At 44.7% G+C, this 71,667-nt stretch overlaps 3 protein-coding genes across 3 annotated transcripts; 2 read left to right on the top strand and 1 right to left on the bottom strand.

The window, feature by feature from the left end:
- Window positions 1-17,453: 17,453 nt before the first annotated feature.
- Window positions 17,454-40,365, top strand: LOC146175940 (neprilysin-2-like). The gene is made up of 10 exons (XM_084581222.1): window positions 17,454-17,499; window positions 21,697-21,780; window positions 26,193-26,398; window positions 28,392-28,532; window positions 31,520-31,699; window positions 34,678-34,837; window positions 36,173-36,268; window positions 36,885-37,193; window positions 40,116-40,313; window positions 40,361-40,365. Exons 1-10 carry the CDS (start codon window positions 17,454-17,456, stop codon window positions 40,363-40,365), a joined length of 1,425 nt encoding a protein of 474 aa, XP_084437348.1.
- Window positions 40,366-41,515: 1,150 nt separating this feature from the next.
- On the top strand, window positions 41,516-45,223 carry LOC146175939 (neprilysin-3-like). Its single transcript, XM_084580881.1, has 3 exons — window positions 41,516-41,739; window positions 42,856-42,999; window positions 44,819-45,223. The coding sequence occupies exons 1-3, from the start codon at window positions 41,530-41,532 to the stop codon at window positions 45,170-45,172; spliced, it is 708 nt and encodes a 235-aa protein (XP_084437007.1). The 5' UTR covers window positions 41,516-41,529; the 3' UTR covers window positions 45,173-45,223.
- Window positions 45,224-49,572: 4,349 nt separating this feature from the next.
- Window positions 49,573-68,989, bottom strand: LOC146175938 (uncharacterized). The gene is made up of 10 exons (XM_084581221.1): window positions 68,762-68,989; window positions 66,009-66,215; window positions 64,664-64,863; window positions 61,686-62,044; window positions 60,425-60,620; window positions 59,227-59,426; window positions 56,301-56,411; window positions 55,050-55,241; window positions 53,411-53,533; window positions 49,573-49,748 (listed from the first exon to the last, which is right to left on the bottom strand). Exons 1-10 carry the CDS (start codon window positions 68,987-68,989, stop codon window positions 49,573-49,575), a joined length of 1,992 nt encoding a protein of 663 aa, XP_084437347.1.
- Between the last annotated feature and the right edge of the window lie 2,678 nt (window positions 68,990-71,667).

The following is a 71,667-nucleotide window of genomic DNA, read 5'->3' as shown; positions in this document are numbered from 1 at the left end:
CGAGCACAGGAAAAAAAATACACGTCCGGGTGAAGCGGATTCGAGCTTATAAATGTTTTCGTGGGAAGCGAGTAAGCTGTAATTGTCTCTTGCTGTGCATCGGACGTCATCGTCTACATAAGCATAAACACCTGCGCAAAAGCTTCCGCGCGTCTTGAGTGATTTCATTACCTTGCAAAACGTACCATTTTTGTTCTGAAATGGTGCGAAAAAATATTAGGCATTGTATATACTCTCGACACAACCCATAATCATACGTACGAATAGTGTGTATTTGGGGACATCCGGGGGGTTCCGGAACAGGCCAAAATTTACGAAAGCTTGCAACCCGAATTCAAAGGACAGCCTCACAATGAGGCTCAGCATGTCGAAGTTAGGTTCGACGGATATGTTGGCGAAGTCGAGGCCCAAGCGGGAGAAGAAGCGCTTCATCAGATGCATCTGCAAGGAGGGCACGCAGGTTGTTAACTATAAAAGCACCAAGCTGGGGAGAAACGACAGCAGTAGTTTAAAAGTATCTATTACAATAAATAGTTCACTAAGCAGCAAAACCCTTTGGAATGGTGGAGCTGAGGGGAGGCGGTAGGAGAAGCTCAAGCATCGCCTTCAAGGGTATTACCCGAAGGCATCAATAACTCCCGTTTGCCGGCGGGTTCCAATGCGGATTCTTGCTCGCGGACATGTACTTTGCTCCTGAATTATTTCAGTAGTATTTTCCCTTTCGTCTCTATAATTCCACACATAGTGCTCATCATAAAGCCGTAATATACAACATCATATGAAAACCCACTCCACCAAAGCGTACGTTGCCGCTTAAGCAAGCCACTGACACGCAAGGGCTAGGAAGCAGCGTACCAAATTAGAATCCAAGGAAATAGGAGGGCTTTACTCGCGTATCTGTCTTCTTAAAGGCGGAACTGAAGCCATGTCATGGGCGACTAACATGGAAGTTTGGAACGGTTGATATGATAGGATAAAAGTTTAAGCATGTATGTCTCTCCAATACTTCTCCTTCATCCCTGTTTTGGTGAGCGCTTTAATTTTCATGTCGTATTATGGGGTTTCTGGATGCCCCACAACCAGACGAGCATTGACTGCATGGCCATGCCACCTCATCAGCCACATACCAGAGCCGTGTTTGTGATTATTCATCCAAATTGCTGACCTCAAAGTCGACCCCTAATTTTTTTTTTTTTTAAACGGGGCCTACAACGCTAAAACCTGAGCCCACCCTCCTCGAGCCGTCATGAAGGTACTATAGTGATTCCGCCATCCAACCAATGTGGTGACAGCGTTCCGAAGATACCACGAAGCGACGGGATAAAAGGATCGGAAACTCATCAAGCTATATAAGAGAGTACATGACGTAGAAGTCTGACGCATTCCTTGTTTCCTAAAACGGAGGGAAAAGCAAATTTTTATGTGCTGGCTCGTCCCCCAGTACGAGAACTGACACCGACAGCGCATGGTGGGGAAATGATGCAAAAATTTGGCATAGTTGACAGCGCTAATGCATCCCATTTACTGCCTCCCTTGCGAATTTCCTGCAGCTTACATGCTTTTGGTACTAATTAAGCCCATGAATCTGTTTCTTTAATAAAGAAAACTTAGACTTTAGTATACTTTCGTAGTTCACCACATTACGTGAAAGGCTACCCGACATAGACAAAAAGGTCCACTTTAATTAGGCCGTACGGCCCTGCCGGCGTTGCCTAGTGGAGGGTATCTACCCCGGCTCCAAGGGTCCTAGAAAGCAGCATTCTAGTCTCACCCTTGTATATTTAAGGTAAAGAAGGTGGTGCCTGCCTGTGTGGCCTTGTCATGCGGTCGCTAACATCACACAACCCTACGAACAGTCAGTGCACGGCTTTTTCATCTGCCAGCGCCACATGTACGGTCGTGATTTTTCGTTCACAACAACGACGTTGATAATGACTGCGAGACCCACAAAGCTGTTTATGGAGAAAGGGTCATTAAAGGGTACCTCGTTAAAATCGTCTGAAAATAAGAAACATGTCTGCTTTTACTCAGCGTTTTAGAAATGCGACGCCTGCCATGTTCCGTTCCATCCACACGGTGTTCATGTCTTTGTGAAAGGAGCATTGCCCTAAGCAATATAATCTGCAAACAGAGTGGCATACCTCAGAATTGGGAGGGCGTGATCCCAAGCGGACACATGCACGGTACAGGCCGGCAGCCTTCTGCGTGGGGTTCTGATGGGAAGGGGGGATGTTGATGGTTGTGAGCATCTTCTTGACGACTTCTACCGTTTGCGACGTTCTCTGAGAAAAAAAAAAGGAAAGCAATAGCAATACATAAAGACAAGCAAGCTGACATTAAGATAACTGAAATGACATTTTGAGCAGAGCGACATCTCTCATTAAGATGATAAATATTCGCTCTCTAACACGTTCTGTTGACTTGGGTCGCCTCTCATTTTTGTCACGAGCTCTGTGAAACAAGTCATTTCTTTTAATAACATGAATTTTTGGGGAAAAGCATTAGGAGGCCTTGTTGGTTAAGTTTAAACTGATCGGGATGTTTCCCATTACACTAAGAAATTTCAGCTCCTTCTTGGAACAAGAAGTTGATAAGAATACGCTCCTAGGCATGATACATATTGGGTGCTTCAGAAACTTTCGTGAATAAGCTGTCTCGTCGTCTGCCCACAAAGAAGTAGAAATATATATCTGGAGTGCTATCCCTATTACGGGTGATATTCTCACTTTGGATTCCTAACAATGCTTATCGAGGCGCCCGGATATTGAACTTTTAATAACGCTGTCTTTGAGCTGTTCAGATCAAATGTTGAAACACGCAAGTGTAGAGCCGATAATGTTGAGAGTTTGTTGCTTTTTCAACTACTTCAGCGCACTTGCTGGTGTCGAAAACTGATGCTTACAAATGAACAATTCTGGTGCAGGCGAGTAGTGAGTGGCAAAATAGGTGATGCACTTGTTAGAAGTGCTGGGAAATTATGCAAACCTGTTTTCGAGACAGTCGATTATGCTACATTCACAGAGAGTGTCTTTTTGTTCAGTGTACATCACTGCTATGAAGCGATACAGCAGACCTGTTGTACTTTGGCCAGCTGCTATGAAATAAATTCTCGCGGATGTCTGTCTTGTTTAAGAGTGTCACACGTATCAATTTTACTTTCCGTTGCTTGGTGTTGAGCTAGTATCCTATTTCGGCACGCAAACTCTTTCGGGACATTGTTGTCGCGACAAAAAGCACGCGTAAAATAGCATAAATGTTGTATATGTCGCTACGACATCGCAAAGAGTTTATCCCAGTTTGAAAGCGTAATTAAGTCCTATAATTTATATGGTCTACAGTAATATTTTTAAGCGATACCCGAAAGAAACGAGCTTGGCAGAGACAAACAAGTGAAAAGGTACCTTTGGCAAATACATGTCTAAGAAGGTTATCTTTAATGGGTTAAGTAGGATCGCTCGAAAAATATATTGTGCCGCCTGTGGTGAAATTTTGCTGCCAAATCGTTTTGAACATCTCACTTCACAGTCAGTCGCGGGTAGATAAACTTCATTTGGATATTTTTCTTAACTGTGTTTCGAAACCACCGGCCTTCAGTTGGGATGCACTACGAAGTGGCCTGTCGTAATAAAGCATTGCTTAGGCAAGAAGACGTCTTTTGCAAGGCAGTGCGTCTAAGGTGGACCTACCTTGTCCAAGACGCTTGGGCCACCTTGGAATTTACTGCACACAAACTTGTAGAAATCATTGCATGGAGCATAACTCCAGTTGAGCGATGTATTGACCAATTTGACAGCAACGTGGATGCCTCCAGGCCGGAATGTAGTACGACGAGGTGCAGTTGGTGGTGCAAACGTGGTCCTGCGGCTCTTCCGTGTTCGACGAGTCCTTAAGTCTGGCGCGGAAAAGTAAAGTGCAACAGGCTGGCCCGCGGAACGATACCATATTCATATACCGTCTAGGGGCATTTTGCTTTTTCCCCAAGCTCAAAAAAAAATAACATTCGGGTGAAATAATCGTGGCGTTTCGAAACATTTTCAAAATTTTTGCCGCACAATTATGAAAGCAACCGGTGGACCATGTCTTAACTGAAGCCAGTCAAAAAGAAATTTTGTGATTGCTTGCTTAAACACTAAGATGTTTGGCAAGAGCGAGGAAATATAGCATTACGAATGAGCTACATACACGTAGTATACACAGGTCCTCGGCCACGCTTAGTATTATTCCGCCCTTCGTATTTTCTTTGGCCCTCTGTCCTTACGTTAATTTTTAACACGGTAACGTTAAATGCACCATACGCCGAACATTCGGCCTCGGCGGCTGGGTTTTCTGTGAACATGCACTCAAACAGCCACATCGATTCATGCATAGTTCGCTACGTGTTTACGCCGAAGAAACTGATGTGCGGGAATTCCATTTTAACACTGTAGCGTTAAAAGCCCCGTTCACTGCATATCCGGCATTGGCGGCCGTCCACTGGCATTGGTGGTGAGAGCGAAAATAACGAACATGTCGCTGGGACTCGGTAACTGGCAGCTGACATGTCCTCGCACTGACTGAACACAGGCCTCATATCACGTCTGGCTGGAGCTGTAAACTCGAGCATCTCCCTTCACCCTTCACATCGGTGCGTGATATAAGAATCAGCGTTCCAGGACCCTTCCATCTGCGTTACCCTTAGGCCAGCTAGGCAAATTCATGTGGCTTTGTTAGGGCGGGCTTTGTTAGAGTGCCAATAGCTTTGCACAAACAGGAAGTAATAAAATGAGTACAGGGTAAATAATTTTGTGCAGTGAAATCTAAAGTTGAATCAGGCTGAAATGTGTGACTCACTTGGTCGGGTTCGCCGATATATTACTTTTGGGCCGGGAACAGTAGCGCCACGCCCACTTGCTGGAGCGTACCGGTCATCCTCCCCGTCCTTATTCTCGTAGGTCAGGCCAGGTTCTTCTCGGCTGTCAGTTCTGCCGTCATCTAGGTATAACCAGGCTACAATTATGCATTGTCCTATAGTTGCAACGTACATCTTACTCATTTTCGTTGTATTAAGTTTTACAGGTTCAACCACTATTACAAATAATTGTTAACGCAATAGCGTTGAAGGCCTGGTTGCACAGAAAATCCAGCGGTGGCGTCGGCGGTGTGAAGGAAAATTCAGGAACTTAGGGCTGGAAGTTGGTACCTGGCAGTAGACATAGCGAGCACTATTTCTTCGATGGATTATGCCCGTATCAAGACAACGTGCTAACAAAGGTTGGAAGGGGCTACCAACGCGGGTAGATCATGTCAGGTGGAAACGTGGAATAAGAATCAATCTTCCAGTGCTTCTAGATGCCGAGACAGCCCGTTACTCCTTGGCCACGTAGACACTCTCAGGCAACTTGGCTAAATCGCACCTTTATATGTTGCGTCTTTGCCTACGACCGGTACGTAGGTGACTGCGTGGTAGATTAGTATACGCTAATAAGAATGAGTGATATATTAAAAACATAATGTAAGGGATTGATAAATAAGCTGACAAATACTTCATTCGGGTGAACGAGGAACCGCTAAAGAAGCCGGTTGACAAGAGCCCTTAACGCTACCTTGTCGTACCCTTAGAGCCAGTTTTAAGTGTCTCCAATATTTTTCCATGTCTGTACTGGCGGGCCCAGTAATGGTCCTCGTTTGGGCATGTCATGAATCCGCGGTGATTTTGGCCGTTCCTAGATTTGTGGCTATAGTTGCCGGCATTTCTAAAGCAAATGAGACACTTTTTCATGGTTAAATATTGTGCCGTTAAGTAACAATTTCAATTTTGCACCATCCTTGTTCTGGGCAGTTTGGACATTGAATGTTTGCACTTCAGTTCCTAATAACTCACATAACGGGAACACGCGGATACTGCACTGACAAGGGCGCAGTGTTTATATGCAAGCAGATCTGATTTAGCCTGAGGAAGCATAATTAGAAAACAGTAGCCTCCATTGCAGAAGTGTGATATATACGTTGAAACGGTTGCAGCAGACTTCGATGCACTAAAAGCCCGCAATGGCATATAATCAATCCAAAATCAATGAGGCCAGTCTTAAAGGGCATCAGTGCTATGACTGGCATGCTTATCTATTTCAGATACCGTACGAACAAGTTCTCTGCGTACACATTTGGCGCTGAGTATGGACAAACATCAAATCATTCGCATAGGGTGGCCAACCGCTGCTGTCGTGGGCGGTGTGCCACAGACATGTGTTTTTAGTTTAGTTTTTATACACCAGGCTGCATGCACAGCTTGTAAATGTCGTTTTTTTTTTTTTGCGTGTGTACGCCAGCCACGATTCCTGGCATTGTATGTGTGTTCACGCGGGTAGCGCTCGCACACAACCACGCTGTGTGTGCGCCAAGCACGCGGCCTGTGAATAAATTGTCGCTGTTGCTGAAACTCGCGCGTTATTTATAATACCTTCGCCGTCAGAGATGTGCTCTGCTCAACAGAGTTTGGTGCGTCTTCGGATGAATATTCCGGGTGTACACTATTATCCAGGGCCTACGTACACAATTGCTTGATGCTCTAGGTGTACTACTCTGCTCTGAAAAAAATTTTGGCCTATCAGTTCTCTACTGTGCAGCCTGTATGCGCATTGCTAGGCGAACTGCACGGTTGCAATACTTCCACACATCATTGAGCTCAGGGCTAGCATTCTCTCTAGCTCTGAGCAGTGAGGACAATGGATATATTTGCTGACACATCATAGCAGAGGTTCATAGAACAGATTTTACTGCAGCAGCAGTACTACCGATATTTCCGCTGTCCCGATGTCTAAGGCCAATTTGATTGGCCCCGCCGCTTTGTCGCAGTAGCAAGGCGCTCGATTGCTGTACCCAAGAATAAGGTGTCAAATCCTGGCCGCGGCGATCGCACTTCGGTAAAGTCCTTCCAGTAGATTTAACCCATCTTTTTTTTTTTTTTTTTTGGCGCAAGGCAGAAAATTAAGCTTATGCTTTTTTTTCCATTTTGGCTACTTTTACGGATCACTGAAGGTTCTTTAATCCAATTTTTAATCAATGCTTTTTTTACTTTAATCACTTCTACCTCACTGCTGCTTCTAAATGTAACACTCCTCGTTCTTAGGCAGCTAACGCATCGTCTGCTATGGCCGTTATTGCTGCTGCAGCTAATAGCATTGAACTTTCATAAATTTTCCCACTTACGCGGGAAACGAAATACACGTGTGCATAAGCGGACGTCCATACGCAGTGAACTTTGCATTTAAGATCAAGTGAGTAGCGTTGTTGCACCCAGAGCAGTGCTTCTGAAGCGGCGCTTACCGTTTCTTATCGTTAGGGTGAGCATCAAAGCTGTCAAACCGATGAAACCAAGGAGGAATAGACAGTAGAAAACACTCATGACCGTCGGCGTGATGTTGCCGCCCCTGCATGATCAATGTGCACAATTTCTTAACAAAGACACCTGTACAACGCACCATGATGAATCAGAAAATGAGAAAGTCACAGCAGACTGCAATGTAACTCTGATGGGCAGAAAGCTAGTGTGGTGCAGGCTACGCAGCAGCACTGCAAGCACTCTTGCAGAAAGATTGTTTTGTGCACACTGTCCTTATTGACCCAACGGATCGATAGTTAGAAGCATTTATTTTCATCTAACCTGCAATGCAGGCTCGAGACGCTTGAATGCCACTGCACACTAAGCAATGCGTTAGCTGTAATTGGCAGTGAAATCATATATTATAAAGTCCTGGAACAGTAAAGTAAGTGTGCAAGTAATGGCTAATCAGCACAACTCACTTTTTGAAGCATGCCACGGAAATTACCGATTCACTCGTAACCAGGATACCGAGGCATAACCTTCCCCGCCCCCTAAAGTTAATCCCAGGAATACAAGGACTAGTAAACCTAATTGCAGCTATGCTCCGAGTTCATGCCCCAGTTGTTGCTGTTTTTTGTAATCTTTTTCTGCGTAGCAAAAAACAAACGACGAGTCGTAGAAAAAAAGGGAGGCTCAGTACCCTTCAATAAAATAAATTCCTTATTTGCATGTTAGAAGTATTTAATGAAGGAAGGAAATAAAAGACAGCAGATGTATTGTTATTTATGGCAAGTTCATTTCCACTTTCTGAAAGTTCGAACACACATTGCAATCTGTTTTCAAATGCGCATGCAACAGACCTATCAGGGACGATATATCTCAGACCTATTATAGGCTCCGTCACACAAACTTAAGGCAGGCCATTGACCTGAATGAGAATAAATGTAACTTTGATCACCCGATATCGCTTCTTATTTTTTGTATTGGAGTTAGGAACCTCTTCGCACCTGCGGCTTTGTTTATTGTCTGAATCATGAACTTTCTCAATATTACCTAGAAAAAAAGCTCTACGTCAACTGTAATGCATGTTTCTGGAAGACTTACTAGCACTTCATATATCGTACTAATAATGCTAGAAAAAGATTTCGTATTGCATTTGCACTGTGCAAGTCCAAAACATGAATTTCGCCTCTGAATGAGTTCCTGTGCCTAGTCCTAAATCCTCTGTGCGCAGAAATAATTTCTATATTGCGACAGCAACGCTAATCAGGCATGAAAAAAAAAGGACAGCGTTTTTTTTTAGGTTTGCCTCGAGAAAGGTCGAATTTTTACAGCCGAATTCACGCCAACAGACCAATAAACCTCGCGCACCTCTCGGTGCAGTGCTGCCTAGTGCATTTCAGTGCAGCGTCGACAGCTTTCCCATGATGTATAATATTACAGAAAGTTTGGCCTCGGAAAGACTTGGTGAAGATCGCACTTATTTTGCTACCAGCGGTTAAATGACAGTACGCCAAAACACTCGCCCCATTCTAGTTGTAGCGCAAGCCGATACACAAAAGCCGACAGAGGTAGTGCGGTTTATGTAAGGATATCGACGGTTATGAAGAAGGATGCGAAACAAATTGTGCTTAATGTAAAAGAAATGAAACATTCATTAAAAACAACATCGTCACCACTTTGATTTACATCACCGAAAGATTCCGTTTCATACATTTAAAATTTCGGATCATAGTATTCCATTTCTCCGCCCAAAAATGCATAGGATGTGGGATGGCATCGCCATCAGCTCGCCACTTAACGTGGTCAAAACACGCCATATATGTCATAGAAACTTCACAGTAAACTTCCTGAAACTTGGGAAGAGTGCGTATGATACTCCTCAACTTTTCTGTTCAAGGTCTCTACACTAAGCGTTCTGCAGGGCGGCAGCGTTGAATTACTTACTCTTCCTTCAAGACTGAAATACAAGAAACAATATCTGATGTAACCGAGTCTATAAGACAAACCAGTGGCATAACATATTTTGTGCACATTGTAGTGAACACTCTCATATGTCGCTGCAAGTTTTCATCGGTAGTGGGCAAAATGTACCAAGCTTACCAATCCTGAAAGAATACTATTGCAGACAAAGACAAGTCCCCTTGTCGAAAGGTTGGCTCGGCATGCGAATTTAGACGCCCTCTGAACCACTGTTCAGTGCTCTTTCATACTGTGTAGCCATCTTTTTTCTCTTGCTCTACCCTGGATTTTCAAACCTACTGACGATATTTTGCATGCATGGCATTTAATACGAAGCGTAGTGCACTCCCTGGTGGTCCACTTGGCACTGCTTGAACGTTCTTGGGCTGTTCCGGTAACCGGATCGCGATGCAGCAGTGATACTTACACGGCTCCTGTGATATCATAGGACTGTATACTTCAAAACCTGTTATCAAAGAAAAGTATTGTAAGAATACAGTGCCATATGCAATCACGCCATATTAGATATGATTTTTCACAAGGTGCATGCCAGCGTACAAAATGCACTGTTTTGAATAGGCAGTTGTGACCACGGCTATAGCGTTCATGACGGCAATATAAGATAAAGATCCAGTAACCAGGATAAAATTTTTTTCTCTTTCTTATTATGAAGCCTGCGGGGAAAACACTTAAAACGTAAGCAGGAGTGCTCGCATTTTCCTTGCATTGATTGATAGCTTCTTAAGAGGCCTGATTATTTTATGACACTAATCAGCAGATCCTTCGGCCTAGTTGCTTTTGGCAAATACGATGCGCACGGGTTGATTACTCGTTTTCGCACGCTTACCTGTCGAGGCTGTCATGTCTGGTGACGGTTCACTGATGAGTGCCATGGTGAAACCTTATTGATGCTGGTGACCTGAAGCCAGAAGGAAATACAATGGCACATTTAAGCTGTATTTCAGTTTTGTTCACTGAGTTTTCGACCAAATAACCTGGTTGTAATGAAGCGCACGTCACGGAAACGCTAGTGAAAATTTCCTTCTAAATTATGTATGGACGCCTCTCGCGCTAACAAATTTTATACTTTGTTCTCATTTCAGGTACAATAGCTGCACAACTAGGAGTCGTTGTATGTGTCTCTAAAACATCACCATAGCATAATTATGTCAGCAGCTTTGCGTGCAAGAAGATAACAATACAGAAAAAAGCATTGGGAAACATAAACGGACAACTACTTGAGAATGTAAGCGCGAATTTAACAGTTAATGTCTCAGTTTTGTTTTGAAGCAAGTGCCCTAAAAATGAATATTAACTTTTAGAGTGAAACTATATGTATCTGAAGCACAAGGTATAGTTATAAAAATTATCCTAAGCAATAACCGAAATTTGTTTTGTTAAAGTAATTTAGTCATAGGTAATGTCCAAGGGATTTGGGAACTGTAAATTGCTTGTGTTCAAGTTTGAGAAAATAATTTCTTCTGCACTTCAGCACGTCTTATAGACGACAACCGACGCCTACTTTCTATTCATACCAATCTCCAGGGGCAACTCACGACTCTTTTGTTGCCTACACATAAGAATAAAGCGAATAAACAGGAAGGAAACAGCATTAGATACTCTTTCAACTGATACTGCGATGAATGTTTTGTATCTTTTGTGGCCAACTTCGTTGGACCAGTGTACTACTTATAATTGCTCGATTCGGGAGATAACGCCAAATGATGTCATCATATATATACAAATATTACCAGTTTCATGGGGACTTGTACACATTCACGTCTTTCCTTAGGTTCGGAGACAGGTTAGGAGACACTTGACGATGTTACAAACATTTGACGCTGTGTGTAGCGTAAACTTCCCACGAAGAACTCACGAAGATGCATTAGGAAACAAAGGACGACTTAACCAAGCTCAAGCGTTGACATTGCACTAAACGAGGATAACCATGTAGAAGTTCAAATTTCTACGCAGTATTTTAGGCTACAGGGACCCTATTCTCGACATGCATGGCCGTGGTCCCTCGCCATATTGTTTTTCTCTGAATAGTTCAGAGAATGATCATGTTTCAAATTTGTGGCGCGACATTTTGAGCTGCCGAAATGGCTTCTTGCAGTAACGCCAGAATTACGTGGCCTTGAATACGGATTTCTAGCAGAGCTGTTCATGCTGCCTGGAGAGTAAATACTATAAGTAATTGTGAAGAGAACATAAGGTATAGATGGTGAAGAGGAAAGTGCTTGTGCTAGTATTAAGAATTCAGTGAAATGCACTGCTTGCTGTCAATGGGCGCTTCCTGAAGTCTGATTGGCTGATGTTGTCTAGCGGGACTTACTTCATGCCTACAAAAGTTACGGTGATGTCACAATGACATTTCATGGCGTAAGGGATGTGCTGCCATTGCCGTAAATAGCAGAAGTTGGAAATGAAATGAAATGAATGATAAGCTCTGCTTATTGGAATGCCCTGACCTATAGAAGAGTTCGTCATGGTTTCAATGCGAACAAGGTTGCCTCTAGAGATCGGGTAGGTTCAGTGCCGGCCATCCATCTAAAAGCACGTTTCCGAGAAGCCGAAATAGACTGAAGAAGCGAAGATTCAAGCAGTTACTATCCAGGTCTTCCGAATCACAGAGTTGGAAGCGTCTCTCTCACCTCAGGTGGGACCGAATAGATGCCTCCTCCAGAAGGGAAAGACCTCGAAGAAACCGGGGCCTTGAGGATGGAGGGAAAAAGCTTTATCACTTAGAGTCGGGGCTGTGCGTTAGGTAGGAAATTAAGATTGAGGACTAGTTATCCTTGCGCATGCGCTGCAGTTGTTGTTGTTTACCAAATAACATATGTTACATACCTACACAGGGAGATCGGCGCTGCACAGGCAACAGCGTGTTGGATGGCGAGCTTCTTCTTCTTCATAGAACTGCGCCTGGGAACACATGCCGCCAAAGGAAACTGCTAAAAAGCAAATATATGAAGTGCGATAACTTTTCCTAGTTAATTTTTTCAATCAATTTGTTTTTGTGAACAAAATGATACCTTCTAGAACTAAGAAAATAAAGAGGTTTCGGGCAATCTGACAACGTTATTAAACGCAAAAATACGAAATCCTAAATATATCCCACTGAATTCAAGTTACTTGGGGTTTTCAAGTCATTAGACGTAACTCACTAATTCAGTCGTCACCATGGAGATAATTATAGCCCGCCAATATACCCTTAAGAATTTGTTTCCATTCAGACATTAATGATGCAAGGAGATATTATCTCGTAAGGTGTTGAGCTGTTGGCTAGATAAATGTTAGTACAATTAGCACTGAAGCTGTGCTGTCATTACGTTAAGCTGTGTCAAGCAATGTCTTATTGTCTATTACGTCCTCAGTTCCTTTAGGGTGCATTCGATTAGTAAAATGTGGGTTTTGCATATTGATAGGTTTTGTATGGCAAAAAATTAAGTTTTACCCGACCTGTATTATCCAGTATAAATTGTGGGAATTCGGGCTTTCCGCGGCTGCCCTTTGCGCAGTTTCGCATATCGTCTCTTGTTAAATGGATTGTGATGCTATCTAAACAATAGAGAAACACTAAATAGAATGTATCTTGAGGGGTCACAGATACTACATTTATATGTAATTTGCCCAGCTGTAATTTGAAACAGCTCGAGTACACGAAGATCACAAAAACAGAAAATGTAGTCTGACCTTTGGCTTTGGCTTTGAAAGGTACGGCTGACACGCTTCCCTCCGACCAACACTTGATATAGAGCTTTAAGCAAACCTCCCTTTTCTACACCTCGTTCACAAAGTGTCACCGACTTTTGTACAACCATTCAACAGCATTCCTCATTACTGTTCAAGCAACGCATATGAAAGCCTCGTCCATTCGTAATTTGAATGAATGCAGTGTTCTGGGCAACATGCGTCCATTTTTTTGCCCTTTTGTTTATATCTGGTAGCTGAAAAGGCACGCAGAAAGCACAAATAAATGAGGAAGGTTGGCACTGCCAACACGTGGTACGTCGTTCTCGTTCAATCCTCTAAGGAGGAGGAGGAGGAAGAACATTTATTTCCGCCAAATATGGCGCGGCAGCCACCTCCTGGTCCGCACGCAGGCGTCCGGGGAGGCAGTCTGTCGCACCGCGGCCGGAGGACACCCGGCCCCGTCTAGGAGAAGAGGTCTTCAGCCTCGGCCGCCAGGCGGACGGCGAATCGCTGAGTTTTTTCGTCGGAGCTTCTTAGCGTGGTCTCCCATTCATCGCTAGTTTTAATCGCGCAACCCCCGCATCTCCATATTATGTGATCTAATGTTGCCACGTGGCCGCAAAAGTTACAAATTTCGGTTTCTGCACCGTCCCTCTTCCGCCCTCTGGCACCCGTCCAACTCCTCCACGGGGCCGAAAAGAAATTTCGAGCTTGGAGTCTTCTCCAGTCATATGATTCCTTTTTACTCAGGGATCTATCCGGTGGCGGATATATCCTCCGGTCTTTCTTCAGGTTGTCGGTTACATTCCTAAACGTACTAAACTTTCAAATACAAATTTTTTCTCTTCCTTCTCCTGCTACTCGGTCATTCTGTATTAGTTACTGAGATAATGTTAGGAAGCAGGCAAGCCTTAACGCACTTCTTAATCCTGTTGCGCCTTGTTATGACATCTCAGGCATCAGTCCAATGTAAGAAAAGTGCAAATGTCTATCACCTCACCCTATCAGCAGAACACACAGTGATATACCTTCTGGTTATTGCTGACGAAAGCACCCGGAAGAAACTGAAGACATAATAAGCAATAAGGTTTGGTTTGGTTTGGTTTCTGGGGTTTAACGTCCCAAAGCAACTCAGGCTATGAGAGACGCCGTATTGGAGGACTCCGAAAATTTCGACCACCTGGGGTTCTTAAACGTGCACTGAGATCGCGCAGCACACGGGCGTCTTGCTTTTCACCTCCATTGAAAAGCTGCCGCCGAGGCCGGGACTCGATCCTGCAACCTTGGGAACAGTAGACGAGCGCCGCAACCACTGCGCCACCCCGGCGGGGTAATAGGCAATAAGACATCGCTCAAAACGGCATAACGTAATGACGGCAAAACTTGTCCGCTAATAGCGCTAACGCTTATCTAGCCAAACCTCAATGTCTTACGAAGAAATATCTTCTTGCGTCCTTAACGGCTGACGACTGAATTAGTGAGCTACGTCTGAAGAGCTCCAAGATTTGCAGCCTATAAGTAACTAAAGTTCAGAGGGACACAGTGTTTCGTATTTTTGCGTTTAATAGCGCTGCTAGACTTCCCAAAACCTCTTTAATTTTTTACTCCTCGAAGACACCATCCTTATTTCAAAAAAAAACATCCATGCAAAACATTACATTAGGAAGCGGTGTCGCACTTCAGCTGTTTGCTTTCTAGGAGTTTTCTTTGTCGGCATGTGTTGCCTGGAGCCATGCTATAAAGAGAAAGAAGAAGCTCATGATCTCGCACATTCCTGCCTGTGCGGCGCTTGCGTCAGAATAAACAGCCCTCAGTCTTGTTATTCTACCTGCACACAGTCCCGACTGTAAGTGAAAAACGTTTAGCCCTCCCACTTCGAGGTCCTGGTTTCTTAGAGGTCTTCTCCTGCTGGAAGTGAGATCGTTTCAGTTCCATCGGAGGTGAGAGAAACGACTGCAACAATTATCTGTACTTCGAAAGGCCTGGATGGCAACTGCTTGAATTTTCGCTTCTTAAGCCTCTTTCGGCATCTCGGAAACGCGATTTTAATCGGATGGCAATCCTTCAAGATTGCCCCTAGCCGCTCTCTAAGGGCAATCTTGTTCGCGTTGAAACCATGACATGCTCTTCTATGGCACAGGGAATTCGAATAAGCAAAGCTCTGTGCTCATTCTATATAGGATTGTAGGATTTGCCCGATGGCTCAGGAGTTGCGGCGTTAGGCTAAGCGTAGAGCCTCATGTTCTTAGTCCGCAGTTTGCTGCCCAATTTCATGACTGAAAACAGCAGACAAGCTCGTGAATCAGGATTGACGTCCAGACATCAGATTTCAGCCTGGTAACTGAGAGCTGATTTCCTCCTAGATGGCGGGAGTAGTGCGGACTGTAGAGCAGATAGGAGAGTTGACTCTTTCGTGTGCAGGATTTTGCGTACGTGTGCGGATATATGCGTGTGTAAGTCTGAGGGGTGTCATTTTGGCTAAGAGAGTTCAAAAGGATTGGCACAAAGGGAAGTATTATTATCAAAGCACCAGGAAGGACTACGGTGAAAAAGAATGTACGCAATGCTAAGAACCCCAGGTGGTCGAAATTTCCGGAGTCCTCCACTACGGCGTCTCTCATAGCCTGAGTCGCTTTGGACGTTAAACCCCACAGACCAAACCAAACCAAACCAAGCAATGTCAAGTATTTCCGAAATTCCAACGGTACAGCGCGCACACCTCCCAGCTCCCCGAAAGGCTTTTTGGCAGTAAAATAGCTCAGAATGCAACGTAATAGGTAACGGTACACCTCCCCCAGTCACTTCATGTCAGGTGGTTGGGATGAAGGGGTAATTTTTATCATTTGCTATACGGTAATTGTTCCTTTAGGAGAACAAGAAAGAAGAAAACAATACTTTGCTTGTTTAAAAGACAATTAGATCGGTAATTGTCTTCGAAATTATGTTTACGGCTGTGTGGCGCAGCTGATCGCCTGAATTTTAAATTTGGCAGTTCGGAAATGCAGCGCCATAGCGCCTTCCTTGCGTAGTTCTTTGTCATCCTTGTCCCTTTTTCTCTAAATTTCAAGACATTGATTCAGACGTTGATCTGCCTCATCAAGTGTGGGCTGTGTTAAAGCCGAGGAAGGTTTATCGCAAGGATCAGTATATCTTTCTTGTTGCTTTCTTCTCTTAGTTTCCTTGTTTTTGTCTTACTTTTTTCCTGCCCCAAGGTCTAGATATAGAACTTATAATCCTTGCGACGCATTTGCAGGGCGGTCGCGTCATCGAGTAGCGAAGACAAAATTAGGCGCCGACATTGATTTTGCGATTTTTCCATTTCTGCCACTTTTGAATATCTTTCAATGCCTTGGGGCTAAGCACCGCCGGAAGCGGGATTAGAATATAAGCAACGTGGTAATCTGGTCTCATGTGCTTTAATGCAATAATGCATGCAGTCTAAAATATGCCGTGAAAATTTGAACTGCTACATATTTTTCCTTGGTTAGTGCAAAGTAAAATCCTTTGCTTGGTTAAGTCAAACATGGTTTTCTATTTCGTCTTCGTAAGTTCTCTGTGGAAGTTAACGCTAGACCCAGTCGTCAAATGCTTGTAATATTGTAAAGTGTCTCCGAACATATATGACGGCATTTATTGGCCTGAATCCTCGAATCAAGCCAATAATTACAGCACAGTGGACCAAATAAATTAGCCACAAGGGATAGAAGACATTCATCGCCTTATCAGTTAAACAAATGTATTGCTCTGTTTCCTTCCTGTTTATTTGCTTTCAAGTTTTGTGTAGGCCACAAAAGTGTCTAAAGTTGCCCCTGGGGATTAGTAAGAGCAGAAAGCAGGCGTAGGTCCCAGAACAGTGTGTTTAAGGCATACAGAAGTACAGAAGAAATTATATTTTGATACTTGAACAGAAGTAATTTACAGTTTACAGATCGCTTAGGCATTACCTATGACTAATTTACGTTCCCAAAACGAATTTTCGTTATTGCAGGAGAGTGCTAAGTAAAGATATAGAACTTTTCTGACTATATCTTGGCCTTAAAATTCATGCTAGTTTCACTCAAATAGTTAATATACCCTGTTCGCGGCATTAACTTCAAAACAAAGCAGAGAAACTAATTATTAGGTCCGCGCTTACTTTCTCAATGAATTATTCGACTATGTTTTCGTCATCGATCGCTGCTTTATTCTGTATCGTTACTCCTTCCACGTTAAGCTTGTGACGTAATTATACAAAGATGATGTTTTAGAGACGCATACAGCGGCTCCTAGTCGCGCAATTAGTATGCCTAAAATGAGGACAAAGTAAAAAAATGCTACCACCGAAGGTGCCGATACGTAATTCAGAAGAATATTTTTTTCCCAGTGTTTCCTTGACGTGGCTTTTGTTAAAACCAGGTTCTTTGCTAGAAACTCGAAAGAAAAGTTAACTACAGCTTAAGATTGGCACTTTATTTCCTTCTAGCTTCATTTCGCGTGGAACGATTAAGGCTTCACCATGACACTCACCAGTGAACCGTCACCATATGCACCAACCCCGACAGGTAAGCGTGCAAAGGGATCACCTCGGGCGCATCGTATTTGCCCCAAGCAACTAGGCCGAACGTTCTACTGAGTACCACTATTAAATAATCAGGCGGCTTAAGAAGCTATAAACGTCTGCAAGTAAAAGGCGAGAACTTCTGCTCACCTCTTAAAAGTGTTTTGATCTACTAGTAAGCCCTAGTTTTTATAATAATAAAAAAAATGCAATTTGCAACCTGGTTACCAGACTTTCACATTATATTACCGTCATGAACGCCATAGTCGGGGCCTCCGCGGCCGTTGCGGCGCAGGACATCGCGTATACGCCTGCATGTAACTTTTTAAAAGCGTATCACAAAATAACAATGGCATGATCGCATACGACACAGTAATCTTGCACTACTTCTCTCCGATTACAGGTTTTGAAGCATACAGCCCAATGTCAGAGGAGTCGTGTAGGTATCACTGCTGCATCTTCACCAAGTGACCGGAGTAGCTTACTCACTGCCCGCGAGTGCCAACTGGACCGCCAGAGGGTGTGCTATACGCTTCCTACTAAATGTCATAGATGCAAAATACCATCAGTAAAACAACTTGGCACGCTTGAAATAGTCTTGCCCAATACCGATGCAAATCCACAGCAAAATATTAGCGTTCGCTATGATGTGTACTAAATATGTTATGTCACTGCTTTGTCTTATAGTCTCGGCTACATCAAGAATCATTTCTTTCATTTCAGCCTTAAAGGAGGAGTAAGTAATCTTTAAACGTCTGCCCCCCGCAGCCTGTATAGTGTAGAATAGAAAAGCGGAAAGTATAATGCGCACTCTTTACAAAAAGTGTGGTTTCAGGAAGTTTTCTCTGCCGTTCGTATTACATATATGTCATGTTTCGACCACGCTCTGAAGCGAGCCCACGGCAATACGATCCTACGTCCTATGCTTTTTGGGCGGAGACAGGAAATGATATAGCCCGAAATCTTGGATATATGAAACGGCACTTTTCGGTGATGTAAATCAAAGTCGTGATGATGTTGAAAGAACGGAACGTTTGTTCTACATCAGGTACAATTTGATCCACGTCCTTTTTCATAACCATCGATATACACTAGCATAAACCGCGCTACCTCGGTCGGCTTTTGTGTAACGGCAAGCATTCCAACTGCAAAATAGATGGGCGTTTTGGTGTACTGTCGTTTAACTGCTGGTGGTAAAATAGGTGCGACCTTCACCAAAAAGTCATTCAGAGGCCAAGCTTTCCATAATATTTCCTAGTGGGAAAAGCTGTCAGTACCGCACTGAAGGGAACAGGACTAGACAGCACCGAGAGGTACACGGGCACACGTGGACAAGAAGGGGGGGATTCGTATTTGTCAGTTGGCGTGAATTCGATTGAAGCAGTTACACCCTTGTCGAGGCAAACTTAAAAGATCACGCTACCCTTTTCTCCTGCCTGATTATCGTTGGCGTCAAATATATTGAAAAAAACCAGCGTAGTATAGAAATGATTCCTGCGCCCAAAGGAATGCGGACTTGCACAGTTACTTATTAAGAGGCAAAATTCATGTTTTGGTCTTACAGAATGCAGATCAAATACTAAACCTCCTCTTTACATAATTACCGCGATATATAAGCGCTTCTTTGTCTTTCAGAAACACGCATTAACGACGACGTACAGCTTTCCATCTAGTTAATATTGAGAGTGTTCATGATTAAGATAATGTATCCATATCGCAGGGGCAACGACGGCCACGCTTACCTCTCATATCAAAGATTAAACAGCGGTATCGGGTACTCGAGGTTACATTTAATATGATTGAGGACAATTGCCTGCCTCAAGTGCATGAGGCGGTGCGTCTAATACAAACCTCGGATATATAGTGCCTAATAGGTTCGTTGTATGCACATTTTAACAAACAATGCAATGCCGGCTCGAGCTTCCAGAAAAATGTAAATTAACTTCCCAGCAGTAACTAAACATCTGCCGTATTTAGTTTCCTTTTTATTGACTGCATCTCACATGCATTGCCGTAAATTATTTTATTGAAAAGCCTTGAGCCTTCCTTTGGTTTCTGCGAATCTTCCATTTTGTTCTATGCAGCAAAGAGTACAAAAAATACCGTGGAGGGCACTTGGAGGGCGAATACTATAAGTTTCACTAGTATCTGTGCTTCTGTGATAGACCTGTTGTTCGCGGGGAAGATTACTTCTCGGTATCCTGGTTCCAAATTATTCGGCAATGTCTGTTGTGGGCTCTCAAACGTGAGGCACGAGTAATCCTGATTAGCCATCATTCGCACATATTTCTCCATTATAGCACCTTATAAGTGATTTCACTGGCACCTGCAGGTAACGAATTGTTTAGTGTACTGTAGTAGTCAAGCGTCTCGAGCCTGAATTGCAGGTGCATACCTATTAGATAAAAATAAATGCTGCTACTGATCTATTAACTGAACAAGGACACTGCGCACAAAGCATCCTTTCTGCAAGAGTTCCTGCAGTGTCGCTGCGTAGCTTGCACCATACAAGCTTTCTGCCATCAGTCACACGCTCAGTCTGCCGTGACTTTCTGATTGCTACTCATTGGGTGTAGTGGTGTCTTTGTTAAGTGAGTATGTACATCAATTATGCAGGGGCAGCAGCATCACGCAGACGGTTATGGCGGTCCTCTTTTGTCTACTTCTCATCGTATTCATCGGTTTGGCTGCTTTGATGCTCGCTGAAACGATGAGACATGGTAAGCGCCTCTTCAGAAGCACTGCTCTAGATGCAACAAGGCTGCTCACTTGAGCTCTAGCGCTGTGTATTTCGCTGCGCATTAATGTCTGCTATATGCACACGTGTATTTTATCTCCCGTTTAAGTGGTAAATCTATGGAAGGGGTGTTACCGGTCATAGCAGATGTTGCGCCAGCTGCCCAACTCGCAACGAGGAGTGTTGCATTTTTTAGTGGCGGTGAGAGGGAGGTACGTCTCCTTGTAACAAATACATTGGTGAAAAACCGAAATGGAGAAGCTTCAGCGATCCGCTAAATGGGGCCAAAAGTAGGAAGAAAAGTATAAGTGATTTTTTGCTTTGGGCAAAAAATACAAATGGGTTAACTCTACCGATAAGCTGCGCCGTGACGAGGATTAGATCACGAATCCCTGGGTGCAGCAATCGAACGCCAGCTACTGCATCACCTCGGCGGGGCATATTAAATCACTTTAGACGGCAAGCCTTTGGTAGTACTGCTGCAGTAAAACAGGCTGCATGAGCCTCCGCTAGGGTTTGGCAGCAAATGAATCCATTGTGCTCACTGCGCAGAGCTTGAGGGACGAATAGCCATAAGTTTTCAACGATTTTCGGGTTATCGCAACAGTGCACTTCGCCTTGCAATGCACGTACATTAGGCTGCGGCCTCGCCGTGGTGAGCGGTTAGGGCGCTCATCTGCTGTGTCCAAGGATACGGGTTTAAATCCCAGCCGCGGCGGCCGCTTTTCGATGGATGCGAAAAGCTAGGCGCCCGTGTGCTTTGCGATGTCAGCGAATGCTAAAGAACTCCAAATGGTCGGAATTTCCGGAGACCTCTACTACGACGTCAAGCATAGCCTGAGTCTATTTGGGTCGTTTCACCCCATAAACCAACCCAAAGCAAACATTAGGCTGCAAGCCATTTCATTCGAACAGTGGGGTGACTGATAGGATAAACTGTTTTTCAGACCAGAGTAGTACTCATAGAGCCTTACGCGATCGTATGACTAGGCCCTTCATCTGAAAGTATACTCCCAAATTATTCATCTAAAAACGCACCAAAATATGTGCGCGCAGATCACCTCTGTGAGAGTGAGGGCATCCAGAAGCTCTGAAAGATGGCTTTCATTCCACCTTCCCATCTGAAATGATCGACCCACTTTGGGACGTCCTTCCAATCTTGGGTTATCATCTTCAGCTGTTAAATGCACAAGCCATGTTCAGCTGTTAAATGCGCAAGCCATCGAAGAAATAGCGCTCGCCATGTCTGCTGTCAGGTACCAACTTCCAGCCCCCTGTTCTTGATTTTTCTCTCACACCGCCGACGCCAGCAATGGGTTTTCTGTGCAACCAGGCCTTCAACGCTATCGCGTTAACAATTATTTGTAATCGTGGTTGAACCTGCAACGCTTGACGCAAAGAAAATGAGTAAGAGGTGTGTTGCAACTGTAGGGCAAGGCATAATTGTAGGCTGGCTACACGCAGATGACGGCAGAACCGACAGCAAGGAAGAACTGGGTCTGTCCGTCGACAATAAGGGCCGAGCGGATGACCGGTACGCTCCAGCAAGTGGGCGTGGAGGTTCTCGTTCTGGCACACGAGTAATCACTGGAAGAACCCGACCAAGTGCGTGAACCAACTATCAGTCGCATTCCAGTCTAGAGATAACTGAGCAAAATGATTTACTCTGAACTCACTTTCTTATTTCATGTTTGTGCAGTCCTACTGATACTGAACATAGAATAAAAAAATATATAATTTTAAGGTTAGGGAAGCGATGAAAGTATCCTTGCAATATTTCTATCCAGAGAGCGTTATTTTTTCAATAAACTGATACAGGTGGCAAAAAGTGATATTAGGAGTAAAAACATGTAATACGAGATGTAAACCACTGCAAAAGCTAGGGGTGAAAAATGGGGGAGTGATCTTTTAAGCTAAGGCAACACGGCTTTACCACCTTCATTTATATACCATGATTTTTTTGTTTAAGTTACGGTATGTTCAACCGGAGGGCGCAGTGTTTGTCTCAGTTCTCGCTATATACCTGCACTTATAATGAATGGCATACAAAACGGGACACATAGGTCGTTGGTTAGATTCACTGTTGCAGACAATAGCCTCCAACTGTGACTAAATATGTATAGTGAATGGGAATTCAAGTGCGGTTACCTCAGCCTTAATTCTGCACAAGGAGTGGTTGTGCCATACTTTTGATGCGAAATCACTTGCGTGTAAGATTGTTGATTTTCGCGTTACAAATAACAACGCGGACGTCTCCTCTTCTGCGACATGGGACCCCTATGCTGTCGCCTTAAAGCCAAAAAAGGTGACGTGTGTTGCACCGCAAGTGACTGCATTTAACAAGTCATTTGAGCGGTGATGTTAGAAGACCTTTCTTTTTATAGGTACATCTGGTATTCAATTCCGTTCCTCTTTCCTTACTCGTATTTTGTGCAATTTTAGTATTCTGTGCAGAAACGAAGACTAACCTTTACTTCTGCTCACGCTTCTCATTGTCAGTGAGTGAGCATGTTACTTAAGGAGTGCCAAAAATTGAAAATAATGGTAGTACGGATGTTGTCTTGTTACTGTTATCATTTTTAGCACATTCAAGTTTTGGGTATCTCATCCAAACTCACGAGATGCATTTATTTCTGCGATCAGCGCACTTGGGGTTTCGGCTGAACAACAAACTTCTGGCACGACAGTGTTCTAAGAAATGTTATAATAGGGCCCACGCTAGCAGATGCGACCAGGAGCCTTCGACGAGCATAGTGTGCCATTTTTCGCAGGTCGCCATTTTTTTTGTCAAGAAGAAAACGAATTTGTGTATTTATGATAAATTCACCTCTACTACCTTAATCCTCCACAGCTTAAAGACAAGTGAATGATATTGCGTGGATATATCTGACGCAGCAAGGGGCGCTAAATGTTAGAGCTTTGGGCAAGGCATTGTTGGAAACCGAACATTGACAACGTTTAAAGCTAGACTCTTGTCAGTGAGTATAGCCCGGCATCGTTACTTAAAGAAATAGAGGCTATTAAACGGGCTGTCATAATTATGTTAAGGGCTATAGCATAGTCACAATGATGATTTCATGCATTATCGTACAGGCCCAAACTAGACCTAGGATTCCATATCGATAGAAGCTTTGCTGGCAACATACACGAAAGGATCCTGTAGCAGTAACGGCAGAATGACAGTTAGCGCTACTAATATAAATTAGAGGTGAAAACTGGCATAAGCGCCTTCATCAAGTCATCACGTTTAGGCGATAGAAAACTTATTCTCCTCGCCTATCGTAGAGTCGAAATGAACAGAGTGAATAAAACACTGATTGGACTTTACCGCTGAGCGGCTTAAAATGCGAGAGTCCTGCACGAAACAAAACTGGGGGTAGTTTTGAGTTCCGGCATTGACAAAATAAGCATAGAAGCACTCCGACGAGATGCTAAATTTTGTCTGGAAGATGAATGTATTTCCCACCATCGTATGAGGTTGAATGATCCTAAGTCGATCTCACTATGCACGCATGTAATTTAGTCGAGCATGTGAGCGTGCTGTGAACGAAACTTCGGTGTCGCCGCGAACCTGTCGGCAAACTTGGTGCGAACAAGCTGTCGGCCTCATCATCATCATCATCATCATCATCATCCGCCTAACTATACCCACTGCAGGGCGAAGGCCTCTCCCATATTTCTCCACTTAACCCGGTTCTGTGCTAGTTGCATCCACTTGACCCCTGCGAACTTCTTAACCTCATCCGCCCACCTAACTTTCTGCCGCCCCCTGCTACGCTTTCCTTCCCTTGGAATCCAGTTTGTTACCCTCAGCGACCATCGGTTATCCTCTCTCCGCACTACATGTCCTGCCCATGTCCATTTCTTCTTCTTAATTTCCACTAGAATGTCGGTAATTTGACTTATTTCTCTGACCCACTGTGCACGCTTCCTATCTCTTAATGTTACCCCTACCATTTTTCGTTCCATAGCCCTCTGGGTTGTCCTCAACTTAAGTAGAACTCTCTTGGTTAGCCTCCACGTTTCAGCCCCATAGGTGAGTACCGACAAGATGCAACTGTTGTATACTTTTCTCCTGAGCGATACCGGTAAGCTGCTAGTCATAATCTAGCTGCGAGTGCTTGCCAAATGCGCTCCATCCCAATTATTAATTGGCTATTCCTTACCAACAGCTTCGACTAATCACCAATCTTTGTGCGGCCAAAATACGCCTTCTGCGGTAAATATTTCAACCTGTCCTGGATTTTTATTCAGCAACAGTGGAGAATCAGGCCAGCCGAGAGCTGAAAGCATTGCGTAAAACAATCAATAAAAGCGGACCTGGGCTTCAAACAAACCGCGGCTTTGAATCTCAGCGGAGGCTCTGTCTCAAAGTCTTCTTAGTGTGATTCTTACACCTATTAATAGAGACCCTAAAATAAACTGTTACGGATTTTGAATGCCTCCTTCTGAAACGCAGGGAAAAAGAAGATCATGAATGGCGAGACAAAGAAAGAAAGACTCATGTTGTGCGCGTATCATTGCATCATAAATAATGTGCAAGGGCTGGGTGAGTGGAGATTAGTTATGCTAGGGAGTTCATTTGTTGAAATGCTACAGAATTAAAATGGGAACGCAGTAAAAAAGAAGTCATCAACGACCTAGCTTTATAGAGCATGGATGTATAGTGAAGACTATAATTAATAAACGAGAGGTGTAACGTCAAGGGACACAAACATGAAAGCGTTAGGAAACAGAGGATAATTCATATCACTCTAGTCATAATCAACTTGTAGTGACCTGAACAACCCATGTAATGCGAGGTCAAGATAATTTTCCAAGGATAAGATTGCAGCAGGTGACGCACGAAATGGTTAATTGAAGATATATAAATGAGGCTTTTCTCCTGCATCGGGCGCAGTTAGGCATATGGTGTATGTCATCATGACCCGAGATGTTGCATTTTACGGCCATCAAAAATTTTAAATTCTCTTTCCACGACCCAATGAGATGTGCAGCCTATGTGGGACGTTGTAGATAACGACTACTGGATAAATTCAATCACCTGGTGATCTTTAAAATACGCAAACACGACACGTCACATCGACATTTCAGCGTATTTTCAACCACAAAAAGAGACAACCGCGGCCGGGATTCAACCTGTCACCTTGAAATCATTGACCGAGTGTCAGAGCCAATAGGTATTGGCCGCGTAAATTCGAAGCGATTAAAAAGCATTGCTCCGCGATTTACGTAAGCCTCCACGGTTCTTGTATAATAATCGCTAAGGGAAATTCAAAAATGCCCAGAATTGAATGGAAAACTGCGTAAGAGACAAACACCGAAGCAGAAAACCACAGAACGAGCACCGTCATGTGGTTCTCTGCTTTGGTGTTTGTCTCTTGCGCTGTTTTCCATTAGATGTGAGCCAACTCGCCCGTTTGGCTATGGCGATGACCAGAAAGCATTATACCAGTGACATGTCAGTTGGTGCAGTTCATGCTAGGACAGTTCATTTAGTTGGCTTGATTTAGAGAGAGCGGCATGGACGAGTGAATAAAGGGACCACTGCCCATCTCTCATTGTACATCTGAAATTAAATGTTAAAGGAAAAACTTAATGTACAAGACAGACAGATAGATAAAATAAAGGCGGAATAATGCTAATCGTAGTCGATAGCACGTGTAAACTGTACCTGCATGCAGTACATTCTTAATGCGATATTCATCACATTTACCGAAGAGACATAGTGTTTACAGAAGCAGCCACCAAATTTCTTGACTGCCTATAGTTAAGACAAAGAGCACAAGATACTTTCACAATTATGCAGCGAACTTGAAAAGCTCACTAAACGTGACGGTTATATCACGCAAATGTTTTTTTTTTTTTTACTTGTCGAAAAAGCAAAATGCCACAAGACGGCATAAGAATATTGTATTGTTCCGCGTGGTAACCTGTGGCACTTTATTATTCTGCACCAGGCAAAAAGACTCGCCGAGGACGGAAGAGGTGCAATACTACATTGATACCACTAATTGATCCTCCTGATACTACGTTCCCGCCTGATGGCATCAACGTTGCTGTTGGATTGATCAATTCGTCCCTCAACTGGAGTTATGCTCCATGCGATGATTTCTACAAGTTTGTGTGCAGTACATTCAAAGGAGGCCCCAGCGTCTTGGACAAGGTGGGTCTATCTTTGGTCCACTGCCTTGTAGAAGACATCTTCTTTCCTAAGCAATGCTATATTATACAACAGGGCAGTCCGGAGAGCACATCGTAACTTGGGCCCGCAGCTTTGAGAAAGTCATTAAAAAAATATATTCAGACGAAGGTTATGCACCCACATCTAACTGTGTGAAATGAGAGATTCAATACAGCTTGGCACCAAAATTGCAGTATATTTCTTCGAGCAATCCTATTTAACCCATAAAAGATGACCGTCTCAGACATGTATTTGCCAAACCTTTTCGGTTGTCTCTGCCCAATTCGTTTCTTTCGGATATCGCTTAAGAACACTGCTGTAGACAAATTCCTACAAATTAACTTGGTTAATTATGTATTCAAACAAAGATCCACATATTGAGATATCGTAGAGATATACGCAGCATTTTTATATATTTTAGCGTGCTTTTTGTCGCAATAACAATATCACGAAACAATTTGCGCGTCGGAAAAGGATATTAGTTCAACACCATGCAACGGAAATGAAAGTTCGTACATATGGCATGCCAAACAAAGCAGACGTATTTATCTCATAGAAGCCAATTTGCCCTATTGTTTTCATGGCAGCGGTGTATACTGAAAAAAAAAAGAAATAAGGCCTTCTTTGTTAACATAACACATAACACATAGCCTTCGAAAACAGTTCAGCATAATTTCCCAGCTCCCTTAACAAGTACATCACCGGCTCTGCCGCTTGCCTGCACCAGGTTTGTTCAATTGTGAGCATCAGTTTTCGAATCATTAGGTTCGCTCAAGTAGTAGAAAAAGCAAACAACGATCAGCACTGTCAACTTTACACTTATGTGTTTAAATATTAGATTTGAACAGCTTGAAAGTAACGTTGATAACATTTCAATATTAGGGTGCGCCTCGAATAGCGTTTCCACGGATCTCAAATTAAGAATGGCACCTCTAAAGGTGATTGCTGCATCGTTGTGGACAGACTACAAAGCTAGCAGTCGAAGAAAATTTCTGAAGTATCCAAGATTTATCATGCCAAGGAGCCATGAGTAATCATATTATTCATATGAAGTTCCAGAATATTGCTGATGGCTTACCTCACCTAGGCCAAGATGCCCATAGCGAGAGCCACGGTTAGGCCTGGTTTTGCTTTGTATGTCTGCAGTAAGAGACGTAGTTCAAACGCACGAATAGCAGAGGCAATGGCAGAGAGGCCGATTAACCACCGGATAGCCGCGTCTTCACCCTATGAAGTTTAGCCTAACATTTTAGCAGCGACATGCCTTCGTTGTCGTTCAGCGGTTTGGCAGCGTCTCTTTGCGAGACGTTGCTCTCAATTTTCGGGCGTCTCCGCCATCCGCTTAACCTTTCTCGCCTCTTTTTGACACTTTCGGTCGGCTCTGTGCCACCCGACGACTTCGGGATCGGAAGATTCAATTTCCCGCAACCAGTACTGCTGCTAGGACTAGCGCAGCCACTTTCTTCTTCCATGGTGCGGTGCGCGTTTGAGGAGCGAACGCATCGCCCCTGCTTATATTTCAGCTGCGCAGCGCGACTCGGCCCATGCGCATGCAGTGGAGTGCATAACGAAATAATGACGTCATTTGCAGCGGACTGAACGCAGTGGCTGTGTCAAAGCGAAAACGCATTCGCAGTAGCGGTTTCTACCCGGGTCCGAATGCGCTTCTACAAGCGTAGTGTAGCTTTCGCTACAAAAAGGAGCTGGAAATCATAGTGTCCAGGGAAACACATCCTGCTCAATTCCGACTTAAACAACATGACCTCTTAATCCTTATTCCACAAAATTCGGGTCGTTGAAAGAAGAGTCACTTTCACTGAGCTAATGATAGAAATAGCGGCAACCCAAGTCCTCAGGACGTGTTTTTGTTAATCGAAGATAGATGTTTTCTGTAACAGTAATTAAAGTTATATTACTGCCAGCGTGCTTGTTATTCTCTCGATTTACAGTTTTTTGTTTTTTCCTTCACCATTAGAGAACATCCCAAACTGTAGAAGTCGTCAAGAAGACGCTTACAACTATCAACATCCCCCTTTACCATCAAGACCCCACGGAGAAGGCTGCCGGCCTATACCGTGCATGCCTCCGCTTGGGATCAAGCCCTTCCAATTCTGAGGTACGCCCCTCTGTTTGGAGTTCATAACACCTGCGGGAATATTTCTTTTATATAACCCTGAACAGACTATGGCTGGAAACTTGTTCTCTTCCTGAGGTTCTTAGCCATCTTGTCTGAAACCGAACATTACAAGCGTCACATTAAAAAAAAAACTGAGTAAAAGCAGTCCAGTGTTCTCTTTGAAGACAAGTTCAACGAGGTAGGTTAAATGAAAATTTCTAGTTAATCCGCCGTGCGTGTCATAGTAGTTTTTGGCGTCGTCGTTGTGAGCAAAATATAACGGCCGTGCATCTGCCAAGTGGTACCTCACAGGAGACAGAGCCGTGCATTCGCAATTTGTCGTGTTGTGTTGTGTGATGTCACGGAGCACATGGTAATGTAAAGCTGGCAGGCGCTGCCAACTTTGGCTTCGCCCTTATGACAGGAGGGTGAGACCAGTATGTTGCCTTCTAGGACCCTTGAAGCCAAGTTAGATACCCTCCTTTGAGCCATGCCGGAACGGTTGTATATATTGAAGAGCAGTCTTATGTCTGTGTATGGCCCCCTTTCATGTAATGTGGTGAACAATGACTGTATAAAAATGACTACGTTTTCGTTAATAAAGGGACAGATCAAGATATGGATGGTTAAGCCAGTACCAAAAGTATGTGCGCGAACAAAAATTCGTAAGGGGGGCGGAAGACGGTCGGCATTAACGCTGTCAACTATGTCCATTTTTGGCATCGTATCTGTTTCTGTACCAATCTGGGGAACAAACCACCACATTGAAATTTTTATCCCGTGTTATCAGAAAGAGATGAGGGATACGTCACATATCCACGCCATGTCTCCGCCTGACTTGATGATTTTAATGCAGGAATGCATTTAACGGCTACATTTTCACCTCGTACTGTTCGTCGCGGTTCCGTCCACCAAGGCAGATGAACCTCCCGAAGTGCACGGTTACTATGAGATGATTCTACCTCGCGGTTGGCGCATGATAGCCATAGTTGATATGCGCTATATAATACAACTCTCCAACAACAACACTACGAACGTACCCCGATCGTTAGTTTGAGAAACCTTCAAGACCCCCAGCGCCACTAGCATCCACCTGCTGGACTAGTGACGCCTGCTGGCGAACCGATTCGCACCGCTATTCTGTTTGAATCACGTTTATGGCACCCGATGGCGCAACATACTTCTTTTAAACTTATCAGGGGCTCGTGCTTGCAGGATTCTTCACTTGCCACCTATGTTGCTTAAACGCTTTGAGCTGCTGTTATTAATACCCCACATCTAGCCACTCCGGAAGTGTATCTTGTATTGATTACAACTTTGCTAGACACGAGGATGTAACTAGCATTAACTATGGGTGTTACTTCTTTTCCACATGCTGCTACTTGCTGTCCTCCGCGACAGAACAAGAGCCCACGTATGATTCAAAACTACGTTTCCTCACAATCTCTACTTTGTTTAAGCCAACAAAACTCAAGCCAGCACGCATGCATTCCTGCAGTGGATTAATCGAGGCCTATCACAGATTAGCCCACCAATTTTCTTTCTTTTGCTCCGTTATTCACGCTTTCAGCACATTGCATGAACTATGACGGAAATAATCTTTATCAGTTTCGTGACGGCTCGCTGCGCAGGGAATCAGGCTCATTGAGAAAGAATGAAAGATGCTAAAAACAAATGAGGAGCAGATTATCATTCATGCCGAGCCACGACCTAAATAGATACGTCCTGGAACTGTCAAGCATATGTATTTTTCAGCCAAAACTAATAGCCCATCGGAAAAGTGAACTGCTAGAAGAGTTGGCAACATCTTCAATTCTTTCTTCAGGAAAATAATTCTGATCGACGACCGCACTAGTTCGAGCATGTACAAATTAACTTATGCACTTTGTAAACTTCAACTCTGGCCATAAAACGTTTTTTAAAGCTCTAGGATTAAAGGCCCTCTTTTCCAAAATTTTATGACGGAAAACATTTAGCTCCAACTTTAATGGTATGATGCTATAGCGTAGGCTACCAGCCCGAATATAAAACCCCGCTCTATCCAAGCCGTATGAAGGCTCCTGCGTGGCCTAAAGGCAACATGAATGTCACTCTCTTGACATGCTGGTTCTGATACCACCCTCCCATATGAAACGTGAGGCCCGAGTTGGCAGCTCGTGTGAAACGTAATGTCAAGCAACCTTACTTGCAGTAAGTGCTCGGTCGTGTCAGCTGCCAGGTGGCGCAATGGTCGTGATTTTCCGCTCACAACGCGAACGCCGGCGGATAGACGCGGACGCCGAATTTTCGGTGAACCCATTTCGTTAAAATGTGAGGTCGGCATCAACGTTCGGAGAGAATTCTCAGACTCTACCGTGGCAGGTGGTGAAAACAGTTGGTATGGCCGCGCAATCACTGCTCGTCGTTTTGTGTGACATCCCGGGACCACATGCTATAGGACAAGAATTTCAGAGCTCACCGAACTGGGGAGGGAGCATTACGAGAGAAACATGAGTGCTTGAACTTCCACATTCTACCATACCAGCCGGTCCACATTCTATTATACCAGCCGGTCAGAAGAATTCCCCACCCCTGACGTGGCCTCGGTTTTATCTTTGAAATGGCAGATATGGGAGTAAAACACTCAGGATCCCTTCGATCCCAATAAGATATGGTGTCTCTAGGTCTCGCATGCACGTTAGTAAGGCTTGGTTAAAGCGGCATTTATATTTATGTGGGTGGATTTTCATAAAATGTGGTACCTTATAAAGGTACGCTGATCACTATGTGTGTGGTAATAGTGGCGTAAGTGAAAGGATTTCTTATTTAATTCAGGGGAAATGTTCCTCCGCGCGTACGAGTATCCGCAATAGAACCGCCGGCAAATAGGAGTAATTGATGCCGTCGGGTCACATCCTTAAGGGCGGAGAATAAATATCTACAGTATAGTGGTTTCTCCACCGCTAGGTGTCTTTATCGTTTAATAACCTACTTCGTCCTCCTTTCAGATGCACCTGCTAAAGCGTTTTTTAAACGGCTTGGGCCTCGACTTCGCGAACTTACCCGTCGACCCCAACTTCGACATGCTGAGCCTTATTGTGAGGCTGTCTTTTGAATTTGGGCTACAAGCTTTCGTGATTTTCGGACTGTTCCGGAACCCACCTGATGTCCCCAAGTACACACTATTCGTATGTATGATTGTTTCTTGTGTCGACAGTAGCTACAATACATAATTCTTACACGACATTTCAGACATAGATTTCGTAGGTTTGTAATGTAATTATGCATAAGGCTTTCTAGTTTCCAAGAGTCTGCTGCCCTCGGACAGCAATTATACACCTTAGCTCGGGAGAAGCTTCACTCAAAGGTCCTGATTAAGTTGGACCATGCTACCGCCACACTAAATAGTCTTGCCGTTTGCTTTATTGCAGAACTTAATTCACTATTCTATAAAACCTATAGAAAACCAACAGCCATTCACTAAATTTAGCTACATGCCTCGTGTATACTACACACAAAGAAAAGGAGACAACAATTTTCAAACTAGAAAGTTCAAACCTCGCTTCCACATATGTGTGTGTTAGATACGAAATCACATAAATTCGCGACAAAAATCATACTCGGAGTCAAAACCTACCCACATTAATTTCTTATGAGAGGAAATTAGCACTAAGTTATATATATATCAATGTACTCGAAGGCAAAAATACTGGATAACGCCTGCCGGAACGAACTTCTGTCCCTCCGGTCGGCCTGAACCAGAAGCTACTATTTCAATACCTTACACTGTTTCAGTCTGTTAACTTCGGCATGTGTTGCATAGAAGATGAATTGGGCTGAATTGAAGATGATTTTCGTTTGTAGAAAGCTTAGATGTTTGTGAATGAGCTCCTAAACCATAAAGCGCCTCTAAATTTAACCACAGAAGCGTGTCTCGTAACTAACAGCTAGATTAACGGTGTTAATGAGGTAACTTCGGTATAACCAAATACGTCACCATTGCTGGGATGGGTTTCTGGATCTTCGAATTATGAGCTGAAGCCAGTAAGCTAGTTTTGGGCGGGATGTGTAAAATGAAACATTATTCGCGGAAGCGAGGCATGTTCATAGCAAGAACTGATGTCTATTATTTTTTTGCGAACCTTATTGACATGCGTTCACCCAAACGTTTGTTTTGCAAACTTCCGCTTTGTTCTAGAATCATTATTACTGCTACTGTTGTGGTTGGTTATGCGGGCCTCAGCTGTTTAATTCCAGTTAAAAATACGCATACTCGGCTTTCTTCCCTCCTGCATACTTTTTGCTTCCGCTTTCAACATTATTGTACCAGCTCTTCTCCACGTTATATCTATTCCAACGTCGTCTTATTATGCCGGATTGTCCTTGTCTTCTCCAGATCTGCAGCTGCAGCTTAATCAAGTAAATGCACCTGCGTAAAAATAGTGGCCGTGTGTCTGAGCTAAAATGGTTAAATTCTAAGGCGACGGAGCTAATGTTCGTGTTTCTGGCGTTTCGAAAATGGCGTTTCGAAAATTCCAACTATGTCGAAAATAATTCACGTCCAACGAGAAACAGCGCGAAGTGAAAGCAAACTATTCGCTATCATCTTGTAGCCACTGAAAATATTGCGAGGTATTGCACGCACTGGCGCATTCTCATCCCTTTAATTCAATAGATAAGTAATCGAGCATTAAACTTTCTGCCATCACTACAAGTTTTCATAGCTGAACCATGCACACAACTTATCGCAATTATATGCTCAAACAAAAGTTCTTCCTATTGCATTGAAGTCACGTATTCTATGCCTGAAAACCGCTTCTCACGACCTATTGATTGTTTGTTATTGTTATTAAATTTTCTTTGTTTTTAGGTGATAGTCTTACAGCTTATTAAGTCGAAAAGGCGTCAACAATCGCCGTAATCCAGAATTCAGATAAGCGGGCCAGAAAAATGCGCGCGTATTTTCATTCCACAAAATTAGCTTTGGTTTAGCTCTGGTTAAGCCTGGATGGACGCAGCAGCTTCTTTTGCTTGCTACATTATTCCCATATCACGCCCTATCAGTGTAAGATGCTACATTATTGGGGTCACTTAAGCTGAGCTTTACGGGTGTGACGCGTATCTATTCCCGCTATAGCCAAGAAGTGTGGACGTGCCTGCATGTCCTAGGGGTGACGTGAATGAAAAGGATTCTGGCAGGCTGATTCTGATGTAATCCTCCCATATGAAAGGAGCGACCCGAGTTGGCAGCTCCAGGCTGTAGCATAGGGGTAATGGGAATTCAAATGTTATGGCAGGTTGATTTTAATGTCACCAACCACATGAAAGGAGAAGTTCTAGTTGGCGCTCTTTCGGGCACCCATCGACACTGACGCTGAAGGCTCGAATTAGTGTCCGTAGTGAAGCTGCCGCTTCAAAACTTTGACCCAGCCTGTCCTTTGTGCAGCTTACCGGGTAATGCAATACCACTTCGCTTCTCATTTAACATCCATCTGGTTGTTAAGGTTGAGCCTATAGTTCACGATAAAGATTTCGAACCAACTACATGGGCACCTCCAACTGCGTAATTTTTGTAAGTGTAGGCGTCCCCCTAGAAGTGAGGAAGATACGGCATCTTATAGGAAAAAATGGCGTAGTGAAGGCTTCGCTTCAAAGCATGCAGGCTTTCACATGGGCTCTCCGGTGGTGCATAAGTGTCTGCCAATATTTTTTTTAGGTAGATTGATTTAGTTTCAATACCTTGGTACTTTTTCGATGTGAATTATTCACCTATAATTGCAAGAGTGTGGATGGAAAACGCACCTGAATTATCAAAACCATGGCTTCCGTTAACAGCTCTAACATCCACCTAGGCCATTTCCGTGCTGTGTTGATCGAGAAAGATGAAGCCTTTTACACTGTACACGGCGGGGATTCAGGTTGTCCTGAACTGCCCTTTTTTTCTGTCACAAAGTTCGAATACATCGAAGACCTCTTTAGCTGAAAACATTTGTGGACTCGAGATGAGCGAAGTGAGGCTACTGTTTCGAAGTTGCATATGATTAGATCTACGTGGACGTTCTCTCGATCCAAAATATGCGGCATTATGTTTCGTTTATTGGCATTCCCGCATCACTCAATGACAGAATCACATTTTTTTTAAATAGCTGTCTTCTCACTGCTGCAGATGCGCATAACGGAAGAAGACCAGGACTGGATGCGGGAGAAACACCATTTTATGAACGATGCAGAAAGGGCGAATTTATACCAAGGCTACCTGCGCGTATACGACAGTAGTCTTGATTTGACGCGAATCGTCGCAAGGATCGTCATTGCCGAGTCTGCTGGTACGTCCACCTGCTGGGCACCATAGCGATTTCCTTTCACCAAGTAGGTTTCTTCTGGAAAGAAGCAAATGACTCCTCCTTAGTTATCAATCTAGATTTGCAGACTCAATACACGCCCATAAAATGTAATGCCTGCAAACAAATCCTTAGAATATACCTATGCTTGACCACACTCGTTTCGCGCTTTATTCTCTATACTTCTCTAACAGACTGTATTTGCATTTTACTCTACCGACAACCTATAGGTTGTAAATAGACAAAATATATAAAGAAATTTCATTTTATTAACGGGAATTAACATGGCGTGAGCGGTGTCTCTTTGGCGCTAAGTCCGAGGTTAAACGGGGCAGGCTGCAGCAGGTTGTGAAAGCTGGTTAGAAATGAACGCAGCTGTAAGTCATCATCAGGGAAAGACCAAAACAGATATTAGCCAAATAGGCTGAGCAGGCTCCGAAAGCGTTTCATATATTTAGCAGTTGTAACGATGCGTCGCCCAGGAGAGAGCAGGATAATCTGAGTCAGTCTTTCAAAAGAGCGAGTGAGTGATAGTAAGCGGCGGTAACTTTCGAGAGCCGGTTCTTTCTCGTTCAGTAAGACGAGCCGATCAGTACCGTCGGAGCCGGTTTTTCTGCTCGGTGCGACTTCAGCGCCATCTATTAGTGATACGAGAATGTAACTGCCCTCCTTCCATTCCTCACAAAAGTCGCAACCATCCCCTCGCCTTCGGCTGTCTTTTGAGTCACTCTTTCAAAAGACAAAGATTGAGCCACGGCTCACTGAGCGGCGGTTCTTTTGGAGAGCCGTCGTTCAGTGATTGGGCCGTGAGAAACCGTTCCATCAGAGTCGGGTCTTCTGCCGGGCTCTATGCCGGATTTACCAGATGCGATTTGTGCGTCATCTATTAGTAGTGCGAGAAAGCAACTGCCATGGGGCGGAGGGATTCAACCGGCGTACTGTGAAAACGATGTAGGCAGGGCGGCGGCGCCACTCTAGTCTCCCGTCTCCACTCACTGCTCGTATACTACACGCAGTCGGAGAGCGCTCGCCGCCGCAACAGGCTTCGCGCCGGCGAGCCAGCAATGCTGCGCGTATGCTTCCGGTAGTCATCACCGGCTTAGTGCGCTTTGTTTTACCTGTCATGAATGGAACGCTTTCCATGCTAGCCATGCTTTGACTTTTCAAGTTGCGTCGCAAGGCAAATGTCGAATGCATAGCCCCCTTCCACAGCCAGCCCAAGAGATATTACATCTTAAAACCGAACTCTGCAACTTGTCTGAAAGAAAAAAAAAAGAAACGTGAAATAATTTTCTACGTTGATCTCTTCATTTCTTCCAGTGCTGGATTTGATGGACGATCTTAAGCAGGAGAAGTTTCCGTTAACGTGGACCGATGTGCAGGGTCTTGGGAACTATACGAAACACATCCCGAAAGGTTGGTGCTTCAGTCATTACAAGCTGTTTTAATGAATTTGATTGTAAAGGCGAAGGTAACTCGGATACTATTTTCCCTTCGAAGAAACAGAGGTACGGAATGTTTTAAGTTTGGAACAACTATTCCTGATATATAAATGAAGATGCCAGCAAACATTGTTGAATGAGATAAATATAAATCTTAAAAATCTATCAGTGTTTTTTGGCTTGCCAAGCTTTTTCCTTATGCACTTTCCGCTGCTTTCCTTGAAGGGGCATTGCCAGGATGACTTGTCGCAGTTACCGCAAACGTTGAAGCGCATTCTTTCTCTGGTTCCGGTCTAATAACTACGCGATTTCACAAGGATACACCTGGCATAGCGATGAAATTCTCCAACGCTAAGCACGACCAACTTCAGTGCCGTTTGGAACCTTTAACAAAAAGCTTCAATGAATTATGCCATATGCCTAAACATTCGACAGTATCGTCATGTTTTCGGCAACAGCAACAACAAACTTAGCAGCACCTATCCAAACCAACTTGCAATTTGTGAGCTAGTTCTAGCATTGCATACGTTGGCAATGCTTGCAATACAACATTACTTCACAGGAGGCTCGTGGTTGGGTCTTTCTTCTAGATGACTGGGTGTCGGTGGTCGAGCGCGCCACGAGCAAGACATTTACTGCTGAGGATAAAGTGTTGCTTTATGACAAGGCTCCGGCCCTCGTGGAGCTAATGGTGAACAGTTCCCGCTTGGCTCTCAACGACTCCCGGGTTCTGGTTTCCTGGGGCCTCCTACGTCGGCTCCTTCCGCTAGCTCATGGCGAATGGATGCGGAAGCATATTGCGGACGGACCACATGCCAACCTCAGCATAGAAGACCACTGCTTCGAAACCATATCCGCCATAATGTCAATGGCGGTTACGTATCGTTACATGCAAACTTGTACGTATATATCATTTATTACAGTGACAGCACCCTAAGCTTAATTTGTAGGCAACATTGTTTTAGTAACAGCATTGTAAACCTAGTTTTTAGGCAGCATGAGTGTCGCCGCACTATAGTTATGAAGCACTAGTTAGTTTATTTTATGCTCTTTCTATTTCTACTTCTTTTATGCTCTGATGTTGATCCATAGAAATTTCTTGGTATACTCAGTTTATACCTGAACAATAACTGATTATATTAATTTCAATATAAAAAATACACATGTAGCCTGCGGGATTCGAACTCAGGACCTCCGTATTTTGAGCGCGGAGCACAGCGAGCTGAAGTATGACAAGAGCAATTCATTTTTTTTACATATAGGGGTATTTATGCTACCTATATTCTAACCATGACAGTGTCCCAGTTACACCCTTCGTCTTAGCGGCGGACATACAATGTGCTTAAAGATTTATACCTACGTGGAACAAGAGTAATATGCGGAGATTGCGTATGCAGCAGGAGATTGTTGTGTTACCAGCGACATCACAGGGGCCAGAGTCAACGCCATCTTTAAATTATTAAGCCCAAAACAATAGAAAAAGCTGTATCGCGGTCCGACATACATATTAAGGAAGTCAACCATCAAAGAAAGCAGGGAAAGCAAAGGGGAGTCCTGTTTACAATACGTGCTGTTGACGAATGAGGAATCAGTACTGTTATTGTAGCCTGATGGACTATTGCGTGCCGCTGAATAGGTACGAGCCTACGACCTACATTTTTCGCATTTTTCGCATAAACAAAGACTGATACGATTATCTCTAGTTTCCTGAGTGTTGTGGTGAATGCGTTTACTTAGGCAGTTGTATAGTTACCGCTCATTCGGATTACGAGAGTGATAAAAGCAGGATATTAATTATAGGGTGTAGTGCATTTCCCCAGAATATCAGGCGATGAAAAGCAATTCACGAATATTGCCAAAATATAAAAACATAAAATTGATTCTATCTCGCCGGTACTAAACTACGGAGAATAGACTTGGAGGCTAACAGAAAATGTTAAGCGAATTCAAGGCAGCGCAAATAGAAATGAAAATTAATATGTTATATGTGAGGTATGACAATAATAGGAGAAACGGAGACTGCAAGGCAGCAGAGTGAGCCAGACACCAAACGCGAATAAATGATTTTAAAGTTGAAATAGAGAATCAAATTGGCATGGAAAAGTGTGATGCAATTACAAGGTAAGTAGGGGTATTTTAGGTGAGCGTAGTGACTTTTCTGACAGGAAAAACATGAGGCTTGAAAACATTAAGTGGCGTGATGAGATCAGATAGTCCGAGGGGATAAACAACCGCAACCTGGCACGCTTAGAGGGCAACTTCAGTGATTTTTCGATGCTTACAGATATCAATGAAGTTTGTGTCAAACAGCGCAATTGAGGATTGTTAAGTTTTTTCGCCAAGTAATTTTAAAGATTGTCTCCTGGTATCGCGGCTCGCGCTGTCAGACAGAAAATGTTTACTGCCAACTGCAAATGTTTACTCTGCCTGATGACGTGACAGCTGTGTAGGAGCGTCAAGCAGGCGAAGGCGACAATGCGCCAACCCTACTGGGCGCGGCTTGTTCGGTATGAGGTCGCCTTTATAGCATTTCGTTCGCCGCCTCTTAAACGGGGCTCCCAGAATTTAGCAGGGCATCAGTGGCTAGTAAACAGCTCGGCATACCGCAGACGTGGTCAACAGCTTGCCTGCGAACAGCATCGACCGTGGAATCATCGAAATGCAATTTTGGTCACACTGAATGCATTCCCTGAAGCAATGAGTGATAGCGATTGTTATGTTGTTGGATGGACGAATTATGCAAGGAAAGTCAGCACAGTGATTTACCATTTATTTCCCAAGGACAATGAGCATCGTTGCGATAAACTCGCAGCATCCGGTGCGGCAAGCGTTGTGAATTCAACCTTTTTTTTATGCGACTGGGATCGGGGACTTTTCGACGTACCGCATGGCATTATGCCAAGCAAACGATCCTGCGAAGAATGGACGGGCTGTAGTATGAATGCTGTGCCGTTGGATGATACTCGAAGATTGTATATAAAAGCGCCGTCAAATGGCACACTGGATACTGCCTATTTTAAGTATTTACCTTGAAGCTTGTTTTAGCGCTCCAAGTGTACGTATTGGAAACTGGCCAGCGATCGCCCGCTTTTCACATCCGGGCGCAGACGCGCAACTTCCGTACCCTTCCGCAACAAACACCGACACAGCCACTGAACTTTGTAATGGAGTGTCGTGATAATAGGTTGATTACAAATGACATTCGGGGGAAATGGTATTAATGCCCCGCCATCATGTAAAGTCGTCATCATGTAAAGTCACGCCAAGCAGTGCTCTTCGGACCCCGCGCGAGAGTTTCAATTTTTGTTCAACTTTTTCGCTCATTCAAAAATATTGTTTGTCTGTTGTGAAAAATGAAATAGCGTACTAGGATGACCAAGCCTTCACCTATATGAATCAACCATTTACTATTTGCGGTAGGATAACCACCGGAGTTTGAACATCTAAGATTCGCCATCATGGAAGCGGCGTGCTGTTTTCTTCTCGGGGTTCAATTCCTTGGGTTCATACATTTGCTTGCAAAATTTTGAAAACTTCGTTAATTCATTCTATTTAGTCAGCCTGAAGAACGAGATAAATATTTAACCTGCTCCCTATAGTACTCAAGCCTAACGCGATAATTTGAAGCATACTTTCTGCATTTGCACTTCTTTTGGCCTTCGAAATATTTAACGACAATAGCCTACAATCTAATTCTTGCATAAACGGTATATTGGGCACTTTGCTCCACATGCCTAAAGTTGATTGGTCCTAACCATTGCCATGTTGCCTCATGGCGCCTCTCTCCATTGTCCCTCTCTACCGAATGTGCCTACCTGAAGTCGTCCCGCATAGTGTGGTTGCCTCTGCCCGACGAGTGGTCACCGACATAAGGGACACGCTGGAGGAAAAGCTTAACAGCACGCCCTGGATAGAGGACCCAGTGCGGGAAGTGGCTCTGCGGAAGATCGCGGACATGTTGGTCTACGTGGCCTATCCAAAGGAATATGAAAACAGCGCCCTGGTGGAAGCCTTCTACTGTGAGCACCCAAGCGATCGGCTGCTTGCCTGTTCTTTTGCATACCAGGTTGATAGAGCGGTTAACATTAATATCGCACTGCTGTTTTTGTTTTTTTTTTTGCCGACTCCACTTTTGGTGCAAACTGAACATTAGGCATTGGACTGCGATCAGCCTGCTTTCCCTAAAACTTTCTTCTATTCTTAGAAAAATTGCGGAATTAGACACTATCGCACACGTGAATATTAAAACAGAGTGGAAGCATAATTTTTGCTGCTAAGCACTGCGATTGATAACATCCCTACTGAAAAACCAAACGTTCTACGGGGCAATAAAAATCTCATCTAATCGCATAGACTCTCATACGGTGCGCATCATTATCATAAAATATCCCACGTAAGTTATGATAATGTACAAGAAACTATGAGATGTTATGCAATTATATGTTACTTGTTTTGTGATTTCTTATGTGAATTGAGTGAGATTGTGTGAGAAATTGTGAGGTTATTGCCTCATACAATTTTTTCAGTAGGGATGATTTCGCAAAACGGTATAAATTCTATGAATGGCGCCCATAGTCACGAACGCAGAAATCACTTCGTAATGGTTTAAATGAAGATGGCAGACGAAAGCCGCATACCACATCATGTCTTCAGTCCTTTTGTTAATGCGAGATATATGGAGAAGTTTGAATATCAGCCTGAGTTTATAATAAATGAAACTTTCTTAATCTTCCATGCTTTCTGACCACGTAGGCTCATTTATAGAAGAATGTGTGGCTGAGAGGATAATAATGTTTATTACTAAGGCCAAATACTAGCACCGACAGTTGTTACCCACAGCAGTCGATCAAGTGTAGAAACGTACCAGAAATACAAGAAAATGAGTAATTTTGTCGCATCGTCAGCTTTTTGTGTAGTTCTGTGCTGCTCGTTCGTTGTTATGTAGTCTTTTTTCAGGACATTTCTTTAGTACGTAGTTCGCAGCAAGTTTGCTTAACCGCACAAAATCCTGATGTTATTACTAGTTAGCGGCCAAAAATAGCCCAGGAATTATATTAGTAAAACAAAACAGTCTATAAATTTTCTACTTCGTAGCAAAGTATTGTTCTTTGCTATTATTCTTGTCATGTCTCTAAGCTTAACGTTTATTCGATACAATCGGGGATACTTGGAGAACGACTTATTCAAATTTGTCATTTCGCTCTCTTCCGCACAGCACGCTTCCCCGATGTCGGCATGGATTTCTTCACACCGTATATCGGCTCGCTTCGTCAAGTTACGATTCGTACCTTCAGAGGAGACGTAAACGTGCGCTTCAAGCCGCACGAAGCGAACGCTATGTACAGTTTCGAAGAGAACACCATCAGAATCCATGCCGGCATTTTGCAGCCTCCAGTTTTCATCCTGGATGCTCCAGCTGCAATAAACTACGGTGCCCTGGGACAGGTACGCTATTCCGCTCACCTCCAACAATAGAGAGATTTAGTTTACCGTGATCCGTGATCCGCCACCGTGACCCTCTACCAGGCGTGGGCGGGTCGCACAAGCTGAATAGTACCGACGCGGTAGGTCTATGTGCAGGGATTGATGGATGAAATATAGGAGCGTCCCCTTTGAAATGGGGTGGTAGGTAGCTATCAAGGTCATTTTTCTCCGTATGTCGTAATTCTTATTTTAGATTGGTTAACTATACCATCATTCTATTTATTGAATTTTTGTTTCTACTTTACTAACATTATGTCACTTTTCTGCGCCACATAGCCATCCGGTATGTGGCGCCATCTATTAGCGTCAAGGGGATCTGGGCATGCGCAGTGGAACGCGCAGTGGCGGATCACGGTAGCGGATCGCGGATAACGATAAACTAAAACTCTCTATTAGCTGGCCTAATACGCGAGTATATACGCTTATAGTGGGCAACTACGTAACGCCTGTAACAACGCAGCCGTTGCGATGAATTGTTGTTTCTGTTGGCATTCCACTTCACTGGAGGAGGCTGTTGGCGCTGCCTTCCCTTTGCTCTATCGGCACAACACGCATAGCAGTGCAATGTGAATTGGTGGCTGGCAGCAACTTTAACAGGGTTATTAACAAGCTCCCAAGAATCTCGGCGTTGAGGCACCTAGGAGGCAATGGTTATGGCAGATATATCCTCTGGTTCGTCAGACTTCCTTCCCACCAGCCGCTTCTAGTGTGGTACCACGAAAATTTGCCGCAATAGTTAATACGCTGAGAACGCCAGTAACAGATCCTATCAGTAAAAACGCTCAATATGCACTGCTCCTTTCTTAGTGCTTATTACATCTCGATCTACATCAAGTTTATGCGGTCGCCGATACTGGCGTAATTTCTACCTGAAAATAGTGAGGCATGGCGAAAACATGCAACACGAGCTCATTGTGTTGACTGGGGCTTTAACATGTTCGTGGAAGCACAAACAATTGACACAGATACCGGAAGGTAGACACGCTCGATATCTCGTCATTGTCTCACAAAATGTCCGTGTGAAATTTTCTCTCCTCCCGAATGATGCTGAAGACAGCCTTTCAACTGTGTTCGCAGGCTGTCGGCCACGAGATGATGCATGGTTATGACGTCCAGGGTATAGCTCACGACGAGAAGCTAAATCTACTCGACTTCTCTCAGACAAATACAATGAAACGCTACGCGGAGAAGGTCCAGTGCCTTCGGGATTCATACAGGCGGGTAAGTATAATCACAGCATCCCTTCAATCATTCATCACGACACCCACCAAAGATAGGTGCCGAGCGTTCCGACAATAATTCCATACTAGTGCAAGCTAGTATTTCTGGTGTAGTGCGCTAATCGTCCCCGCTACAGCCACCGGCATGGACCAGCGCTTTGGTGCCCCCGAAGACGAAGAAGTTGGTCGCATCGCTACACCTGAGGCTTCGCTGCAAGTTCAGCCTGAGCAGCTCGATCGATCTGTGTCTCTTGAGTAAACGCACCCCAATACTGGAGATATTTAGAGCTCTCATCCTCCACAACAAGCCTCCTTTCCAATCTCGCAGTTCATGCTACATCGGTTTAAATTCACTAAAAATGTTGGCTTGCCACGATACTGTACGGAACAAGTTGCATTCAGAATAAGTTAAAGATTGTTCGCATATCGAAAGAGAGCATCATGAAGGAACATATACGCAGACCTGCAATCGGGACGCTTTGCTTGTACCGTTATTTGTTGCCCAACAGCCGTTCATTGAATTTCCAAGGCAGTGTTACCTGCTCAAAGTACCGCCAATCAAACTTTAAAATCAAGATTTTCATATGCATCTGAGAATCGGTCCATTCCGTTGAATGTGTTCCTTATAATATCCTACCTTATTTACTCCCCCGTTGGCTCAAAGTTAAACGCTACTTCCAGGAAAACTGTAGTTGAACCTCTCACTTGCATTTACACTAATAACGTCGTTAGGTTAAGTAGTTCGGTTGCCCCAGGCCCAATTTAAATCAACGACATACCCTGTGGAAAGAAGCGGACTTCTACAGTATTCTTACAGTTCACTCCATAACTAAAAGCTGTCAATATGTTCATGTTAAATTCAGCGTCCCGCCAATATCCCCACAGCATGTACAGTGTATTGAAGTGTATCTCAAATGGGTGTCCGCGAACCACTCTTGGGGTACTCGAGAGCCTTGGCCTGGCTCCTAGATGCAGTTTATCAGGCTTAGTAGCACGGAGGTTCACAGGCGACTTTCTTTTCTGAATCTGAAAGAAACGCTAGAGGAGTTCCGAATGTGACAGCGTGGACGGGCAAAAAGAGAGAGATAGCATCTATGGAGTCTGTTGATGCCAGCGTCGGTAAAACTCTATCCCCGGCTTACCTGCTAATTGGGCGAGGAAGCAACGCAAGGCTTCTCGGGTGTCCGACGAGCGAGCGGCGCGGTGTTTGGAGGAGTCGTACTCCTTAAAGCTTCATGCATACCGGCGCTGATGTATGGGCTCTTTGTGGCGCGCTAGTTTACCAAGTTCGGGCTTTTTAGAGTCCAGTTTAGCCTTGACGACCCCCCTTCCCTCTCCTAATCTGAAGAGGTCCCCCGCCAATTCCACTACTCAGCAAGGGTCCTGAGACGTCCATGGCTGAGAAATACTGATTTATTGCTAGGCACAACTTGCAAAACCAAAAAGGTGTATCTATAGCAATATATTGTTCAGTAGGTACAAATATAAACTTGTCGAAGCTCAGACGCACGTGCTGGTTAATGCGTCTGAATTTGTCAGTTGGCGATGCTAGCATAGTTAATCATATAAAGCAGGAGTACTTCAAGAGGGCAAGAAGTGAGTTGAACATTTACCTCTTCATATTTGAGCGTTACTGGGTGGAAAACATTTTGTGACAGGGAAGCCGGTGTTTGCAAAAGCAAACTATATGGATATGCATCTGTTTGTTAATAAACAAGCTGCGGCTTAATGGGTTCTGTAGTCTATTTTGGCCATGAATTAGGTCGGCAAGAACTCCCCCCCCCCCCTTTTTTTTTTGAGATCTTACTATCTACTTGCAGCAAGAAGGGGCATCCCGTGCCAGAACTCCGGACCACAAGATTGACTCCGAAGGCTTCGCCGACTATACGGGGCTCTTGCTGGCGCACGCCGCGTATCGGAAGCTGCCTGCCGAGGAGCGGGACACGGTGTTGCCAGACTTTGAGCTTACGGCTGAGCAGCTTTTCTTCACAGCCCACTGTATCAAGTGGTGTGCCCCAGCTCAACTGCGCTATTTTCGAGGAAGTTCGGACCGGTACTGGCCGTGGCGCTCTCGTTGTGTCGTTCCCTTACAAAACATGCCGGAGTTTGCAGCCGCTTTCGAGTGCAAGACAGGTGACGTCATGAATGCCGAGGAGCGGTGCCCTTTCTGGTAGAATGTTGGCGAACATACAGGTTATGAGGTGTGGTGCTCCCCTATGAGGACTTAAGTGACGTTCTCTGCCTACCCGTGGGCTGACCAATAAAATTACGATATCCTTAGACACATATGGGCCAGAAGTGATCTGCACTTAATTGCTTGCCTTGTGTTTAGTTGCTGAGTAGTTCACCAGAGCATGTGTTCCTTGGCTTCCTTTTTCCATGCTGAACTGAGAGCTGGAATGAAAAGTTTGTCAAGATGAGTTGGTATATATATATATATATATATATATATATATATATATATATATGAAGGAAAGAAGCCAACAGTCGGCGAGGCCAAGGAAAGCGTTGGGGATGGTACTTTGTCTTTTTTTTTTTTGTTTACTTGGATAATCATATTAGTAATGTAATCTGTTTAGGGGAAAGATAATTAAACAGAAAGTAGAAGAAAAAACTACATGCCGATGGTGGGAACCGAACCCACGACCTCCGAATATCGCGTCCGGTGGGTTCGGTTCCCACCATCGGCACGTTCTTTTTCCTACTTTCTGTTTAGTTATCTTCCCCTAAACAGATTACATTACTACTAATATCTGTGATTATCCAAGTAAACATTAAAAAAAAGACATAAAGTACCATCCCCAACGCTTTCCTTGGCCTCGCCTACTGTTGGCTTCTTTCCTTCATGTATTATAACGAGCACCCTCATTTTCCCCTGATTGATCTGCATCTATATATATATATATATATATTGTCACGTAGTGACAAGCAAGGAGATGGCACAACATGGCGACAGGATGAAAGATGATTTAATGTCTGTCCTATAGCGCGAGAGCCCGTTTCGCGCCACTGCAGATCTTCGCAACACTTCCTGGGGCCACCAAGCGATCGTCCCGATCGTTTCGTTGAAGTCGTTAGTGACGTGATGGTGTAGATGTTCAAGAAATGGTAGAAGAGAATGATGCGCTTGCCCCCACGATGACGATCAACACGGTGATCCGCCTCCCCTGGATCTGTTCAACCATCCGTCACCAGAGTCTTCCTTGGCCTCGCCTACTGTTGGCTTCTTTCCTTCATGTATTATAACGAGCACCCTCATTTTCCCCTGATTGATCTGCAGCAAGAAGGGGCATCCCGTGCCAGAACTCCGGACCACAAGATTGACTCCGAAGGCTTCGCCGACTGTACGGGGCTCTTGCTGGCGCACGCCGCGTATCGGAAGCTGCCTGCCGAGGAGCGGGACACGGTGTTGCCAGACTTTGAGGACTTAAGTGACGTTCTCTGCCTACCCGTGGGCTGACCAATAAAATTACGATATCCTTAGACACATATGGGCCAGAAGTGATCTGCACTTAATTGCTTGCCTTGTGTTTAGTTGCTGAGTAGTTCACCAGAGCATGTGTTCCTTGGCTTCCTTTTTCCATGCTGAACTGAGAGCTGGAATGAAAAGTTTGTCAAGATGAGTTGGTATATATATATATATATATATATATATATATATATATATATATATATATATATATCTGCGAGCCGTGACCATCGACCGAGACCATCGACCAGTCGGCGAGGCCAAGGAAAGCATTGGGGATGGTACTTTGTCTTTTTTTTGTTTACTTGGATAATCATATTAGTAATGTAATCTGTTTAGGGGAAAGATAATTAAACAGAAAGTAGAAGAAAAAACAACATGCCGATGGTGGGAACCGAACCCACGACCTCCGAATATCGCGTCCGGTGGGTTCGGTTCCCACCATCGGCACGTTCTTTTTCCTACTTTCTGTTTAGTTATCTTTCCCCTAAACAGGTCGCGACGAGCGGCTGGGCGGGGGTTGCGTGTACATGTCCGGTTCCTTTGTGTCCTTTAGGTCTTTCGGGTCCTTCGTCTCGGGTCTGGTTGGTCTGTCTGTTCTTGTCTTCAGATCTGGGCTGGGGGCTGGGCAGTGGTAGTTGGTCGGGTCTGGGCAGGAAGGGCTGGGGAGAAGCTCTCGGTCGATGGTCACGGCTCGCAGATGGCGTCGATGCTCCAAGGCGAGAATGGGGATGACACACCCCGCACCTCCACCAAAATGTTATGTGGTGACAAGCAAGGACTTGCAAGGGTGGAAGAACGGGCTAGTTGGTAATTCATCTTGGAAATCAAACTAGCGCACTTCAAAACAAAGACACAGGAAGAGAACGACAACACAGCGCTGACTTCAACTGGTTTTTGTTAGAGTGACACAATATATATGTACGAAAAGTGGGCGTGAAAGAATTGATAACTGCTGAGTTTGCACGTGGCGTAAAACACCGAACGCAAAGTTAAAAGGCGCACGATACCAATATAGGTCAAAGCAAGGCAGAACGGCAGGGCTATAAAAAATAAAGAAGCGAAAAACGGGGAGGCATGTAGGTAAAAACAGTTAAAGATGGCACGATCCGAAGATACATAAACTAAAATCGAAAAATCGAAAAAAGGCCAAAAGGGGCATTAAGAGCGATAAAAGCCAATAGGGGCATTAAGAGCGATAAAAAACACAAAAGGGACATTAAGAGCGATAAAAGAATCAAAAGGACAATTAAGAGCATTACAAGACCAAAAGGGCATTAAAAACAGAATACCTAAAACAACCAAGGCCAGGCCGCTAGAGGCTGAGGAGTGCACCCGGAATCTAAACATTAAAACTACTGTGCATCTGGTTCAGATATTCTAACTCGCGTTTAGTCAGGGCTATTGAGGGTGTGCTAACACACCCTCAATAGCTAACATGCCTCCCCGTTTTTCGCTTCTTTATTTTTTATAGCCCTGCCGTTCTCCCTTGCTTTGACCTATATTGTTATCGTGCGCCTTTTAACTTTGCGTTCGGTGTTTTACGCCACGTGCAAACTCAGCAGTTATCAATTCTTTCACGCCCACTTTTCGTACATATATATTGTGTCACTCTCTAATAAAAACCAGTTGAAGTCAGCGCTGTGTTGTTCTCTTCATGTGTCTTTGTTTTGAAGTGCGCTAGTTTGATTTTCAAGACAAAGAGACGGCACAACAAAGCGACAGGATGAACGATTATTTAATGTCTGGCATAGCGCGAGGGCTCCTCTCGTGCCACTGCAGATGATCTTCGCAACAATATTATGGGACGGATAGTTGGAATTGTGAGAAGAGAAAAACTCGAATCTGACAAAGACGACAAAGCTGCGAAGCAGCAGCTCGCGCTCGCTCTGAGGAACGCCGGCTTTGGCATCAGCAACGTGTCAGTATAGCTATTGTAGTGCGAATTGCTTAATCCGCCTCGTTACACATGGTGAATGTGCCGCCTTTTCCCACCCTGGAGCTCCGCAGTCGCACCATAACCGGTTCTACCACTATGACTTGAGACTACGGATCAACCTTAACCGCTTGACCCCAACGCCATCATCTGGTCAGGGCCAGAGTGGCCGCGCGGTCCACCCATCTTCAGTGGCACGGATGACACAGACGGGGAGGACTAGCTGACCTAAGAACGAGCGAGGGCCTAAAATAATTTGGATGGCAGCATTAAAATCAACAACGTGATCTTCTATTTGACTAACTTCACGAACTTGTGGTATCTAAATCACGAAGCTGATATTTCTACCTGGGCGGCACGCAGAACTAGCCTCACCGAGGTTTTCGGCCGTCCCGCTGTTGGCAAACTTCGCGCCGAACAACGGTTGAGTTATCTGGCTCAGCAAAAACTTGAAAACTTTACCAGCTACATTGAGGATGTCGACCTATGTAAAAGCCTTAATCCATCATTGGCTGAGAAATACAAGATCAAGCATGTCTTCAAGGAGATTGACAATGACACATTTCTGACGTTGACCGCCAAGAATCTCCAACCGCTTTCTGGCGTCCTTTCTTTGTTTCTGAGTTATGATGAGGTCCGAAAACAGCGTCTCACGAAGCACCATAGCATTTGCTCAGAAGACGCCGTTTCGGATCTAATATATTAAAACCATGAGCTCTATTTTTCTTTCAGAAACACAAGGAGCTTTACCAAGAGACTGTACATTGCCAGGAATTAAATGTAAATAAATGTAAATTAAAAAAAATAAACTCTATCGACATAATTGCAAGAAAGATGCTCTCAAAATTCAGGGGGAAGGAAAGGACTTATAGCTCAAGACCACACTTTCTTAACTCCTTTGATTTTCCGCTAAGCAGTAATAAAAATAATTATCAAGTGAGAGAGATTAGGAAAGTGCAAAGAAAGGCAGTTATGAAGCTTTTTTTTTTTACATTCGTGAAATTTCGGTCCCTGATCATAAGAATAGAATAAATCTTGGAGGCCGGTTGGTGTGTAACCTCTGTCGCGTGCCACCGGCACTTTGTAGAGAAAACCCTCCGATATCTCGGAGTGAAACTTGGCGGGAGCGGCGAGGCGGGCTAGGAAACGCGCTATAAGCGTTGCCCTAGCTACCACGCTGGATGCCGCTGCAACACTGCGCCTCGGGCCGAGAAACTCCTGCACACTTCCCTGCCACGCACGGTACAGGCGGCAAATGCGCTGGCGGAATCGTTGAGCGCCTTCGCTTGCCTCCAGCTATCATCCCCGATGGTGTATCGCTCAACGTCGGCGATGAGTGACGTGCCTGCGTACAGACGGTGTCGCGATGAGGAAATTAAATACCTCATTAAGCACGTTCACGCCCTATTGCTTGGCTATAAGCGCCAACCGGTAAAGAGTATTCAGCAATTGATTTATGCTTACAAGCAAAGTAGAGTATAAAATTCAATTCATTAAACACATATTATAGGCATGTGTGTACGTAATACAAGAGCCCGTACTGCTGCGAATATACAAGCGGGCTTTTATGATGGCACCCTTGAGCAGGGGTCACCATACCAATGCATCAGTTAAGTTTTCGGCAAAGCAACATTAACTGCAACAAATTGTTCAAGTAGTGAAAACTTCACCACATATACTGATCCTCATGCTGCGTTTCCACAAAATATGTCATTACCTCTAGCACTGTTTCTCTCGAGATTTTTTTAAGGACGCTAAACGAAAGATATCATCCCGTAGCTTATGAGAATATACATAAAAAGATTGAGGTGTCATCTGTACCATGGTGAGTGGCCAGTCCAGACATCATAACAGCAAATGGGCCATAATGATACCAGCCTGCAGTTTGAGGTTTCTATAAATTGAAAAAAAATTCCAACATTTTGCTATGTTAATCCTTCGCTATTTGCTCTCCTTTTCCGTGTGTTGCAGGCGTTAAAGCCGAAATCACATACACAGCATAGACGAACTGCATATTAACGCTCAGATTAATCATTTTCCTGTGGCGAATGCTTCAAAGGCTTTTGAATTCATGAGCGGGCATACAAAAATTAGAGGGGTTCAATTAACGCTGCTGAATCGAATTTGGAGCGAGAGCTTTTGGTACGGGCAACTCGCTGTTGTCGTTCGTCTCTACCAGGGTGGCAACTACCAAGTTGTTAACACCAGCGGTTTCTTCTTCTTCTTGGCTCAAGGTCATTCGTGGAGTCAGCCCCATGGCAGACGTGCGACCACGCTGGCTGGTACGTTCGCAATAAAATCTGTGAGCTTCTTACAAGTGTGTACAGTTGAGCCTAGTTATAACAAACACTCAATTAGCACGAACGAAAGCGAAGCAACCGTCACAAGACTTGCTAGGGCTATGTCACACTGTCTCAGGAACAACAAGCAACCGTCGCCGCACTAGTAGGTTATAACGCAAGGGGAGATCCGCCAGATTTACCATTGCATTCGAAAGACTCAAGCTTTCGGCCAATGCAGTGACGGTAAATTATCGCTTAAGTCCAGCAATCTCTTTCCTTTTTCCATAGAAATCTTCGATGACTCCATAAAACAATACAATGGCCGAAATTGAAACTGTAATTAACCAAATGCGGCCCGACAGGCTATCAAGTAATTCACTGCCTGGATGGGAAAAAGCGGCTAATGTAGAGGAAAGAGCGATGAGCGTTACGAAGAGGGAGCGTTTAATGAGAATCTCCGTCACGCGGTCGGTGATCAAACGTTATCTCCATGTTGAGGTTTGAATACGTGCGCTTGGTTTCACCAGGCTCGTGGCATGACTCCTCTGTCGAGTTACATATCAGCCATATGCTCAGCTGCGGCCGCAGGATATAGTACACCCTGCGTTAACATGCCTTGTGTTTGTTTCGCATACGGATGTGAAAATAGACTACTGGGATTTGTCGCATTACGGACAAAGGAAAGGGCACGCGCATGAGGGCTTGCTTTAGAGCTGCTTCCTTGGATTGGAGATGCGGATATCGACCTTGATTTAGAATCCGTTAGACCCTCAATCGCTATCTCTGTAATCACGTATTTAAACCACGTGATTCGGTCAGGAATCTACACACGCTGAAGAGCTTACAAAGCGACATGATAGTGTCTCCTTTGAAGAAACTAACATCCATAAGCGATCTTTCAATGAAATAAGCGTCACTTTTGGCGCTTTCGCGTTTTTCTAGCTGGATTATGGTAATACCACTTACTACGAATGAAAGGAATCCGTGTGAGTGTCCAGTGGGCTCGACTTTTTAGCATAATTGTTTTCCATTTCTGTTTATCAGAACAGTTGCATCCAATGTGTAAGGCAAAATACTTAACAGAAGAAACGCTGTCTGCAGGTACGAAATAACGATGCTGTCGACCACCCAAAGTGTCCAAGGCTATGAAACGCGCTGTAGTGGAGGGCTGCGGAAATTAGGACCAACCGCAGTTCTTAGCGTGCACTGATGTCGCACAGTACACAGATGCCTTGCTTTTCCCTCCCAGCGAAAAGCGGACGCCAAGATCGAGATCTGAGTCCGCGTTGCTGAGCTCCCTAACAAGCGGGCAGCAATAGTGTATGAAGCCTGTGTATAACAACTGTTGCAAGCGGCCAAAGGGATGGCCCATGGGATCACGAAGGGACTCAGATTTGACTGAACCAAGAGCAAAAAAGTATTCCAAATTTGACGTTGAATAAGTGCTGTGTGGAAAACAGCAAGTAAAGCGATCATTATTAGCTACCGCATGCAAACAGTGAGTGTGTTCATGTTTCCCGTTTCTGTGTGTGCTTTGTCTGCGGAAGAATTTCACTCACGCGCGGCCCGCTGCGAGGTGAAGGACAAATATACGCACGTTTACTACAAAGATTTTGGGGAACGCTGTCAGCGGCTACCCTTCATTCTTCATATAAGATGCATCTTTGTCTCACGTGCTTACAGTTAGTTAAATGTAACTAAGCATAGCTGTAGAAACTGAATGGCATCAATTTCAAGCCGCTTGTCATTAGTTTTGTAGAAGAAACGGGTAAACGCTCTTACAACATCGTAAAATACTGTTAAATGTGATAGGCGTCTGTAGCTCATTTTTTCAGACATTCAAGAGACCATGCAATAAAGTTAAAAATTGCTTTAAGATGTCTCATAAGACATCTAACGGATCGAAAAAATGACTAGGTTAACAATTTTTCGAATTCAATGTTTGCACAAAACTGATTCAGATTAAACTGTCCATTCGCAATTTTAAAAACAAACCAGCAACCAACCTTATTACAACAAAAAAAGGCCACAAAGAATCCGACTTTTGAGCGAGTGACCAGCGCGTGCGCAGAACACTAGAGGCGCGTGATGGGACCAACATCGGTGACTTTGTTCGCACATCTGCGCATGCGCAGAATTCTGGTCAGCAGAACTCTAGCGGCGTGTGATGGAACTAAGATCGGCGACCTTAGTTCGCACATCTTCCATAGGAAGCAAATAGAAAGCGGCCATTGTCATCTACAATCGCTCAATTCTCTTCCACACTTCTTCTTTAGTTACATCTACGAGCGAAACCCTGATTGCTCATTGGAGGGTCAAATTTTAAAGTTAAAGCTCAGCTACTTTGGCCATCTGATGAGAAGAGAGGAGTCGCTGGAGAAGGAATTGATGTTGGGAAGGGTGGAGGGTCGCCGGAGAAGGGGTAGGCAGCGAACGCGATGGTTAGATGGCATCCTCGAGGCACTGCAGATGAAGTAATGTGATGATAGGAAGATAGTGTGAGACCGGAAAGCGTGGCGTGACATGGTCCATAGGGTCACGAAGAGTCGGACACGACTGAACGACTGAACTGAACTGAACTGACGAGCGAAACATTTTAAAAGTTCTAATTAAAAATGGAACTCGTGTGTAACTGATTATTAGGCATCTACCAGCAATCACTCACACATATTTGCACAAAATGGCGATTGTGTGTGAATCCAAACACAGAATAAAAGGAGCTCACCGTTATACCCTCCGATGACGTACAAGTCGCCGCCTAGCTGCGCGACCGCAAAGCTACTCCGGGGTGTGAGGAGACTTGGTCCTGCCCGCCAGCCCTGGAGCAAGCCGTGCTCGCTGCGCAAGACTGCAACAATTGCGGCGATACAGAACGCCGATGTCAAAACACTCTCGCATGCGTATTGCGGAGGATAATGCTGTAGGCATCAGTTCTAAACAGAGAGAGAAAATGTGCACATGATTTTTAGTCATCTTGTTCAGAGCAGCCCAGTTCAAATACGCTAAGAAATCGTTGAGGGTTACTCTCTCCAAAAAGCGAGCGTTCGTGTGAAGGAAAGCGACTACTTGAACAGTATGGGACCTTTACTTCATGCAAGCTTGCTTCCACAAAATCAATGTGCTTGGCCTATGTAGCCTTGCAGGCGACCACAAATATGCGTCTGGTTTATATGAACCGTGACTCTCGCCTTGAGACTGCCAAGGACGGATCTCAAAATGGTCTCAACCTCGTGATTATTTATACAGCGGATGAGGAAATTCCGCGTTACATGTGTACACCAGTCACCCTGCCAAGAAATAAAATATGCAGAAAGCAATCGCTAAATCTTATTATCGGGTGGTAAATTTTTATGAAATGTGGCGTGCGTAGGGAGGTTCTATTGAGATAATAACGCAATGAAGTTAGACTTGCCGTTTTATAAGAAATCCGCCGCCGTCACGCTACATGCGAATTGGCTGAACACGCCAGGATTTCACCTTAATTCCAGTTAATCAGATTTCTCCATGACGCGACAGATCACTAGGTGGTTTGTGGGTGCAACAACTTCGTGTTTGAATCTACTTCCGACGCATGCTTTAGCTAGGGCTCTTCTCACCTGCTTGGCTCGCCCTTGGACGCCTTCCAGTTTAGTGCCCGATTCTTTATTATTGGCTCTTGTTGGAAATTGTTGTTTGGGCGTCCTGTCGCTAATTTTTTATCTTCAGCTGTTTTATGTATGCTATAACCACGCTTTAAGCGCAGGCTTTCTCTCACCTTTCTTTTTGTCGTATCTTACTTAGGACTTACTTCTTCCTACTTTTATGGAACCAGAATGTAATTTTTCTTGCAGACCTGAGCAAGGAGTATGAGTGACATCTGTCTGTTAGTGGGATTGAGATGGCACAGCAAACACATTCTGCGCAGGTGATGTCGTAAGTCTGTAAACAGACGCTCAGCCACCCTAGCGTTTGATTCGACGCATACCAGAATGCTTTGACTTATGGGTGCGTGTTTCGTAGGTGTGAGTCGCAAACGTAGAGGTTGACGTCATTTAATGCAATTTACACACACTGGCAGATAAAGTGAACCGACATTTCTATTTACTCATAAGTCGATATTGAATGACTAGCAGACCAAATAAAAAAGCCTGTGACACCATTTCTTGGCGAAGGAACGAAGAACCAGAATATCGTACGGTACAATCATAAGAAGCACTAGACGTAATCCAGGCCACAAAATCTATGGTCAAAAAATTAGAATGAAGTGACAACGCCCTGGTCTAATGCAGGGCCCGATGTTGCCAGCAGAATGCCAATATTTGAGCATCGTTTGTGCTGCCCGGGACAACAACTGCATTCATGTGAGTCCTAGAAAATCCTGCTACCTTCATCGAGCCGGCGATTTCCGTCAAAACCTCCGATGACGTAGAACCTCCCGCGGTACTCCAGCATGCGATGGCCGCAGCGTGGGCCGGGCAAGGAATGGACGAGGATCCAGGAGTCTAGGGAGGGCGTGTACATCTCGACTGTGGCAAGGAAGTGAGCCCCGGTGAAGCCGCCGCTGACGAATACGCGACCTGCGCAGAGGATGATGGTTCCAGACGACCGCACCTATTTCCTCCCTCTAAGGTGTGCTCTAATAAATTAATGCTTAGTCGATAGTATGCGGGAACGCTTTCCAGACATTCGTGGGGGCAAAATGGACAGGAGAGGCAGATATGATAAAAACACTCGGGTAGGGCTTCGCTGGGTTGTAACTTCAGAGCGCTTTTATACTGATCATGCAGAGGACAAGATGGAACGGTTCCAGTTTCTCAATTGCTAACCGCTGCATGTCGCTTTGAAACATGCCGCCAGGCGATGGCAGGATCTAGTGGTTCTGTGGAGGGTTCTAAAGTAGGGTAAATGGCGTAATAATACAGGCTCGAGAGAGGGACTGGAATGTAAAGAAAAAGGTTGATTCAGACATTATAAAAACCATCGCATCATTGGCGGGCGTGCATTTGGATGCGTCGTGACAAGCTCGCGTCGGTCTGTTTTCCAATGCTGCAATCGAACGTTTTCATGAGCGCTCACCTTGCTAGAACTGAATATCTATTGCGTGACCGGGACAGTAACAGCGGCATATAACATTCATATTGTGATCAGGCAAATGAAATGAAAAGCATAAGCACACGTTTAACGAAACACATCCTATGCTAGCCATCCAAGAAAACAAAAGAGACGCGCAACATTTCCTCATCATTGCTAGTATAGCTCGCCACTACGTCGATGTTACGAGAACATTTTTCCTGTCGTAGACATGTTCGCTTTTTCCCCTTTGATTATCTGTTTTCATTTTCGTGCCATAGATAGGTAGAATGAGTCGTCAATTTCATTTGCGCTACTGTTTGGTCATAGAACCCTCACTTGCTATACTTAACGGCTTCTGTATTTACATTCCATGATGTAGTCTATAAAGCACCCGAAGAAAATTGGCTCAGGTATCCAAATCAAATCTCATTTATTTCCCATCCGTACATAGTACAGGTTGCACATCCGAAATCAAAGAAATGGTTGACGGGGATCAGGGCCTCTTTCGAACCCTGCATACAAAATAATGAAGCTAAATTTGTCCACACGTCGCGACGGCTCACCATTGAAGGCGCAGGCCGATGCGTCGCTGCGCCGACGGCTCATGGATGACACCATGTTCCATTGGTTGTGGAGGGGCTCGTAGCGCTCCACTGTTCGAGTCCTCTCAACGCCTGCGGAAGCGAATAAATATACTCTTCACGAATGCATGCTTCTCGTTTCAACTACAGATTGCGGAAAGCACATTCAATTTAGCGTTGCACCCCAGCTAGACTCAGAGGTGTTACAGCCTTGCCCGACTATACTAACCGCCCGCTGAGGGAAAAATAGTTTGCAGGTGAGGCTTCAACACCTGTATGAACGGGTCAGACCAGACGCAACCTGCATGTACTATCATTTGGTCCGGGACGTTAAACTCCATAAACCAAACTATACCATGCTCTACCGATCGTCTCCACTTACCAAATTCAGAACGGGATCAAAATACAAACACCTCTGAAACCTCATTGCATCTCTAATGCTTCAAAACGGAGTTATCTTAGGCGACCATTGAACGTTTTGTCGCTATAGACTCCATTATCTATTCTTTCTCTGCCAGCGCACTCTTTAAATGAATCATTTGTCTCTGGTCGGATCACCATGAAGCCTAGACCGTCCAGGCTGCCCTGCGATATCAACATCCGAGGCTTATGCATCATATAGAAATACGATTTCGTACTCTCGGAAGCCTGTATAAGCTGGATCGACAAACAATATATTGCAATAGAAAATGACGTTTATAACATTTCGCATTGTGATTTACCGTTGACAGGTTAATCAGACAAAGCAGAGGAGTTCATGCTTAGTGAAAAGAAGCAGGCAATGTTAGGGACAGTGAGAATGCCTAATCTGTAGAAAGCGCATATGAGCCAGTACGGGGAAACAGCGTGCAGATCTAGCGTTATGATGTCGGCGCCTCCTCCTGTATCGCACCCGCCCTCTAAGCTAAGCGAGGCCTTCTCGAAGCGGTGTGTGTACGTCAGTTTTGTTCATGCAGTTATAGCTTCTGTATCAGATGAAAACAAGGAGAATTCAAGGAACGACCAAATTGATAATGAAAGTAGAGTGTGTTGCTTCACCAAGATGATGATGATGATGATGATGATGAAAAGGTTTATTGAGAGCCACCCCAACTTAGACAAAGGGAAAGCTGGTCGGGCCCCTACTCCAGCACACCGTTGATAAAAACCGCGGTCCCCCTTTTTCGACGGGGCCTCGTGCATCAACGTCAGATCTTGATTGGGCCGCCTTCAGGCCATCCAACGTCGGCTGCTTTATTACGTCAATACTGCTATTTTTCTGGCATGCCCATACCATGTAAAATAAGTTTGCCTTGTCGCCACAAAATTTTCAATGCTCGGAAGAGGATAACTCGTATGAAACACCACCTTAGCTGTCTTATTCGTGCTTATTTTTCTCACAGGCATGGCCTATAGTGAGGTGTCTTGGTTTAACTATCCTGGTAAGAGGCGCCGGCCACAGTCGTGGATGACTGGCGAGTCAGCATGATATGCACTGATACTGAAAGAACAAAAAAGGACGTTCTGTAACAATTTTTCCGCGGTGTCTTTTCTCACCTAATCATGATTAGAGAACGCTCTCGAATTCGCGTCTCACGATCGCCTGTCTTTTTGTAATTCTTTCACCTGTAATGGCTGCCACTGTCCCGTCAGTGCAGTATGAAATTCCAAGCGCATTTTTTGTTCGTCATCACAAGGCAGGCTGCGGACATTTATTTTTATCAAGTAAGCGACGTCCATCACCCAAATTTGGTAGCAGTATTACCCCTTAACGTCACCAAGTTTCTGATACTTGAGCGTGAACATTGGCATCTATTTAGTCAGCAACATTTTCCCCGGCTTTTGCAGAACGATACCACGTTGAAGGACTTCAAACCCGCAAAATGCCGTAATATAAACATAGAACTGATGAAAATATAGTGGAGGGTAGAACACCCAGCGTGAGAATATAACTATACAACTAGTCATCAAGATCTGGTTGGAGCGTTCACTCCGCAGATGCTCATCAACATATGTCGAAACGACTCATAACCAACTTGAGTATTCTCTTTCTCGAGTCTTCTCACAACCAAAACTGTTTGACAAATTTTCAGAAAAACGTTTTGCAGCCACACACAAACAATCAATAAATTCTCAAAGGAGCCCTCCTCGAGATTCTTGCTTTTTCAGCGATTCATCGTTAAAAAGCATCGCAATGTTTTACTATGGTAATCTTGGCTGCTGTGAACGCAGCTCAAAATAGAGACGTAAAAGCTTGGTACGAACCGGCAGATTGGACCTTTACCATCAAAAGCTGTTTACCAGTACCTTACAAAATTACACAGTTTCGCCACAAATATTCTCAAAAACGCAGCCAATCGGTTTCTTCTGGTAGTTTTCCTACTTGAGGCGAATTCGGAAAAATCTTTGAAAGCAAATAGTTCCTACTCAGGGAAGGAATGTTACACCATTCCCATAAACATGAGTATAACACTGTCTTACGATAGCGCACTGCTGCCTCACAAATAAAAACGATACTCGATAGTGGTAAGGAATATCCCACACACCATTATTTCCATAATCATTATACAACCTCCCTTTTTCTTCTTTTTCTTTTTCACGAGGTGGGTTTACACTTCGACGTTTTGCAATAAATTTATACTACTGAAAATAATTCGCTTGTGGCGTCTCACTTCCTTTCGTCCTAGCTTTTCGCGTGGCCTTCATGATTTGAAAAAGAAACTAGACAACAATTCCTAGTCATGCTAATAGGTATAACCATCATAGGAGAACAAAGTCTCTTACTCTTCTTGCTGTCCTCTGACGGCTTCTAAATAAATCAACCTAGTGCTGGATAACAATTCCCAATCATGGTAAGAGATATAGACATAGCAGGAGAACAATCTGTTCTTGTGGTCCTCTGACGGCTTCGACAGTAATCATTCCTTACCGGTGTGGCCCCCGATGGCGTAGATATGCTCCCCAAGGGCGGCGGCAGCGACGTATGCGCGATCCAAATGCATCGGGGAGTGGTTGCTCCACTCGCAAGCGTCCAAGTCGAAGCTGACAACTGACCGCAGGTAAGAGTGCAGTGTCGTCCCTCCCAGCACGTACAGGTGGCGATGCCACTGCACGACCGCGTGGTACGCCCTGCACAAGTACGGTACGTTCGCTGATTACACAATATGCAGGCATCGAACTCCTCTAAGTAGCTACAGCATTCTCCTGAAAGCACGCGTTTATGCTATCCCGCTCGACCTTGGGCATTGAATATCGACTAATTAAGGCATATTTATAGTATGTAATTATTTTGTGCTCTGTATAATGCTGCTGGACAATAAAGTGACCAATAAAAGTCACTCCTTAAAAACATTTAGCTTTATAGCGCTAGCAGTAGAAGAGTTGTCGGATTATTTCACTAAATTGGCATGAAGCCAAGTGCAACCTTATCAACCGTTCACAGTAAGCGTAGATAGACCACCGACCTACATAGCAAGGATCATGGGCCGCACTTGAAGGTACTATTGCATGGCGCGCCTTCCGCAGGCCTCTCTAGAGAGCTACACAAACTCCAGGTTGTGCCAGTCTGTTTTCGACAGCGCCGATTTAATGAACGCACAGACCGAGTTATTGAGCTAATGGCCTCCCCTATAATTGATGAATCAAATGATGTCGTGCAGGTAGTTCGCTGCTAACACAGCTAATAAGATAATAAATGGGAGCAGCGAGATATAACTGTGTCCCGGGATCTACATCATCATGAAGCCGGTGACGTAGCAGTCACCGAATTAACGTTTCTAACTGTGCCCGCAAGCTGCAAATCCCTGTTCAATTTCAAGACAATCTATGTCTTGAACTGGCATCTGCGATAGCACATTCGCAATAACCATGGGCGAAGCTACACACATCACGCGATTCAACTCCTTGGGCTCAAGACCAGTCGTGAACCTGAGCATATACTTCTCTAAAGAAGGATTGACAGGGCGCCGAAGCATGAGCATAACTCGCCCAAATGCGGAACACAGGATTCAAGACTCCAGGAGTCATTCCAATATAGAAACACAGTCTTGTTACTGGCGTTACTAAAAGAAAACTTAGTGACTCTGGTAGTGAGAAAGCGCTTGCGCTATCTATAGCAGGCAACTCGCCTTGGAGTAAAATTCTCGCTCTTGAATTGGTACCAGCGATTGACCTTGACGTCGAAAGCCTCGATGGTGGGCTGTGGTTTTCCTTTGCTCCAGCCGCCGACCAGAAAGATCATCTCAGTCGGTAGGCGCGGAAGCCAGCGTTCCGGATTCGCCAGGCCACAGCTCGCACAGAGGGCTTGCGTCAGAGGCATGAAGGCTGCGAAACAGGAGAGAACACTCGGTGAAGCACGGTAATGAAAGCAGCTTATTCCGGTGCGTGACTCCACCTCAATGCGGGATCTCATTGAACCTTCCCTAAACAGAGAAAGAGTGCGCCTGAACGAAGTGTGTGCCTTCGCGTATGCGATGCAAATTCTTGGCCTATAAAACAAACAACTAATCATGGTGCTGCTGACTAAAGTCATCGCTTTTAAGAAGGTCGCCTTTCAGATTTTACTAGCACTTAATGGATAAAAGCGCGGAACTATAAGCGACATCTTAATGGTTGAAGAGGAAAAACAGGGATATAAATTTATAGAGTAACTGACATTGCGCAGTACTGTAGCATCGATGGTGGGCATGTTTGTGTTCGTTTATTAGCTGCGCCATAACCACTGCACCACACCATGCTGTGATTAGGGCGCTCGACTACTGTGCCCAAGGATGCAGGAAGGAATCTCAGCTACGGCCACTGCTTTTCGATGGAGGCGAAAAGCAAGGCGCCCCTGTGCTGTGCGACGTCAGGGCAAGTTAAACCTTGGTGGTAGAAATGTCTGGAGCGCTCCACTTCGGGTTCTCTCATAATTTTAGCCGATACGGGACATTAAACCTCACAAGCCAAAGCAAACCAACATTTTATTACCTGATGAATTTACTTAAGGTGACATAGCATCCATCTAAAGGTGCAGCCAAATCACCCTTCTCTGTTCCCCCAAATGCCAACGGCTTGCCCTCCAGAAAAGAAAAACCCGGCTTCTGCAGACTAAAAGTGCAGTTAAGAAACTGTAAAATCGGATGTAAATGCAAAACATTCCTTGAAGCCATGCATTTAGGCTGGTTGATAGTTGTTTGTTGAAGAACATTAACACCTCGTCTTGGACGGGAACGCGAAAGAATTGGCGTTACAGTCTCATAATGTCCTAAAAAGCGAACAAAACATATTGGGTTAGTAGCCGCTGCTGGTCTAGCGACTTTGGATTGACGAATACGCCAAAATATCAAAGAATAATAAAATTAACTTTTGAAATACTGCACCTAATGGCATGGTGTACGAACTCCTGACCTTGGTTCCCAGCTGCCGGGCCTTCAGCTTCTGAAGTAGGAGCCAGAGCAGGTGTCGCTGCATTTGCTGCTGCGGTAGCGGCGTCCACTAGAGCCGCGGCTGCCGCTGCGACCGCACTGAGAGCAAAATACGCCTGCCCTGCCTGGTTTAGGTCGGTACCAGTCATGAAGACAGCCGAATTCTGGATTAAGTTCGCTGGAAGCACTACCCGCGGTGGCTTCTCCGGCTCGCGCAGTTTCAGCAGCAGGGGATCTGGCGAGCACATGCAAGGGCCAAGTTCGAGCGCCTTAGTAACCTCCTCCTCGAACTCGGACCTCTCTGCCAACGAAGGCCAACGCTGCCGGAATATGTCGATGGATCTGCGTTTCATGTCGAGAATAAACGAGTAGCCCAAACAATGTGAAATAATAAAGCGATACACACGCGAAAGGGCGCAATGCTACTAACGGCAACCATTTCCAGACGGTTCTAATTGCATCAGCCTTGTTTTTGGAGACATGAAAGGGATCAGAGAGAACAGGTGTAAGAACAGAGAGAACAGGAATCAGCACAAAACACATTTCGCTGAAGGAACGTCAGTCGAGGAACATCACGTCATTGATACCTGTTGGTATACATCCCTGGGAGGGAACGCGGAGCACAAATAAGTATCACGGATAACTTTGAAAATCTGTATTGGGCATCCCCACGCTGTGGTATGAAAGGTTTTGGGCGTGGCAGTACACTGGAAAATACGCATTTTTCTCTCACTGTTACTATTGCAACATTAGAGAAACTCTTCGTACACTTCGTCTTCCTGATAAATCTCTCACTACCAAGCAAATACGCATTCTTAAAAAAGGTACTTCAAAAGGGTGGAAATTTGGGCTGGTTGGTGCATGATCTAAGACTAAGAACAGCGCTAACAGCCCTGTTAGCGCTGCTTTTAGCCTTAGACGCATTCTTAGACGCATACAACTAAATACACTGCTTACTCCTGCCAGATCGTTTCTATACCGAATCACACATTCCCCCGCATGCCCGAATTGTTCCGAACACTATGCAAACTTAGAAAATTGCATGTGTTTATGCCCTGTCGCAATTCAATCAACCCCCTTTCCAAACCCTCCTCCCTAACGTGGCAGGCTTGGTTAGCATCTGACCAGCTGAAAGATCAGTTGGCCTTGGTGACCTTGGCTCAGGACATTCTTGATGCTTAGTAATTCGTTAAATAAAGTTGTTTCCTCCTCGTTTCCTCCTCCTCCTCCTCCAGGCGCTTACCGCCTACTAACACGTAAATTACACGGAACAGGCTATAGAGAGGGCTTTAAACTGAGTGTGAATTACTGAGGTTATTAACACACGTTAATATCTGAGCACACAATCAACTTCTATTATTTTTGATGTCATCGAAACAAGGTCGTCGCTGCTAAGACGATACGCAATGATTTGGACACTCCAGTAGAACACATTAGCCGCTCAAGCGTTGAATCAGGCGCGAGCATCGTAATTCCACGGCCTGCTTCTTTTTTTGCCCATATATCCTGTCCAAGAATTTTGTCAACTCTGTGTTCGATATTCTTGCCTTCCTTTATCAGGCATGTGTTATATTTAAGTGTGCTATTGGGCCTTCTACTCTAATATCTTGCCGCCGGTAGTTTGAATTTTGTCGGTGGTATGAGGTTTTTTCTTCTACTTTGATTTGCATTCTTCGTAGCAAACACGGTTCAAAATATGTACTGTCAACAATGTAAGCGATAACAGAAAAAGAGTGACACACTTTCCAAGCTATTGCACATTTGTTTTCTCTTCTTTTCACCTGATAGCAGAGGGAATGGAGGATTTGCAGTGGTGACTGTGAAGACAGGGTGTCAGGTATCTTTCCGATTTGGGAGAATAGCCAGAAGAGGGGGACCGCTAAACTGGATGTGGTCCCCCAATTGGTCCGAACTGCTTGCCCTGCTACTAGAAGATAGAGGCTCTGATTGTGCGTCCATAATATGTTAACCGCAGTCACGAACTGGGTTTTGAGATTGGGCTCCAGCACGACGTATTACCATTCAATGTCATAGGTTAACGTGAGATTCGATTTACAGCAGTGTCCGAAAGGGTACAAGTAGTTGCATTCAATATTTCTCAAGTGGTAACGTTTCGTCCCTACACTGGGCTCGGCAAATATTCTTGCTTTTTTAAGGTTGAGAAGTATTTACAGTATACGGAAAACTGAAATACTTGGAGAGCAGCGCTTCAATTTGTCAATGTCAAGTATCATAATCTCCTGACATTTTTGTTTCTCCCTCTGAGGTTTATAATTATTGCAAGTTAGCGCTCGTGGGTATCCCTTCCTTGTCTCCTGTCTTCGTCTGACAGCGCGCTTAATATTTCATGTCTTGTAAGGAACGTTCTACTGATGGGTCTGCTTTCTCAGTAACAAAAGCATTTAGCTCGTATTACATATTTGGGAGGAGGGAAAGCAAACTGGTAACTTATAAACTGTTAGACACTTAATCTTTGCAAACAACAGTTCATCACGGTAAAGAAATAAGGTGCACGAAAAAACGAAACAGGGTATGAGTAAACTATATCAACACCTGATCAATTTTCGAGGCGGCAATATGTTTCAAGAGTGCAAACGAGGGAACAGCAATAAACATTTGTAGCGACCTTTTGTAGCACAAGCTATTCCATTTGGTAATAACCAGACGGAGCAGCAGCTATTTATTGCTATTAGTGCAAGCACAGGTAGCGTTAGTGTCGGAATGGTAATCTAAGCCTACTGGCTGTGCGCCGTGAAGTTTCGCCGAAGTAATAGTAAGAAATTGTACCAGGCAACGATACATTCAGTTTTCTGGTGCAGAAAGTAACAAATGTAAGCAGCGTTTGAAGCTGGTTGCCCTTTAGGCAAGCATGGATAATCAAGTTTAAAAGCAGTACAGCGGAGACTAAGGGCATTAGTACTGAGATGCTAGTTGCCATAGCTGCGAGTGCATGAAACTCACCCTGGATCGCAGCGGCCTATGCGTACGCAGCGCAGGAGCTCCGGAAGCTTAGGAGTGTCTTCGGCTGAAGCGGAGGAGTACCATCGTGCTATGACCTCCAGCGCGTCTTCTTCACGGAAGAGGTTCAACTGAGGAGAGGCCAACAACTCGTAAAGCAGCCATGACGGTATGTCCCCCAGGTCCTCGCTATTGTGCCATATCTGCATCGCAGTGGAAAATCCTTTTATGTTTTCTACAAGGTAGGTAAATAATCCGGAAGACCTTGTTTTCTTTACTGAGTTCCATTGTGAAGACGAAAAAGAGGTCCTTCTTGTTATCCTCAGGGTTAGTGGCTGTTTATTTTTACAGATGATTGTACATTCCCTTTGTTTTAGCACTTGGTAGCAAATACAGCTATTTTTTGAAAGCTTGTTATATGTTTAGCGAGAGTTTTTATTTTAGAAAACCTAAGTGCACTTCGAGATTTGACTGCTCACAGAAAATTTGGTTCCCAACACCTTTAGCACGGAATAAACCAGATCGCTGACAGATTGCCCCATTTAAAAATTAGGGATTACACACCTGTACATAGACCGCAGCCTCGCTTGCGTACAAAGCCAAAATCTGGGAAATTAGCACGAATGGAAAGCATACCTTGAACAGCATTTTCGCCGTTCCTCTTCAGCTGCGTGCAATAACCTTTCCCATAAAAAACGTGTTGCACATCTATGCATGAAGTGATTACAGTTTGTGGCTCGAAACATTTTCACAGGTTGATGAGATTTGTGAAGGGTATATGACTGATACTATACCTCCGCCAATTAGAATGCATGCGGAATTTTAGTGGAAGGCGCCAACATAGGTGCTGTAGTGCGCGAAGTTGGTTTTTTACCCACAGCAAGCCTCCCCTTTCAGGAGGCCTTGCAGTTTAGCTACGAAGCGAGTGACCACGGAATCGCTGTCGTCATTCTTTGAATTTTGTGCCACAGAAGCAAGGCGAGGCTACTGCTCCTCTGGCACTGTACTGCTTCTAGTACACTGGCTACTACGACAGTCGCGTGAAACCTAGAAGCGCGTGCTTAACAGCTGTCGGCAAAAAATGAAGGAAAGAGAAACTCGACAAATTGAGAAACTGTTACTTCCTTCCAAACACGCATTTTTTCGCTTTCTCTATACACTCCTAATTGCATGTCGACCCTCTTCCTTCCTTCCCCTTCTCTCTGATAGCAAGGCCTTCGAACGGATCTGCAACTGTCATTAAATCAACGCGGAATCCTGGAAAGAGGCAATCAAAAGAGAATTAATCGCCCAACTGTCCATCCTACTTCAAGAATTAATCGGGCGTAGAATGTGATTGGCTCCTCACCTCGTCGAAGTTTTCCAGTGTGTAAGCCATCACGGCATCAGAAAATTTTGGGTAGCGGTAGCGGCGAGTCAGCGTCGCCAGGCTCAGGCAGTTCTCAAGTGCCATAGACCGCAGCAGGAGCTCCAGGCATCGATCCCGTGGCTCGTCCAGCAGCAGCATGTCAGCAGCTTTAAGGACTTCGAAGACATTCTCGAAGCTCACGAAGAGCTGCACGAGATATATAAAGCTATAGAGGTACATGAAAGCAAACAAATGATGCTGTATTTTGACTTTTGGGTCGCATACTCGATTCCAGAGTATGCAACTAGCGAGTACTAATATTGGGAGGCGTTCCTGCAAGTGCGGATGCGTACTTCTCATAACGCAACAGAAGTTTATTTTTTATATATCTCCGCCATGGCTTTTTGAGCAATTCTAAGCGCAGAAACTCTGTGCTACTTGCTTCTGTATTTCAGTTTTGCACCCGAAATTTCGTTCTGTTGCACTCCGTCGTGAGAATCAGACTCGGCGCCTTTAAGCCGCGATCACTTTTAACGGAAGTGCCACAAGTTAGCATTACCGTGCGGCTCGTTACTGAAGCTATATGTAGTTTGCTAAGGGTTAGCCACTAGTTTTCAGTGGAATCCTGTAAACTGGAATATCGGCAGAAGGAGCCTTCAAAGATGGCTGTTGGGTATGTGCGGCGCGTGTGTGGTGCCTCCTAGAAATCATTCGATGTTGATGCACTTGAGTGGAGTCTAGGACTAAGTGGGTTGGGGCGAGGGGTGTTCACACTTGAAGCTCCGGCTTATCATGCGTGTTATTCTACATACGATCACTTTATAAGCCGCCCTACTGATCCCAAAGGGCTGCTAAATCATCGGTTACAAAATTGGGCATCATTAACCATTATTAAAGCATTGGTCGTGCGTAAGAGGCCCGACGTTCCGGTGGAATAGCGCGTTTAGCATTCCTTCGGTTACGGTCAGCTCCGCAGCCTGTTCTTCAGCTGTTGCAGTAGCTCGTACCATCATCTGCCGCTGACTTTAGGATGCCGTTCGTTAGTGGTAAGGTGCGAGCAAATGGCTGGCAAGAGGACAGAAATGGCCTCTTTGGCGGCTCGGCAACGGCTTGCGCTGCAATTGCCATGGGAACCAGGGAGGCGGCTGGCGTCACAGTTGCTATGACAACGGTTGCTATGACTGATGTAAAGAAATTATAAAAGCACAAACTAAAAGACTGTGCAACAAATTAAGAATAAATATATATATATCTTCTTTTTTGAAAGCGGTAAGCTATTTTAATAAAATACGTTTTTAATTTTGCAACACTCTTGTTGCGTCCCCTTTTAATGTTGCCCCGGCATTGGTGAGACATTTCAGGCCTTGCTGGGTACTTGCGAAAGAAGAAACGAAGCAGTTTCTTATCGCTACTGTCATGCTGTCGGCGATGGTGCTCCCAGGAATGGCACGAAGTTAACTCGCGTGTGTAGAAATGTGCCTATTACAAAGTTTTCGTCCTGCATGTAAGTTCTTACTTAGTCATAATTCTTAGGTAAGATATATCGCAGTTTTGTAAGTCCGTCGTTTTTTCGCGCTACGTGTCGCCAGCGCTAAGTCTGCTTGGGCCTTTGTCGCATGCCCTTCGTTTCTTTCAAAGCGCTTAGAGTCTATAAAACTGAGTTCGCGGCATGCGAAGGACTGACGCACCGCACAACAGTGAGGACACTGTACTGTCGGTGTCACACTACATTTTTCCCGTTACACTTTCACAGGTGAGCTCCCTACGTCGTGAATCTGTCTTACGCTTGATATTGGTAACTTACGTATGTTGTTCAGTGCTGGCTTTGTTGAACATTTTGCTGGCACGTTTATATCACTGTATTTGTGGGCCTTATACAATAAAGCGCGAATATTTTCGAGATATACTTGTTCGATAGTGTATTGGAAATTGTGCGGTTACGCCAACGCTTTACAGGTCATGCTGCACAAGCATGCTGGGCTTGTTCATATAGAATTGCTGGGTTTGGTTGTCAACCGCACTCAAGCAGCAAAATTTGGGCCGATAGAATGACAAAGATTGGCGAGCGTTGAGAGGCGTACTTCAAAAGGAAGGCCTCGAAACTACGGTAGGGTGCATGAAAAAAACTGACACTTTATAATTCGCGCCAATGTCACACGTAATCCTGACGTCATTCAACGTCACTAACTTTAGATGGCCTCCAGTTTTCAGGTGGCGCTTGAGTGCCCATGAGCCGCCATGTTTTGAACGTATGGGCGTCTGTGGAGCCTTCGATGCCAGTGTACATATTGTTCTGAAAACGGTGCCTTGGAAAGACCAGAGCGTTCTGAAGTGCCCGTGCCGGCGGTACCTCCTCATCTTCGGTACGTGGCCGGTGCTGGCACGTGTGGCGCTACAGATAATTTACTAGAGCGCTGAGAAATTTCATAGCGCCGTATCATGTGTCCTCGACACGAAACAATATAGGCTTAGCGACGACTAGGGTGCATCGTACGACCAATGCATTCAACATATCCACTTCTCCCCTCCCCTTTCTCCTGGGAAACCATTTCTTTTGCCACAGGCGCATTGGGAGATCATGAGGTGGCCCACAGCGCTAACCTACGAAACGTGGCCTCGGGGGTCCTGAACTCAGGACTCGTCTCAAAACGCTACAAAATATAAAAATTTTAACTCCATATGCTGTGTCTCTCCCTCTATCTAGTGGGTGTTATCTCGTTATCGCAACGATAATCAAGCGTGCCAATACTTGCCTGATCCGTGTATAGAAAGGTGAGCAGTACGTCGAGCGTGGAACCTTTGACTCCGGAGACGTGTACGTCTCTTGGCGAGCCGTTCTCCTCGCTGAACAAGGCGCGGAAGAAGGGGCACGTTGCGCATAGAAAGCCCCGCTGCGCCCGAAACTCACGGCCGTCCGTCGTGCGGAGGCGGCAGTCTGCTGTCTGCTCGCCACCGGGAAGGAGGCTGCCGTGGGAAAACATGGCGATTGCTCGGCCTTGCCGACTCCGCTGCACCGGCTCTTTGCGAGTGCGATGATGTAGCTCGAGACTCGAGCTTCGTGCTGGCTTTGACCTTCTCGCCTTCCAAGAGGGAGCTCTTTTTTTAATTGCGGGATCCTCAGGGACCCTCTTAACGTCACGTCTTGCCTTCAAAGGAGAAAGTGTCTGCCCAAATTTTGTTTCACGTTCAGAATATTGGGCAGAGTAACCAAAAAATTTTCTGAGATCACTGCAGAGTCTTCATTTGAGAAATGCGCTAGTCTAAACGTTGCTGTATTGTGTCCGAGATGTGTCAGCGCGATTCAGCGAGTGATATATAGTGGGCCTTTCCTTTCCTGTAAACCACTTAACTGGCTCTAATTAAGATTTAAGGAGGCGAAACAAAGAGGCGCTCGTGTGCTATGTGATGTCAGGGCACGTTTAAATCCCGAAGTGGTCGAAATTACTCCGGAGCCCTCTTCTACGGCACCCCATTCACTCTTTCACCCCGCCGGGGTGGCGCAGTGGTTACGGCGCTCGACTACTGTTCCCGAGGACGCGGGATCGAGTCCCGGCCTCGGCGGGCCGCTTTTCGATGGAGGCGAAAAGCAAGGTGTCCGTGTGCTGTGCGATGTCAGTGCACGTTAAAGAACCCCATATAGTCGAAATTTCCGGAGTCCTCCACTACGGCGTCTCTCATGGCCTGAGTCGCCTTGGGACGTTAAACCCCACAAACCAAACCAACCAACCATTCACTCTTTCCGCTTTCACTCCCATCTTCCTCCCTTCCTTTACGGCGCAGTTAAGGTGTCCACAGAACGTGTGCGACAGACATTGCGCATTTCCCTCTCTTTGAATCATTTATTGTTATTGGCTCTAATTATTTAGATAATTAAACCTAATCAACATGCATTTTGTCATTTGGACACCTTTCCTTGAATCTCTATCCTATGGTACCATTTTGTTTCGTTATACGAACTAGTTCCTCTTTTACAGCGCTGACAAAGTCATGCCCACGCGAAATCCGCCTACATAACCTTACAGTGATTATGCATCTAAAAAACAGAAATAATTAGGCAAACACCAGAACAAGTGCATTTTAACTATCGTTTTCGCTTTAAGAAATGCAGCAATGCAGCACTATGACTGCATACACTCGATTTTATGCACCATTTTTCTTACGATCGCGATGTTGAAAGTGAGGGTGAAGGTTCTTAGATTCGAAAAATCTAAAATACCCCATACCCCGTTTTCAAGGCAAACCTTGACCCCCCCCCCCCCCCCCCCCCCCCCGACAGGAGCCCTAGAAATAGCAGTTTATTCGGCAAACTTTGCAAGCTTCTTAGGCAAACGCGCAAACGCGATGGCAATTCGGTTCAACTTGGAGCTGCGGCAGCCCTTTATAAACTTTTTTCAGACTTCAGTAAGGCTGCTAATGAGCTGACACACACAAGAAGAATAAGGAACACGGGTCTGCGATGATTAGGAAACCAGGTAAGGTGCGTCGAATCTGATAGAGTTACCGGGGTCGCTTTCAGTCGGCTTTTGACTTTCTGTGCCACCAAATGTTGTGTAAAGGGTCAGAAAGCCGCAGCAAAAGAAGCGAAGAATCGCGCCACGGGTGCCGCGCAATCGCGGGATTCCGACGGCTACGGCAAGCAAGCGCGATGGTAGCCTTGTCTACACGCTATTCCTTGCAAAACAAAAAGGTTTAGTATGGTTTATGGGGCTTAACGTCCCAAAGCAACTGAGGCTTTCAGAGACGTCTTCTTCGCTTTAAAATTCGTTTAGAATTCTTTTTTTGCAAAATCATATATCGCCATTGTCAAGAAATGGCAAATTTAAAAAAGAAATATCCTTGTCCAGGAAAAGGTTGCTTTTTGCTTTAACTCCGACATTTTAAAAACTTCCTTTTTAATGACGGCGGTGCAAGACATAGAGTTTCTTACACTAAGAAACTCTACGGTGCAAGAGCGTGATGAGTGAAGAAGAAGAATCGACCAAGTGGAGTTGTGGCAGCTAGCTTATCGTTCTCTTTGATCCCAGACGTTCAAAAAACGCCCCTGTCTGCTCCTAGCCGCGGACTAAACACGAAAGAGCCTCAACGCCGACTTCAAGGTGCCGCTACTTTATTGGTTGATCGTTCCACGCAGAGCGTCGGTAATGTTGCCTGCTCAGGTAAGCGGAATGCTTAACTTTGCTGCGCTTGTTTGGCGGGTCCTAATTAATGAATCATTGCGAACCGAATTTCGAGTCTTCCTTCTTTTGAATTTACTGTTATTAACACAAGAGAGTCAACGGCCCCATCCTACCAAAAATACAGCGCCGTCGTTATTGAAGGCTTTGTTAGTAGGAGGAGGAGGAAAGAACTTTTATTGTCCGACAAAAATGGGAATCCCCCCCCCCCCCCTCCCCACTCTCCTCGGCATAGGTCGAGCAGGCCGGAGGCACCGCTTTAGATGCTGGCCAGGAGATATGTCCCGGTACCCTGTTCAGTCAGTCGGATGATACGGAGCCAGACCTCATTGTCCAAACCCGGCAGCAAGGCCACAGATCCTTAGAATCAATATATGGCGCCCTCCAAGGAGATTAACAGCATTCCTAGATTATTAGGTCAAGGAACTCTCTCAACCCTCACTGGGTATACGCCTCTGATCTTAAATCTGAAAACATTGTTCGCC

Source organism: Amblyomma maculatum, chromosome 10 (genome assembly GCF_055883805.1).
Source record: "Amblyomma maculatum isolate TAMU_Amacu chromosome 10, ASM5588380v1, whole genome shotgun sequence".
Classification (NCBI taxonomy): Eukaryota; Metazoa; Arthropoda; class Arachnida; order Ixodida; family Ixodidae; genus Amblyomma; species Amblyomma maculatum.
This window is presented reverse-complemented; position numbering and strand designations above follow the sequence as displayed.

Excerpts from the sequence above, each read along its gene's own strand:
- LOC146175940 (XM_084581222.1), top strand. The coding sequence starts at position 17,454 with ATGACACTCACCAGTGAACCGTCACCATATGCACCAACCCCGACAG. Across the intron at positions 17,500-21,696 it reads ATATGCACCAACCCCGACAG|ATGACGGCAGAACCGACAGC; the intron begins GTAAGCGTGCAA and ends GGCTACACGCAG. Across the intron at positions 28,533-31,519 it reads CAAGCCCTTCCAATTCTGAG|ATGCACCTGCTAAAGCGTTT; the intron begins GTACGCCCCTCT and ends TCCTCCTTTCAG.
- LOC146175939 (XM_084580881.1), top strand. The coding sequence starts at position 41,530 with ATGGATTTCTTCACACCGTATATCGGCTCGCTTCGTCAAGTTACGATT. Across the intron at positions 41,740-42,855 it reads ACTACGGTGCCCTGGGACAG|GCTGTCGGCCACGAGATGAT; the intron begins GTACGCTATTCC and ends CTGTGTTCGCAG. Across the intron at positions 43,000-44,818 it reads TTCGGGATTCATACAGGCGG|CAAGAAGGGGCATCCCGTGC; the intron begins GTAAGTATAATC and ends ATCTACTTGCAG.
- LOC146175938 (XM_084581221.1), bottom strand. The coding sequence starts at position 68,989 with ATGTTTTCCCACGGCAGCCTCCTTCCCGGTGGCGAGCAGACAGCAGAC. Across the intron at positions 66,216-68,761 it reads CCTTTCTATACACGGATCAG|CTCTTCGTGAGCTTCGAGAA; the intron begins GCAAGTATTGGC and ends TATCTCGTGCAG. Across the intron at positions 49,749-53,410 it reads CGTCATCGGAGGGTATAACG|GCACGTCACTCATCGCCGAC; the intron begins GTGAGCTCCTTT and ends GTCTGTACGCAG.